The sequence below is a fragment of the Catharus ustulatus genome, chromosome 9, assembly GCF_009819885.2.
Source record: "Catharus ustulatus isolate bCatUst1 chromosome 9, bCatUst1.pri.v2, whole genome shotgun sequence".
Lineage (NCBI taxonomy): Eukaryota > Metazoa > Chordata > Aves > Passeriformes > Turdidae > Catharus > Catharus ustulatus.
This window is the reverse complement of record NC_046229.1, coordinates 9,525,196-9,595,831: the sequence shown is the minus strand read 5'-3', so window position 1 is coordinate 9,595,831 and position 70,636 is coordinate 9,525,196. Positions and strand designations below refer to the sequence as shown.

The 70,636-nt window shown below is 46.3% G+C and overlaps 2 protein-coding genes across 13 annotated transcripts; both read right to left on the bottom strand.

Moving 5' to 3' along the window:
- Positions 1 to 16,606: 16,606 nt before the first annotated feature.
- MKNK1 (MAPK interacting serine/threonine kinase 1) lies at positions 16,607 to 39,002 on the bottom strand. Of its 4 annotated transcripts, none has more exons than XM_033067681.1 (14): positions 38,908 to 39,002; positions 37,982 to 38,096; positions 35,429 to 35,524; positions 32,392 to 32,626; positions 31,631 to 31,728; positions 30,106 to 30,185; positions 28,629 to 28,702; positions 25,482 to 25,586; positions 22,475 to 22,530; positions 21,817 to 21,912; positions 20,855 to 21,049; positions 20,083 to 20,247; positions 19,456 to 19,499; positions 16,607 to 18,450 (listed from the first exon to the last, which is right to left on the bottom strand). In XM_033067681.1, exons 4-14 carry the CDS (start codon positions 32,504 to 32,506, stop codon positions 18,222 to 18,224), a joined length of 1,257 nt encoding a protein of 418 aa, XP_032923572.1. In that variant the 5' UTR covers positions 32,507 to 32,626; positions 35,429 to 35,524; positions 37,982 to 38,096; positions 38,908 to 39,002; the 3' UTR covers positions 16,607 to 18,221. The 4 variants fall into 4 exon arrangements, with proteins under 4 accessions (XP_032923572.1, XP_032923574.1, XP_032923575.1 ...); XM_033067683.1 differs by having other exon boundaries at positions 19,456 to 19,496; XM_033067684.1 differs by having other exon boundaries at positions 32,392 to 32,490.
- An 8,914-nt stretch (positions 39,003 to 47,916) lies between these two features.
- MOB3C (MOB kinase activator 3C) lies at positions 47,917 to 69,851 on the bottom strand. 9 transcript variants are annotated; one of them, XM_033068004.2, is made up of 6 exons: positions 69,437 to 69,851; positions 68,800 to 69,228; positions 68,099 to 68,265; positions 61,203 to 61,701; positions 52,670 to 52,872; positions 47,917 to 49,500 (listed from the first exon to the last, which is right to left on the bottom strand). In XM_033068004.2, exons 4-6 carry the CDS (start codon positions 61,621 to 61,623, stop codon positions 49,471 to 49,473), a joined length of 654 nt encoding a protein of 217 aa, XP_032923895.1. In that variant the 5' UTR covers positions 61,624 to 61,701; positions 68,099 to 68,265; positions 68,800 to 69,228; positions 69,437 to 69,851; the 3' UTR covers positions 47,917 to 49,470. The 9 variants fall into 9 exon arrangements, with proteins under 9 accessions (XP_032923895.1, XP_032923898.1, XP_032923900.1 ...); XM_033068007.2 differs by having other exon boundaries at positions 68,800 to 68,855; XM_033068009.2 differs by having other exon boundaries at positions 68,099 to 68,258; positions 68,800 to 68,855.
- Positions 69,852 to 70,636: the final 785 nt, after the last annotated feature.

Here is a 70,636-nt window from a genome sequence, read left to right as displayed (position 1 = left end):
TGCCCAACACTGGCAGCAGATCCTGCTGGAATGTGGATTTAACAGAGCAGAGATCCCAGCAGAGACCTTGGAGCCTGGAGATGGCTGCAGAGATCCCACAGAAGCATCAATCCCTAAAAGGCTTCAGCAGCTCCTAAAGGAAACCACACTCAGTGTAAAACCCACAGAAATCCCAAGCAGATACCAAAACACAAAAACATGACTCCAAACTGAAGCCTTCTATCCTGAAGAAAAATTGGATTTTTAAGCTTGCTTTAGACTCTCAAGGAGAGCTGCAATCCCCCAACATAAATAACAAGCTCTATTTGGCTGCTTAGATGTTTTGTGAGGGGAGGAAATCAGCGTGACTGGGACATGAACAGCCATGGGAAAGGAATCCACAATCAGGTATCAGCTCTGACACCTGCTGAAGCTTTATTTTCCCTGCTGAGTGCCTCTGGACAGCTGGTGAATGTTTCAGGTGAGACATCCAGAGCCTGGGGGCGATTCACTGGGACGTGAAGGACACACACTGACTTCAGGCCAGCTCCCAAAATGAGCCCAAGCTCGCACTTCACCTTTTTTTCCTTTTGCTCTCTGTAAAATTCCCTTGGCTGGGTAGCACTGCTGTGTTTTAGACCCTTCTGAAGACATTCTCAGCTATTTTCCGTGCTCTTTGGAGTGCAGTTCCGTGTCTCCAGCACTGCAGCTCCCACCCCCACGTTCCCATCCCCAGCCTGCTGTGTGGGCATCACTCAGGTCTCCCAGGTCCAGACACAGACATAAACACTGTCACAAGCAATTTCTGTCAAACTGCACAGCTCAGCTCACCCACAGGTGAACCCACAGGAAGCTGAGGAGCAAAGGCAACCTGTGGTCAGCCTGCAAGCCCTTTATAAATCGGGATCCTGTGATGTCCCCCCAGCCCAGGTGCAATCCCCAGAGCCTGCACTCTGCAGGTGTGTGAGAAGTGCTGTTTGTCTCCTTTCTCCCTGAGTTTCAGTGACACAAGACAGTTTTGTGGCCAGCAGTTCCCCTCAGCTCCCTTAGGCTGTGGGTGTGAGGATGGGGGAGGCAGTTCTGGCATTATTCACCCCAGACACCATCCCAGCCCCTCCTGCCAGAGCTGAGCTCTCAGGGCTCCATCACCCTTTGCTACCAGCAGGATTCCCTCCTCTCTTCCCCAGCCACAGCCTCCCTGACCCCCACACTGCTCTCCTGCCCCTGCCTCATGCATGGATTATCCTGGCCTGTGGCTGAGAGCAGAGCTGGGGAAAGGGGCACAGGGACAGGAACACTTTGTGGCTGGTTTTGGTGGAGATCTGTGACTAGAAGGCAGAGGATGGAGACAGGTATTCCTCACCTGCTGAGCTGGATTGCTTGGTCACTGGTTCAGAGGGCAGGAACTCCTGCCGAGACTGCAGCTGGCACATCCCACCTGCAAAGCCCTAACTTTGGCAGGGACTATTTCAGGGTGAAGATGAGCTGCTGTTTGTCTCTGTAAGTCTTGTGAGAGCAGACTGACCCAGAGTTTTCTACCCATTGTCCTCCTGTTTTCATATGTCATAGGAAGCAAACATCAGCTCTCTGAGCCCAGACAACTTCCACTCAGGTTTCACCACCAACTAATTATTACAAAGGGCTCAGAAATAAAAGCCAGCCTGGGATCATATCAGACGTGGGTTAGGAAAATTCTCAAGTTCATCTTCTGTAGTTAAGCTCCCTCATACAAGCTGAACAAGAAAGATTATTACAGATAATTGTTATTGCAGTTTTGAGCCAACAGAGACAGCTTGTACTGGGAGGACAACACATTGTGCCTCAGCAAAGCTGCTGTAAGCATTGGATTACATTTGCTCAGAAAGGTATCAAGCTGAAAGGTGGAAAGGCTCAAATCTTTGGTACACCAAATAGCAGCAAAACAAAGAGAGAGCTGGATGTCCCTGGGCATGGGGGAGATTAGGGGGAGCAATAGTGAGCGTGGCTGCACTAAATCTTACAGACACTGCTCAGCCAGAGCTGCTGGGGGAGTGGAACAGGAGGCTGCAGCAGTGAGGGAGAACAAGCAGAATATCATAAAGACCTTGCTGCCTGCTCCCTTGCTTCTGATGAGCAAGGCCAGGTCTGTGTCCCTCTTGCAAAGATTACCAGGGTGGGCATGAGCACTGTGGTCAGTGCAGCTGTATCTGCTCCTCAGGACAGGATCCAGCCCAAGAGGCAGCTCAGATGTGCCACAAAGGAAATCCCCCTGGCCCTGTTCTACATGCTGAAATGAAATGGCTTTTGTTGGATCTCCTCACCAGGCTGTAGTAGGGCTGAGGACTAAACCTTCTCTCTTCCAGCCGTTCTCCCTCACCCAGATCATAGGGATAAGGTCTTTGTCCTCATTTTCTCTCTCTCTAGCAAACCATACAGCAACTGATCGATCTGAATCTGCAGCTTGTAAAGACACATAACCATTATTGCACTTAGTAATGTAGGAAAATACATGAGCTGATCCTTGGGGCAGCAGGAAAGTCTTCACAAAGCTCTCTTTCCAGTCCTAAAAATCTATTTCTACTCTTCCTGAAGTCAGAAGCTGGGAGGGAGCTGAACAGGTTTTCTCCTTCTGGTGAGACAAAGAGGGAATGCAGTACAAGGCCAGGTGCTGAAGAGAGCAGGCAAACACAAGCTGACCTGCCCATCTTCCTTCCTGCATCAGCTTTTGCCGGTTTTACAAATGACATTTAATTAGAGATTTTTTTTCCCCAGGTTTCACAGATCTGGCCCCTCCACTTGTTTCACCTTTGGCATTAACTATCCAGATGCTCAGAGCAGAAAAGGACAAGGTTCTCTAACAGCTCATAAGGCCCCCAGCCAGTCTGGGAGAGAGGTTGTGCTCTTACAAGCTTTTAAGAAAACAGGCTGCTAGGCATAGAGGGAGAGATGCTCCTGCTGAAGAAAGGACTAGAGTTGGGTACTGCTAAGTGAATCCAGGTAGAAAACCAGACAGCCTTGGCCAGGTCAGACTGAGGCTGCTCTGCAGATGCTCAGTGCTCAGACAGCCGAGGGGAAAGCATCAGGAGGAGCCAGGAGCTGGCACAGGTGCCCTGCAGTCCCTGCAGTGCCCACGCTGGTGACAAGCCCAGAGCAGAAGAGACAATACTTGATTTCTGCAGCCCCCGTAAGGAGACACCCAGGCATCGCTGCCAGAGTCCTCACCAGCTCAGAAATAGAGCACTTGTGTCGAGAGACAGCCCATTCCTCCCACCTGGAGCTCCTCTCCTCCCCAAGGCACAATAAAGGACCTTGCCCCTTGGAGAAGTGCCTCGCTTCAGCTCCTGGTGACCGGGGAGGAGGGAAAAGGAACAAAAGCAGGGAGAGCTTGGTGAAACCTACAGCACTGCTCCCCATGAGACACCCCTGGGGCTGAGCTGAGCTGGAAAGGGGAGAATCTGCAAGGTCAGAAAACAGCACAGCTCATCCCTGGAGCCACAGGGCTCTCCTCCCACTCACGAAGAGAAACATCTCTGCAGTGCTGACACTGCTCTGCCAGAGGGGAAAAGGGACAGTCCCCTTGTGCTGGGCTGTATAAAAATACAGCCTGGGATGCTGAAGAGAGGATGTCCCAAATAAAACAAGGAGGCAGAGGAAGATTAATTATCACATTTCCTTTCTTGAAACTGGAGGTAAACTGAGGCACAAAGCAGTTCCCAGGACAGGCTTCTGTGTGCACAGCTCAAGTTAAGGATGCTGGGTAAAGCAAGCATGCTTCATGCCTCAAAATCTCTAGGGAATCAAACCAAAAGAAAGGAATACTGCTCTCAGTGACTGCATTTTTAAAATACTTTGGGTATTTTATTACATTTCAGAAATCACAGCACATATGTTCTTGTGCTATAGAGACTGGGCCCCTGTCAGGCCTCCAGCTTCTGTCTGGAAATAAAACAATGGGGAAAATCTGCATTCCTGTCTGGAAATGTTCCCACAAACCGCAGCACAATTTTAATTAATATAATTAGCACTCATAAATATTCTGTTCTTACAGCTGTGGCAGCACGAACACCTCGATCTGTGGTGCTGCCTCTGGTGTGAGCAGGACGTTCTGTCCTTTTTCAGCTCGTTGTGCCACCCCAAAGGAAGTTCTTCCAAATGCTTTTCAAGGGAAAGTCAGGCCAATGGAAGATTTGACATTTCACAAGAGCCTCTGGTTCCCCATCCCAGCCTTGTTAGACCCAGCCCTGAGCACGCTGCTGAGAAGCCCCAAGGTGTTTCCCACTCCCTGAAGTGGACAAGCAGGTGCCACAGTCTGCATTCCTGGAAAAGGCTGCAAGAAACCCTGAGCTGGGCTTCCAGCTGAGAGGGCTGAGCTGTGCTATCAGGCAGGTTCACACACTGCCAGACAGATCAACAGGGATTGATTTTTATCAACAAGCCAGATACAGAGAGCTGAAGAGTTATTAAATTATTTTCCACTTCTCCTTTTCAAAACACCCTGCCAAGGTCTGTGGGATTTTAGCTTGGTGGTTGTTCAATCTGTGAATGAACAAGATACCTAATGTCCCCAAGGGCAGCAGTTTTTTCTGGAAGTGGGAGCTTAAAATATATTTGTTAGGGTGACAAAAATGGCAGGGAGCAATGGATGGGAAATGTGGGGAGAGTGCAGGCAGGGGCACCCCCCAGACCTTCCTTTCTCACCTTTTCTTTACCAGCAGGCTCACAGATGTGCCCTCTGCACTGTGAGACGCACCTTTGGGACCAGTGAGAGCTGTGGAATAAATTCTCAGGAAGGAGCAGGGATGCAGATTGAAAGACAACATGAATATGTGCCCGATGGGCAGGAACCAAGAAGAGCCATTATCCCTGTGGAGTGTGCAGACACACAGCAGCAATCACTGACTGCAGCCAAGTGTATTATCTCTTCATGTGCTCTTCTCCTGCAGACCCAGCCATTCATCTCATCCTGCACCTCCAAATGCCCCATAGCTGGGAGATGCAACAAGTGGCATCTCGCACCACGAGACATCATTAGTCTGCCTGCATCCACTCAAGGCTGTTTATTTTTCTTCAATACAAAGCAGAAACGTTTAAAACCTTGATGTGCAGCCATGGGAACAAGTGAACCGAGCACCCAGCACATCTGACAGTTCCTCTCTTTTGCACACTTTGCTAATTCATGCCCGTTGATGTTATGTGACAATTCTGCCCCTCATTAGCAATTACTTCTTAGCCACAGAACTCACTCAGCCTCCTCACTGATGCCCTGTGAGATCCTGGCTCTTCCCTTTCCCAAGGGGGCAAATCTAGCTCTCACAGCCTCACTATCCCCTTGGCCAGACTTTTGTCCTCGTCCTCCTGCTCTTTTTGTGGCTGTTGTTTTAAGAAATAAATTGAAACGAAAATGAGATTGTTTCTACCAAGAGATGGTGTCAGCATCTCTGAAGCTTTTATGCACTGAACGTCAAAGAGGATAAGCCAGCTGGGAATGGGAAGATCTCACTTGCTGTCATCAGAGGACCTCCTGGGGAGAGCTGAACCCCAAGTGTCCCAAAAATTAAGAGCACAAATTGATATGTGCTCCTCTGCTTCACAGAATCTGTGCGTCATATGAAGTAGGGGTAGCTGTTACCATGGTAACTAATCTAATCTTTATTTTAATTTTTGCTGTAGTCAGATCACAGCAGATAGGAAATAGCTGTGCTCAGAATTAGAGCGATTGTGTGTGCAAACACACGCACAGAAAACATGCAATTGCACACGTGGCCGGAACTAAATGTGAAAAAAGGATCTTTTAAAATGGGGAATATACTTTCTGAGGAAATAGAACCACATTTGGCTTGATCTCAGAGATGCACAGAACACAGTTCCATGCACAGCTGTCATGTGCAGTGTAACTGAGCCTACTGCCATCCTAGGGAAAGGACAGTGTACAAATTCCATACCTTCCTCTTGAGGGAGGACATTACCCCATCCTAAACTGCCTGTCAGCTCATTCTCCATCCAGAAGCAAGGCTTCTTTTATAGAAGAAACACAGGGAAAACTCAGTTGTGTCCTAATGCACAAGCTCTGATAGTATCCCTTAAGCACATTCCCTGGGACCCAGGTATCTCAGTGATGTCCTGGTTTCAGGGGACACTGTCATCTAGCTGGGATAGAGTTAATTTTCTTCCTAGTAGCTGGTGTAGTGCTGTGGTTTGGATTTAATACCAGAATAATGTGCAAACTGATGTTTTAGTTGGTGCCAAGCAGTGCTTGCACTAAGTCAAGGCCTTTTCTGGTTTCCCTACCACCCCCCCAGCAAGGAGGCTGGGGGTGCATGAGAATTGGGAGGGGACAGTCAGGACAGCTGGCCCCAGGTGACCAGAGGGACATTCCACACCATATGGAGTCATGCTCAGCAAATAAAGCTGGGGGAAGAGGAAGGAAGGGGAGATGTTTGGGGTGCTGGTGTTTGCCTTTCCCAGTTCCCATCACACAGGATGGAGCCCTGCTCTCCTGGGGGTGGCTGCACACCTGCCTGCCCATGGGATGTGCTGAATTAATGCCTTGTTTTGCTTTGCTTGTGTTTATGTTTTTTTTCCTTTGCCTATTAAACTGTTTTTATCTCAATCCATGAGTTTCCTCACTTTTTCTCTTCCAGTTCTCTCTCCCATCCCATGCAGGGGAAGTGAGCAGCTGCATGGAGCTGAACTTCCCACTGGGGTCAGACCATGACAGTGGTCACCAGTCAGGTACCACCTTAGGCCACTGTCACCACCACAGGCTTCCAAAATGACAGGCCAGATCCTGTCCCCCTGTGAACTGAGACAGTTTTCATGACATCATCAACAGAGCTCCATTGTTTGACATTAACTTCGTTTCATCAAAGGGTCCTTTTATAAAGACTCTTGAGCTGGCTTTTGGTTTGTTGTTGTTTCCTTTCACCTGGAGAGCAGGACTTTCCATGCAATTCCCAGCCAGAACACCACATTCTGACACCTCTGCTATCAATCCAAACCTAGAGAGCAGCTTGCCAACTTGCAGCTTCAGGAGACAGCACACAGCAAAACTCATCACCAACAGGACCCACCCTGAAGCACCCAGACTCAAGAACAACATCAGCTAAAACTCAGCCTGTCTTCTGAGCTATGAGCCTGCAGGAGGGGTGTGCCATGGGTGAATCAGACAGCAGGGAAACATGGAATAGGTCTTCTTTACATTTCATAAAGGCAACTAACATCTCTGCTTTTCCTGGCTGCACAGCACACATGAAGTCCTTAAGCTGCTGATTGTCAAAGGCTGGGGGCTGCCAGCAGGACAAGTACAGTAATTGCATTTCTTCTTTCAACATGTCCTCCTGGCCTCTGACTGAAAAAGGATCCAGAGTTACACAGGACTCAGCTTGACCCTAAACAGCCCTTCTAATTCTCAGCAAGAGGCCAGGATGTTCCACCATCCAATTTAGAGGATGATGGCATTATCAGCTTTCCCTTCAGTTATTTCCAAGCCAGACCCCTGTCTTGAGGGCCAAATCTCCTGTTAGCTCAGCAGGAGGCAAGTCAGGACTATGGAATAACAGGTTCCCTAAAGATGAAGCTCTGCTTTGAAGCAATGACTTAATTTAGGCAGAGGAGAGAGGTGTTTAGAGAGAGATGGATGATTGTGCCTGGAACAAGAGCAAGCAGAGGAAGCAGCTCAGAAAATGATATGATATTAGGTATTTTTAGTAAGGTAATGCAGCAGCAAGAGGAAAACAAAGAAAAAAGAGCAAGAAACAACAGGAATCAGTTTGGCTCCAGCCAGCTGCAGTTGGATCACACTGGTGCATCAAAGCAAGCTCCTGGTCACCACCTTTAGGGGCAGGCAGAATAAACCCACTGCTATGATCCCACTGTCCAACAGAAAGCCTAAGCCTGGAGTGGGACTGAGCCCACCCATCCCAGGGGATTTTAATCACACCCCACCAAGACTTGTCTCTCTGTGTCCATCTGCTCCTGGCTGCTGCTGGGAACCCTCCCATCACCTCTGACTGCAGAAACAGCAGCTGCAATTTAATAATGTGGAGACACTCTCAAATGCTCATCTTGGCAGCCATCTGGCTTCACATCACACACAGCCCTGCCAGGCAAAGCAAGGGTGTTTCATCTCCTGCCATCAGCAGCTGAAGGATCTGAAGGATGGACTAAGACACAAGCAAGACTGATGTGAAACAGGAGACAGATTCTAACGGAGCAAGAAGCAGAGGGAGCGTGCTCAGCAATACATCCATGCAAACAAAAGGGGATCTGTCTTCCAGAAGCAACAATTGTGAGTTTGCATTCCCTGAGGGCCCATTTTGAACAATGCTCTGTGAGCTCTCAATCACTCTTTTTGTCTGTTTTCCCCTGTTTTTCCTTACCATCATCATTTTTGCTCATCTCAATTTCCCTTCTCCAGGCTTTGAGTACGATCACACAACAAGCCAGGTCTTTAACTGTTCTAATTCGATGCAATTCCCTGGATGTCCATACAGCAAGGTTGATTTAACTCAGCCTTGTATCTTCAAAGGACCCTTTAATAGCAATTACAGGCCAGATGAGTGGGATTTTATTTTCCAATCAAGCCAGGTTAGCTCAATTCAGAAGTGCCAAATTTTGCCCAGCTGTGCCATTCAGCTTAGAGTTCTGCATTTTGTGCAAATGCTGGCAACAAAACAGGAAAGAGATGAGAAAAAACACTTCCTGAGATCAGAACAATCTCTTGGACCCATGTTTGTGTAGTATAACTGGGACCTTGCCACGTGTGAGGTTTTAGATGCACATTTTTAAGTCAGCATTTGAGATAAAATCCTCTTATCAAATGAAGCATCTCATCCTACATCCACGGGGGAGAATTTGACCCCAAGACCTAAGATGAGTATCTTCCCTCTGTGGCAGCAAACATGACAACATTAACAACATCAAACTCAGATGCAGCACTGGGTGTAATTTCAGTTCAGGGGCAGAATTTCACTGGGCAGGAATTTGAGATGAGAGTTTTGGTGTCAGACAAGCTGCTGGCTTGGCAGAGGACTCATCTGAGCCACATCAGCTTGACTTTCTGCCTGCTCCCCACTTGTGGCACTCATCATCCTGCAAAGGAGATGAGGGACCTTGCAAATGTCCTCCCCAGTGGGACTCCTCAGGCACCCAGAGCTGCTGAGCCCTGGGCATCCAGGAAAGGACAAATGCAGAGAGGACCACAGGTTAAACTGCTTATTTGGAATAAGTGTGGATTTTTATCTGAACAAACTCAAGGCAAAGTGATGTCCATGTAATTTTAAAGGGGATTTAGCAATGTGCAAAATGGCATCACATACTTATTTTTTTTAGTCCCATCTCTATCACATGGACCATAAATCATCCAGCTTTTCAAAAAATAATAAAGTTGGCAAAGGAAAAAAAAAGCTTTCTATACAAACCTTTATTCATTAAAACATGGCAAGAAACAGAGCTGCCGACAGCTACACCTACACTCATCCTCTGAATTAGGTCTCTCCAGAAAGTTAACATCCTTCTTCCTATCCAGCTTTCCTGCTTGCAGATATTGAGACAAAATGAGCTTGCAAAGACATTTCTATTACCATCACTTCCTTCCACGCACGCTTCACCTTCACACTTTGTTTTCCCAAGCAGGGCTTTGGTTTCTTTTATTTTGTTTATTTTTTTCTTCCTTGCCCGCTTAAGTTAAGACAACAACATTTTGTTGTGTATTGCCACGGCTCTTCCATGGTGATTTGTTAATAATGTTGGGTTTGCAGTCAAATGACTGGAAAGATAAAAAGCTGGCAAGCTTCTTCCCTCATTAGGGAGCAGCTCTCAAGCTCTCCAGTGCCAGCCTATTAGCTGAATTATTCAACAGAAGAAAAAACACACGACAAATAAAAATAATAAAAAGCTACAAGAGTAGGCAGGGAAGGGCAGTTCATTGACTTTGGTGCTGTTGTAAAAGTTTGGCAGCATTCCTCAAAACTCATTTTGGGATTAAACCCATCGAAGGAGCTCCGGCAAGGCTGAATGGCTGCACAGCAGCAGACAGAGGCTGGCATTCGGAATTCAGATACAGAACTGCATTGTTGCTGTCTTGAACTGATAATGAAGAAGCCCAAGGGGGAAATATTTCCAAAACCATAATGTAAGGGATCTGTTTGTGTGCAGTTTGTGAGTAACTGGTGGTGTTGGAAATTTTCCATATCCAGCCAGAGGCTTTAAGCACTGAAACAACTCACCATGAGGAGTCACAGTAATAGCCTGTGTGTGTTCTCATTGTGCAAAAATTACTGTGTAATTCAGGGAAGCTTAACCACCCATGGCAGAGGAAAGGGTTGCCTCACATGTGCCTGTGGCAATCTTGTGCCACAAAAAAGCTGTGAACTGCACCAAAAACTCTGCTGGGAAAGTCAAGACCGCCCAGCATCTGTTCTTGTGTAAACTAAAAAGAGAAAGTTCTTGATTGAGGCACAGAATTAAGCAGGGTGGTGAAGACCCTGAAGATGCTCACATTGCTGGGAAGCTGCATGCAATGGGCAAACCTGGGGTCTCACTCTTAACTCTTGAGGGAGATGAGAGGTGAAGCAGAGCTGGTAACCCAGAGATGCCTCCAGATTAGGGACCAAGCCCTCCACTGCAGAAGTCAGTACTCAGGCTGGATGGCACAGAACAGCATGGACAGCTGTCCATACTCCAGCAGCAACATGGACAGGGCAGGCAGAATAATTAGGTATTTTTAGCAGGGTAAATTCAAAAATTTACCTTAGCAGATAAGAAGGGTGTGAATTGAAGCATAAATAGGGACTATGTGACTTAGCTATCAACTGGTAATCAAAAGGAGGAATTTGGACTTCTCAAAGTAAAAAATACTCAATATTGGGAAGAAAACAGGAAAAACACAGATGAGATTCTGACTTTTCTTACAGCTTATATCATTTCCTGTGATAAAGCAAAAGTTTTATAAAATTTTGTAAGTTATAGGCATCTGCTTGTTTTAATTGGCATGTGATATTAGGAAGGTAAAACCTGAGTCTAGAGGATAGGAAAGCACATCCTTTAGCTGCTGCAGAGCCTGAAAGAGCAGCACTGTTTATGCAGCAGGCTGCCACCCACACACTCATTCCCAGGCAGGTTCTTCCTTTCACCCAGAAACACTGTACAAATAGATTTGTGTATATTTGTGTGGGGATTGGTCGTACATGCATTTTGTGCAAATGTAACGTCAGTGACGTGAGCCCTGAGGGGAATCTGCACAGGAGCCAGAATTTCATGGCATGGTCATGTTGACAGGACAGGATCTAACAAATAAGGAGAAAGCAGGAACAATGGAATTCATCTAATTCCATTGGAATGGAAACAATTAAATCACTTTAGCTGATAACCCAGACAGAAAGAGAAGCCAGGCAGTGAGATCTGGTGATGACACTAAGCCCTCATTTAGAAGAGGACCTGAATATCACAAACATGATATTAAAGAGCACCTCAGTAATGTAACAGGGCTGAAAGTCAACAGCAGACAGCCCTGCTCTTAGGGAGCAATTAAAATTTTTTTCATAAAAACTTGACCTCTGGTCTATTACTCCCAGAGGGGAGGAAAGGACTGGATAAACAGAAGCAAGCTAGTGGCTGCAGACACCAAGATAGCAGAGAAATCTTACACAGTGGGCTGAGAGATTTCTGTGGAGCAGGGAGGCATCAGGGCAGTGTGTAAGGCAACACAGAATGGGGGGTTCCCACCCAAAGGGCTCAGGGTATTTACCTGGACACACAAGAGCTCAGAAGGAATGTGATTACAAGGAGCAGCATTTAGAAAAGTAGAGAGATTTACATTGGAAGATGAGGTTATTGCATGGACTAAGGGGTAGAGAGGTTACAGATATGTTCTGATGTTCCCTTCAGGCTCTCCTCCAACCCTCACAGCCCAAAATTGTCATGGAACCTTCTCAACAGCCCAAACTTTTCATGGCATCTGGACATGGCTTTGAAGGTGGGAAAGGCAAGTAGCCCTTATTCCCAAGACAAAAGCTTACATTGCTTCCAGCCCTGTAAAGAAGGGAAGGGATGCCATGAGAAGCAGGCTGAAAAGGCAGAGCATCTTGGAGAAGCTCTGGTGCCAGCTTAGTGTCTTCCCCAGAGATACCCTAAAATCACCATCCTTTGGATAATGTGTGTGGAAGGAAAGCACACCAACACCAGCAGGATCCCTCCCAGGTGACAGTGTTTGAAATGTTACTCTGATGATAGCTGATGTCTCCATATCAAGGAGATGAGTCCAAGTCATTACCTGATTTCCTGAAGATCTCCCTTCTCACCCCAGTTTTTTAGAATCAAAAGCAAAAGGGCTTCAAATACTTGGCTGAGATTTTTGCAAATTTCTCCACAGAATCAACAAGGCAGGAGAGGAACTGTTGGTGCTGAGGAGTGCATGGCTTTGCCATTGATTAAAGTAAAGGTCTTGCTGCTCCATGCACCTCAGGCAATGCTTCTGGCAGTAGGAAGTGTGCTGACATGTTTCAGCAAAGGGTGATTAATCACAAGCCGGTGTAATTGAACATTCCCACTGCTGCTCAATTGATCGGATCACTTCCCCTATAAATCCACAATCACAGCCTGTGACTGCAGCAGAGCTCATTGATATGCCAGCAAGGTTTCCAGTTAGGATCAGACAGACTGTTCTGGCATTTCCAGCCCAAGCCTTAGGGCTGTGTCCATGCCACCAGCACAGATACCACTGCTGGCTTCCTGCATGCAACTGCATGGGGAAATCAGCTGCTCCAACTGCACATTTGGGAAAAAACTGTGGGACGAGGCTTTCAAAGCTGCCCAAGCTGCTTAGACCTAAAATGAAAAGAAGTAGGAAAGTCAAACCTTTAGGACCCTCATGGTGTTTCCTGCAGGAGTGGGAACCTGCTCCAGTTTCAAGTAAATCTTGAAGTAAATTGCTCAGAACAGGGCAGTTTTACAGCTGCTCTTCCCTGCATTGCAATGGATCTGAGAGCAGGTGTAGGGATGGGAGGGAACACACTCTGTGCTGATGAAGCACCCCAAAAATGGCTTTGCAGGGCATTGTAGCACTGTGAGGCACTTTAAGGCCAGTCATGAGGAAAAGCTGCATCCTGATGCTGCTGGAAGAACATGTAGGGGATAAACAGGACCTTCCCAAGCCAGGGGCGACATGAGCTTTTCACAAAACACAGCAAGAAGTTCTGGATGGCATACTTCACTTAGCTGGGAGAGAAGATTGCTGTAAACTCAGCTTAAACCAAACTAGGTTAAGAGTTCTCTGTAGAGCAGCAAGGACATGACACAGCTCAACATAAGAGGGAATCAGCCAGAGTGGAAGCAACACTTGCTGAAGTCACTCGGAAGCTTTGTACCAGAGCTTGGTGCTTAGGCTGAGCACAGAAAGCTTTTGCTCCACAAAAGTTTTCCATGGCAGGGAAATACATTTTCTCTGAAAGCAGCACATCCCCATGGATAATGTCACACTGAACACAACATTCACTTGTGAATTATCAAATGGAGTCCACTCCTGTATCATCCCAGCAGTGCTGAGTGCAGCCCATTCTGTCCTCCCCTCTCCTGCACCACTTGTCTCAACCCCTCTGCTAGAGAACAGAAATCAATCTGCTTCCTCCACCACCACCAGAAGTCTTTGGATTGTTACTGTCACCAACAAAATCCTTCAGCAAAGCTTAGTGACAAACAGGACCAGCCTCACAGGTCTCCAGCAGGCAGCTATGCAGCTCTAGGGGTTGTTTCCCCCTTCCACAGCAGGCTGCAGAGGCCATGGCAGGCTGCAGGAGCATCCCCTGGCTAAGCAAGTGGATCTAGAGCTCTGCAAGAAGAATATCAGGGTGAAAAGTAGGAATTAAAAAAAGGAAATAGAGGAAGCAGGAAATAGATGAGGCAGCTCTGCTTTCCCCACAAGAAGTCTGGAGCTGTGTGCAGGCATTACAATGCTTAAGGCAGCTGAGAAGAAAAACTCTCAAGAAAAGCTCTCAAGTCCTGAGGGTGATGATTTTGGGCAAGGGGACAATGAGGGAAGTAAGATTCCCACCCATAGACACACACAGTGCTGCCTCAGAAATGGCCACAGGACTCTAATCAGATGTGGTGCTTAGTTCTGGATCAAAGAGAAAGCAAAAACATGAAGCATCTGACTCCAAGCCCTTGTGTACCCTCTGCTCTGCAGTCCTTGCCCTGCTTCTTGCTTAGCAAAACATTTCAGGAGGCCCAATTCCCCTTCCCCTCCCACTCCAGGCTGAATCAGAGCAAAGTTGCTGAACTGGGGCTGCTTGTCAGCCTGCCAAACTTTGCTAACCAATCTTGGTGTGAAAGCAGCTGTGACAGGCAACAACAGAAAATCTGGTGTCAAATTAATTAGCTGGAAGGGACCCAGCAAAACATTGGTACTGTGGCTCAGAACCACTGGATGAGTCAGTTCTCACCCTCAGTATTACAGATATTGGGCTGGGTGCAAAGTCCAATTTCCCAAAGCAGCCCATGACAGCAAACCCCCACAAAACAATGAAAGGATGAAGCATTTCTTTTAGAGTTGGGTTTTTTTCTCCAAATTGGAAGGGAATTTGTGTCTCAATGACATATCCCTCCAGACTTGAAAGAGCGTTTTTTTCACCCCTAACAATGGCAGTGAAATAGCACCATTGGTTTTACAACTTTTTTTGTTCTTCCCAGAGAAGTGAATTTCTATGGTTGGAGAATTTTAAAAGTGCTGTTGGAATCTGGCAGGGGTAACTAAATAGACACATGGGAGAGGGAAGGAGAGGAAGGAGAGGAAGGAGAGGAAGGAGAGGAAGGAGAGGAAGGAGAGGAAGGAGAGGAAGGAGAGGAAGGAGAGGAAGGAGAGGAAGGAGAGGAAGGAGAGGAAGGAGAGGAAGGAGAGGAAGGAGAGGAAGGAGAGGAAGGAGAGGAAGGAGAGGAAGGAGAGGAAGGAGAGGAAGGAGAGGAAGGAGAGGAAGGAGAGGAAGGAGAGGAAGGAGAGGAAGGAGAGGAAGGAGAGCCTTTCAGTTACCATGGCAGTATGTTTCCATGGAAGCCAAATTTGAAGCCTGTTGCTGCCACTGGAGTGGCCTGAAGAAAATTATTAGTTTTGAAAATTAACAAAGCTACTCACTACCTTGAAAGCCAGCCCACCCACAGCCCTCCAAATAACAAAGGCATCTTTGCATCCCTGATAAAGGATTCAATAAACATCTGGGGAAGGAAGAGAGAGCAGAAAAAACACCACACAATGCAAAATGGGAGCTTCCTTTTATGCAACCAACAATGCAGAACCACACTGGTAAGCACAAGGCTGAGTGCAGTTTGTGAAATATTGCACATAAAAGTCAGCAAAATCCTACAGAACATCCTGTCACAGGCTCCACAGTCCTGCTTTGAGGCTAGAGCTGCTTGGTTGCCATTTGTTTGAAATCATTTCCCCATAAATCATGCTGACAGCTCTCCCTCAGTCTGCTCACCCATCTTCCAGAAAAACCTTGGGGATGGAAAGCAGAATTTTCTTGTGGGCTGCCTAATCAATACTAAAGATCAGCTTAGCTGCTCTGATGCTCTCCTTGCTGGTCAGAATATCTTTTTGAATTCTTGAAAGTCACCTTGTGCCTTCCCATCCCAATTTCCTCCCCAAGAAGACACTTTTCCCTCATTTTCCAGAAGCCAGGGAGCCCACACAAGCTGCCTGGTGCAGTTTATCACATGTAACTGAAAAAACATGGCACAGATTCAGCCCTTCCCAAAGTGAGGCACTGGGATTCAGTGATGAATTCATGTTCCACAGGCTGCCAAACAAGAGATGCACAGGCACCACAAGCAGACCCAGCACTACTTCAAAAGCTTAGATCACAGAGATTTAGTGATCTTCCACCTAGAGGCAAGAATCTTTTCCTCACTGACAGGAAAAAAGCATTGTGAAGGCCTTCCAATGAGCCCCTCTGGGGATAACCCACCTGGAGAAAGCTGAACTCTCAGTGAAAGATCAGAGGAAAAGAGGCATCTTTTGGATCATCAGCTGAATCTGACTTCTCATTTTGAGCAAAGAAAGATTCAGTGATCTGAAGCCCCACTGAAACATCACTCCTGTACTCCTGCCAAAAGGTCCCTGTGCTCTGCTACCTCTCTTGTCCAGGAGGAAAAAGGGAAGGAGAAGCAGATAATTTTAAAGCACAGTTTAACTAAAAGCATTTCCTTTGAAAGAAAGGCAAGCACAAATAAAAGGCCTGGCACCTGGTTTGGGATTCCTGCTCTGATTTCACCCAAGGCAGGAAGGAGCTGCACAGAGCACTGGGGAGTGCTGCATCCCATGGCTCTGGGAAAACAACCTTCCCCACCCAAGAGCCACAGACCTCCAAAGAAACTAAAAAATGACTCTGCAAGAGGCATTCAGAACTACACTGCACACCAGAGCAGAACAACTGGCTTAAGTTAACACCTCTTCCCTGCTTGGGGCACTTTTCTCAGTTCCCAAAAAGAAATCTGAGATCACAGACTGATAAACAAAATAAATCAATAGAAGAGGGAGGTATGCCTAGTCCTCAGAGACTTCAACTGTCTTAAATCCAGTGTCACACAAAGAAGTAATTCACTTTTCTGTGTCACCAGAAATAAAGAGGAAAAAAACCACAAAGAGTTGCCAAATACATGTGTTAAATACATAACTTAGGACATTTTAATTAAAAAAAGCAAAATACATTTCATCATTCATAGGTTGGCACAATGTATAAAAACTTTTAAATAACAACTTTAATATTAGTCACAAAATACAGCATGTTTTATAAAAATAGCTGTGTGCACTGGTATTACTGATCATGTAAAACCACTCTGAACAGGCAAAGACATTCAACTTTGACCTTTCAACTTCCAAGTGCTTGTTGCATCTGCTACTTTATTCCTTCTCACTCTGCTTGGGAGGGTTTTGTTCTGGCACTTGGGGGCCTCCTCCTCCCCCCCTGCACACAAAGTCCTGGAAAAAGGTTTCAGAAAGGGCTGACAAGTTAAGGTGCATCATGGGCATCTCAGTGGCCCAATTTTCAACAGCTTATGTTTCAGAAAGTGCTCAACATCTGTGTCCTTCTCCACAGACCTCCCTTTGGTCACGTAAAATCTTCAGCTTTTCAGCCAAAACCCTTCCAAATGATTCTTGGCTCTGCTGCACCACAGTATTGAAACTGGAAGCAAAACTCTAGACACCCAGCCTGAGATTACTGCAGGAGGCAGAATTCAATGGCTGCAGCACCATTTTTGTACAGTTGTACCTCTGCTTGTGGCATTTCTAAATTATTCACATGCCAAAACTCACTGATGTCTGTTCACATTAGGAACTCCAGGTAGGACACACGAAAGGTCATGGAGAAATACAATTTTACAGAGAGGAAGGCTTAGCTGAGGATAGGATTAATACAATAAAACCTCACATTAGTATTAAAAAGCCTACCTAACAGTAAATATAAACTGTTACATAAGCAGTCTGTTACACTGTGGTTATCAGATTTAAGAATGTAACTGCTCCAAGGGGACATAATGGACATCAAACTCCAGAAAATTAAAAAAGAGATGGTATGGAGTACATTATAGCTAAGGGTGAAGATGTCAAATAAAAACCCCACCTCTCCCAGTTCTCACCCCACATGCTGACACACAAATTATCAACAATGTAAAAAAACTGCCCAAAAGTTTTCTCCCTCTCTAGCAGTATGGGCAACCTTTGCACCTTTACAGCACCATCCTCATTCCATTTAAGCTCCATGAAGGTAATGGAGACAGAGATCCACCCAGCCATCATCTTCATTCCTGAGTTTGCAGAAAGAGGAGGGCACTGTTGGCTGAGAACAGTCCCCACTGCTGGCCATAAAAGTAGCACCTTCAAAATGTGCAATCAAGGAGGGCAGCCATTGGCTGGGAGAGGCTTGATGCTCTGCCTGGCAAAGTGGGGGTTTTCCCTGATGTTTTCAAGTTTGCATTTTAAACTGTGCTCTTCTAAGAAGAAAATGAGAAAAACTTAGTGATTTATCACCTCAGATAATACAGCAGCAAACTCATCTTCCGCAGTTTAAAAAAAAATCAGTTGAATTATCTTAATGCACTAAATCTGACAGGCAACAAACATTCCCATAAAAAGCTGTCCCCTTAAAGCTACAAGTCACATCACAAGTGCAAGCTCCTAATCAAAGTGTCAGAAGCAGAGCAGCTTTTATCAGCGCTGAAAATCCAAGTAAGAGCACAGAGCGATCCTGCCCCCCACGCAGCAGGAAAGAACTTCAGAAGGCTTTATGGGGAACTGGCTGGAAGTCGCTGGTTTTGGTGGCGTGTGCCATGGCCCTGCGCCGGGCCAGGCGGGATTTGGAGGGAGGGGACAGTTTCATGGAGCACACAGCGCGGGCGGTGCTCTCCTGCTCGGCGCTCAGCTCGCTCTCGTGCTGGGACAGCTGCCGGTTCAGGGCTATGGCCTCGGCAGCGAACAGGGTCAGCTCCTTGGTGCTGCTGTTCCTGGCCAGGCAAAGAAAAGGAGGAAAGTGTCAACACAGGCACTTCACCCACCTGTCCTCACAGCAGAGTATCTATCTCCAAGCATCTTTATTTATTCCACCAAATCATTGAGACTGCAGGAAAAATGACCAGTTGATATTTGCATTTATCCTCACTCAGAGGGTCAGCAATACATGAGAAAAATACTGTGGGGTTTTGGAAACAGGCACAGCTCTACTCCTCCTTCTGCCAAGGACTTCTGATTATAAACCCAGGAAGCCACCTGAGATGTCACCCTTACTTTCTATCTGCTCTCAAAGGATGGGCATACAGGCCCATTGTGCTGTCCTTCTCCAGAGAGCTGCAGTCCCACTATAACTGCACCTGAGCTTATGGAAATGCATTTCTGATGGGACAACCCTGTCCTTCTCCAGAGAACTGCAGCCCCACTATATCTGCACCTGAGCTTATGGAAATGCATTTCTGATGGGAGAACCACCTGAAAACACCAGCAGCAGACACAGAGACAGGAAGAGCTGTGTGACTCAGGCTCTCTAGCATACAGAATTTCCCATCAAATCACCTCCAGTGAGGCTTGCCCTGCTCACAGTAACTGGATATTGTGAGTTCCACCAACTACAACGAAAGCCAGATCCAAGGTTGTGTTTATGGTGATTATTCACCCATCAGAAAGAAGTCTCTTGGGGTGACACATGCCTTTATGCCTTTTTCTCCCTCTCCTGGGCAGCAAGCTGACAAAACCATCATTATCTCCTGTCTAAGATTAACACTGCACTGCAGGAATCCCCTCTAATGCTTTTCCCACAAACAAGCAAGATTAGATCATAAAGAAAATTCAGAGTTTTAATATTTCTGATGTTCTTAACAAAATTACTGTGGCACATTTATGAAGCTCTGTTCTCAGCCAGGGATGTTACCTCCTAATTTTTCAACTCCTCTCTCCCACCCATTCTTTCAGTAATTATTCTTGGCCAAGTTTACAGATATTTAGAAAATAAACCCTACCTTTGAAGAACCTGAGGGGTGGGCAATCCCCTTTCAGGAGCCTGCTAGAAGAAGCAGTTAAGAGTAGTTAGTTACATATTAGCAGCTGGGAACCAAGCTTCCCCCAAATCTTTACAACTAACAGACACTGCAAATAAACCAATTCACTGTGGGCTCACAAATCACTGTGTGCATAGCATATATCATAATCTGTCTCCCCTCAAAAGAAGATTTCACAGCTTGCAGGTATAAGACTACAGCTTTGGAAGCTCTCCAGAGGGTCTGTTCCTTCTTTCCTGAACTGGAAACTGAAACAAAAGAGGAACACTGCTGTTCTTTTATAACCATATTTACCAGCATTCTGCATTACTGTATTAGCACAATAATTTGTGTACTGCAGTGCTTGCTATTCACAAGAAAGCCATTTAAAATGCACAAAGCAATAATTAAACAAAACAAACACTTAAAGGCTGACATATTCATCCAAATATCTACCACTCAGAAAAAATAAAGCCACTGTGCATAATTTAATTAATCAAGATACAAGCACTGAAACACAAAAGGACTGTAATAAAAAGTTCAGAGATGGGGAACAGCTTGTTTGTCACTTTGGAAGAAGAATAACTTAATATAAAAGGGGATACATACTCCTTGAACCCATGAATGTTGCAAAACTTGAGCAGCACTAAGTCGTTCTTTGGCATCACAAACCAGCAGCTTTGAGATGAGATCTTTGGCCTCAGAGGAAATATGTGACCAGTCCTTGTCAGGAAATTCATATTTGCCTTCCTGAATGCTCTCAAAAAGCTTGTTCTAGTAAAGAAAAAATTACTCAATTGAAATACACTGCAACCAGAAGGTTTCTCAGATGAGACTTCCCACCCATTTTTATCCATCTAGTGTGGAGGGCAACAACTGAAACCATCCAGTCTCCTTATGCTGTCACTGGAGAATGAGATGCAGCTCCACAGAGTGGCTCAGTGCAGCCTAAGATGGACACAACACACTGTCTGCTGAAAGCACTTCCCCCCACCCCTAAGAGGGCAGATAAAAAACTCCATTTTTAGAAAATAAATTCAGGCCCTACGTGGCAACCCTCCCAGGGTTCAGCTTTTACCTGAGGAATTGCAGTGACTACCATAAACCAGATCAAGGATTACAGAACAAGGCAGGATTCCAGAGTGGGGAAGAGGGTGAGGAGAAGTTCTGAGATCTCACAACAGGAAGAAGGAAAGGCAGTTGCCCAGCCTTACTTTAGCAACTGGTACCACCCAATTTCTATACTGCCACCCTCAGTTCTCAGTGACAGCTCACCACCCCAGTTACCTGCCAGCATCAGGCACAGCTCTCCAATGCTGGCATTACACCCAAAGCCCAGGGGAGAGCTCTGCATCCCCACACACCCAGGATATGCACTCACCTGGCAAACTCTGCAGACTTCTCCTCTGTCCCAGCCACAGTCTGTGCCACAGTTGCCCACAAAAGGGGGGTACCCACTGAGCATGATGTACAGAATCACCCCCAGGCTCCACAGATCACACCTCTTGTCGTAGAACGTGGCCTCCTCCATGAAGACTTCCACCACTTCAGGTGCCATGTATTCTGCAGAGCCACACTAAGAAACCAAATTCAAGCAAGTTTTCAAAGGGAGAGTCAGATCAAAACAAGACTCAGGTTTGTAAATTTCCACTCTTTATACCAAGTGCCTTGATGTAAAAGCAGAAATTAGGCATCAGTGAATACTGAAATTCCTATAGCTCTTTAGCTACATTACAAGTTCTTTCACATGGCTGTGAACCTTTAATCCAAGGTCAAAATATTAATTTACATCTTTCAGGTTTTTAAATCTTATCCATTAGTTATCAGACAAGGGTATCAGGGGAATAGATTTCTCTAAGACTTCTGCAACAGTCAGATTTTTCTTTCACAGTAAATGGCAAAAGCACAGGACTGTAGTTTTTCAAACTAATGTGTATTATAAAGCTACACACTGATTAGAGAGCTTGTATTCTCCTTAGCTCATTGGTTTGGCTACAGAACCAAAACATGGGGAAATGAACACAAAACTAAGGTTCAAAGTCTGTCCATAAGCACACAAAAATGGGCACAAAAAGTTTCCCCATTTGATTGTGTAAAAGATAAGCAGGACCAATGTGTCACAGGCTTGCCAACAAGAGAATGAACACTGTGAGCTCCTGTGCTTTTGTGTATTTGCTCTGTGACTGGGAAAGCAACCAGTATTTACCACATGTACACTTGCTTGAAATGACTGTCCAGCACTGGGTGTAGTGGCAGTAAGCTGTTTGGAAGGTCTCCTCTGGAGATCAGAAAAATTGGTTTTAGTAGAACAAAAAAAGCACAAAACCACAATAGGTCTCTCACCGGCGTAGTTAATTCAGGAGTAGTTATTGGAGTACAGGCACTGTTCAGCTTCACCCCACTGCCAAGATCAAAGTCACATATTTTCACTGGTGATATCTAAAAAAAACAGGAGGTCAGGAAGACTGGGATTAATGCAAAATGTATGAATATGTAGATATGTGAAGTAGAAAACCCCAGGACAGAGCACAAATCCCTAGAGAGAGCCAGTCTCTCACAGCCACCTTCCACTCCTTGCATTCACCTGCCCTGCCCCAGCTGCACCCACACCACCAGCACCTGATCCTGCTACATTATTTTTTTATTTGGTTAGGCAAGTGCCAATACACATGGGGGCACTTTGAAAATTGGTCATATAATGTGACCAGCTGGCCTCTAAATGCTGCTTGTCTATCTGGGTACAGGCCCAGAACAGATGAGGCACTAGGGTGTCATTGGCATTTCTCTATAAGGCCAGTTGGCTTTTTATCTCTTAGCCAGATGTTCACATTTTCACATCTCAAAGAAGAATTTTGTCTCTTTTAAGTTTCAGTTCCGTTAAATTTAGTTGAAGTTCACTAATGGGTTCAAAAGCTTTCAAGAAGAGAAAAAACACAAGGACTGTTTTTGAGAAGCAAGTTTAAAAAATTCAGTTCTGAAAGTTAAGAGACCAGAGCAGCACCTTTTCTGGAGATTCACACAGGATGTTTTCAGGCTTCAGGTCCCTGTGGGCAATACCTAAACAAAGTACAAATGTTCATTAGAAAGGATACTCCCCTGTTTTATTTCTCATGACTTCTCTTTATTAGAAGGTGGCCTGAGAAATATTCTAAGTCTGATGTTGTTACACACACCTGCCCCTCAAATAGAATAATTTAATTGTTAGAAATCACTATTGCATCCTGCTATGCCATTATCATCCTTAACTGTACAGAAAAGTCTGTCAAGCAAATAAGAACCTAACATCAGAACTTTTTGTTAGCCCAAATTAATTAAATTCCTTAAAACCAGCTTATTGAGCTGACTGATGTGTAGGAAAGTTTAATTCTTTACACAGCTTAATGAAATTATTTTCGTGCCTTTTACAGTAAAGTTGTTCTTTCCAGATGGATCTACTGGCTTGCTGAAATCCTGTCAGCACAGACAGTACTCCTCTGCAAAAAATCCCCTGACTCCCAGATGAAAATATCCCTTTGAGATACATACTCATTGCTGAAGCAAATGAAAAATTAAAGGTTCAGTTAGAGATGCAGAAGAAAAGCTAAAGGAAAATAACCAAAGGGCTTCTTCATTCAATTCCTGTCAGAACAGGCAAATCTAACAGGGAAGCACAAAGTTATCTGTGTAATCTGCATGCAGGGTGGTTCTCTGTTGTCAAAGAAGTTCTTCAAATGTTTAAAACCACAATTTCTGGAAGTCCTCCATTTAATATGATCAAACTCAAATGGTAGGCAGAAAATGAGAGGTAAAAAAAATCAAACCAAATTAGCAACTTGGCTCTAATTTAACTGCAGTCTAGCCTTGATTTAGAAACTTACACTGGAAGGACACCTGATATTACTTCAAAGTACAGGAAGGAAAATTTCACCAAACTCTAGGCAAGGGAGCTTTTAATGTCGTTTCTTCAGCACATTCCACAAGATGTGGTTTAAAATATAACAGCAGAGCCCCAATCTAAAGGAATCAGTGCTCACACTGACACAGTGCACATGGCCTTGGCACACAAGATGGCACAGTGACCCCACTGAGGTGGCCTGTGCTGACATTTACAGCAAGGCTGACCAAACTCCCAAGTTGGCTTGGCTCACAAGGGGAAAGCCAACAGAGTCTTTTTGTATTATTGTGTGAATTCAAATGTCTGATTATGTAACATTTGATTTTGCAGTTGCCCAGAGCACTGAGAAAACAACTGCCTGTAAACACCCCTCCAGTAGATTATTAGCAATAAAGCACACACATCCCAAGTGGGTGTAAGGCAGGATTATCATCCAGCTGAGTTTTAAACTACTCCTGGCAAAAGGATTAGTTGTCCTCATTCAAATTCTTTTAAAAGCATTTAGCTATAGCACTTCACCATTAAGCTGTGCAATAAAACTGCTTTAATTTCCTCTTTCCTTTAGTGTTCTGTACCCTACTTACTAATTATTTTAATGTCACACGGAAGAACCATAAAGAGAACAATAAAATGAAAAGGGGATGTGGCTGACTCTGCAAGCTATGTCCCCACTGTCCCAGCTCACAGCAAACAAGAAAGCAGATTGCTGCTCTACAGCTATTTTAATCAAACACTCTCCTCTTGTTTGGGAAAAGGGGAATTAAAACTAAAAGCTGAGAGAGAACTACAGAAAGGTATTAGCTCAATTGATATTAAACCTCTTGAGTGGGGTGCCTGGACTTTCAGCTGTTAAGAAATCCACTATAGCCCTGCACATCAAAAAATAATTTTCCCACATATTCAGCCTAAGTTTCCTGTTTCTTATTAGTCCCATATCTCAAAGTCAAAATCTTCTAAATGCAGGTATTCAAGAAGCACCTTCTCTGAAGGTTTAATGTTGAATTATCTCATAGACAGGCTGTGAAGATTATAAAAACTCTTAATGCAAACTAAATTTGGTTTGACATTCAGATTAACTTGTAAAAGTCACAACATGTGACAAGATCCACATTTTTCAGTTTTACCACTGTTATCCCTATGCATTGCTACAATTTTCTTAATGGCTTCAACCTGTTGAGGTACCCAGTGCTGTGATTCCATCTCAGCATATAAATAGTCCTGTGCCTTAAAAGTACAGACTACAACTAAACATTTATTGAAACAGGGCCAGTACCAAGCAATTCAGGCAGAAAATGCAAATCTGCTGAAATCTACCATGTTAATCAGAATGGCAAAAGGAAAAGAAAAAAATATATCAACCCATAAACAATCTCCAATTACATGCCATTCTATTCAGAGCTGTCACTAACTGTAACTGAAGCTGCAAGGCCAGATAATCACAACATAGAAAAGACTTCAAAAGTATTCATCACAGTCAGCCCGAAAATATACTCTGGGATGTATAATATATATATATATATATATATATGTACAATGCAGAGAAATTTTGTAATGTAAACTAGAGTATTCCCAAATCAAAAAACCAGCAGAAAAACACTAATATAAAAAAAAAAAACCCACACAAAACTTCTACAGACAGAACTGCTTTAAATCTAAGCAAATTCCAAAGGAATTGAGGACACCTTCAAATAAAGATTATGGTTAGGTCTCTCAATTCCACAGTGAAAGTCTAAATGTGGGGGCCAAAATCTACTACAAACCAACAGGCCTTGTGACCAGCAGAAATTACAAAAAAGTAACTCTGTTGACCTGAAAGATGAGGAAATTAAAATTTTATTAGATCCCTTTGAGTATGTATCCCTTTATATGGTGGCTTATGTAACAGGAACAAACAGACTCAACCCCAATGTTAACTCTCTCTGGATGCTGAGTCATGTTTTCTTTTTGAAAAGCCTATACCATCTTAACACTTTCAATTACTTAAAATACAATATGAAAATAATATCATAGGGGAAAACAGCTTAAGTCATCTGGCATTGCTGTAATTGGAATCACTAGCAAAAGCTGGCTACTTAGAGACAAATGTGCTTTATAACCTGAGGGTACAGCATGAACCAGTAAAGCCTTCTCTCACCTTTAGTATGAAGGAAGTCCAGAGCAGAGGCAATGTCTCTCACCACTTTGCTTGCTTCTCGTTCATTGAAGTGCTTCCTCTTTTGTATATGGGCCAGGATTGAACCTGTCAGGGTAACAGGTGAAAGAGAAAACCTCAGAATGAATGCTGAACGAGTTCCAAGTGTCATGAATCCACAACCTCATTTTCACACTTTATAGCAGCCTTTCACAGCAGGCAACTTCTGTGAAGCAAAGAGGGCAATGACTAAGAAGAAATGGCACAGCTGAGCAGCTTCACCTCTTAAGTGTGCTGGAATATGATTTTCAAACAGTGCAGCTGTCTAGTTAAAGCACAGCATGAGAGGTAATCACTTTTTACTGCCCCAGGACATGACTGGTCTGTTTTCCACTCATTGGGACAGTAGAGATTTGCCAATAGTACCAGTAAAATTCAAACTTCAGCTAAGGAGATACATAAACACTTCAGCAAAACTCAACCTACCCAAGGTCCTGGTGGTCATACTCAAAACTCTCCTCATTTTCTATGATGTCACCACTGAAACCCTGCCCTGAAAGTCAAGGATACATGTTTTGTGCCTCAAAACCAACAAAGTAAAAAGAGATTTGACCTTTAAATACACATCAAATTTCCCACAGGCATCAAGACAAGGCTTCTGCACTGATATAAAATCTGACAAAAGAACTCTAAATTAAAACATTCTGAAGGACTGGTAGCTTGCAGGCAGAACCCCACTAGTATCACTTTAACAAAGAATAAAGGGAGGTGTGATTCCTCATTTTCTTAAAGTGAATTCAATCAAAACTCTCAAAAGATTAAAAATCATATAGTCCACAGAGATCCTAGTTCCCTAAGTAACCTTACTATTGCCTTTTATTTTCTTATTCAAAGAGGTGTATTTGTAAAAGCAATCAAGAAAATAAATTCAAGTAGTAACTGCCATTTATTACTAGCCCCAGTACACTCAACATTTTTTGTCTCAGGTGATTTCACTTTAATTCTTCAGTTCTAGATGTGGAAGGAAACCTCCTACTGGTTAATTCCTATTCTAACACCATCAATGCTACTGCCACTCCTTCACAGCGAGCATTCAGAGAGGGAAGAGCAAGGACATTCAGAAAGGAGAGATGGACAAAAGACTGCTCAGATATGCACAGCCATGCTGTGTCAGGTGGGTGGAGGAGGGCCACTTTGGACCAGGTTATTAGATTTCAAACACAGACATTTTCCCTTGCCAAAACCAACATCTTCCAGTTTGTTACAGATTTCTTGAGTGCACAAAGTTCAAAGGGGTTTCCTGGTGTACTTTCTTTGCACCTTCAGAAAGCAGTGACAGCTGTTCAATGTTTCCAGCCCTGGGGAAAAGACCCCACACTTTGCAGGAAACAATACTAAGCTACTTGAAGTTCTCATTTCACTCAGCAGGTTTATCTGAAATTACCTGTCTGAATAGAGCTGATATTCAAACTCTCTCAGATAAGAATTATATCAATATCAATAAAAACATACTTTACTGACTTTATATTCAGCCCTCATAGAGAATTCTCACAAAGAATGAATAGCAGGGCACTCCTGCCACAGTTTTTCCTACCTCTCCAGTACTCATCAGAGAGAAAGCATCATAATAGCACCTCTCTTAATGCATTTCAGAGAGGGAAAAAAAGAGGAAAAAACTCTTAAGTCATACAAGTTCAATCTAATCAGCTCGATTTAAACTCATTCAATTATAAAATGTTGTCAGACAAGGATACTAAAGGGACTCTGGACATCAGAGTGAACTGAAAAGAGATAAAACAGGAACAGAGCTTCTTCAGTTACCACAGCTACAGGAAGGCAAAGTTGAAAATGGAAAGCCCAAATTATGCTCCAAAACTGTAAGAGCAGCCTCTGAGACTGGAGTTACTGAAGTAAGGCTTGCATTGAAGATTCATGTTCTCATTCTTGCCAGCCTTGCCACTCACATCAGAATCTGCAGTGCATCATATGTGACCCTAATTCCCATTCTTTGTCTTCAAACCACGTACCTAACACTTCAAATACTGATTTTTTTTTAAGAGAAAACTGACCTCAGCCCTAGCTGAGCTTGTAAAAACATTAGCTAAGAGGGAAGGAGTAGCATTATTTTCCTCTCAGCAGCTGTGCAGGTGCACTGATAACCACAGACTCACAAAGAAGAGGGTTAACTAATGGAAGAATGTGGAAATAAAAAAAAAAGACAAATGCCGATTCATCTCAATCAAGCCCCATTACAGCTAATTTGTCAGAGACATCTGTGCATTAAGACAAAGTGTTATGGGAAAACAACAAAGAGAGGCAGCAATTTTGAGAAAAGTTAAACAAAAGCTTTTAGTCACAAAATATACACATCCATCTCTTTCAAACATAATTCTGCATCTATGCAGAAAGAATTTTTATTTCTTGCACATACAATTTGGTCCTGGAAACCTTCTTGACCAGAGACAATAGATGATGTTCTCTGGGCAGCAGGATACTCCAGAAACTCAGTTTTCCTTTGAAGAGTTGGCCACATGAACTCCTGGTTTTGCACAGTCAGGCAATTAGTGTGTACTGTAATTATGCTCCATGCAGACAAATGTGAGAAAGTCCATAAGGTCCTTGCTGCATCTTTCTCATTCCCCAGGTGAGTGGGAAGTGCTGGAGCCCAGTGACCACTCAGGCTCACTTGATGGACTCTCAAACACCCACAAGCACAACTGGTTCTCAATAACACCAACCCCAGGCACAGGCAAGATGATTTTCATAACAGAGTTCCTGAGGTCCAGGCAATGAAGGTCATCCTACACCAAGGGAAAACTCTGCCTGAGTAAATATGCTGCCCTAGGATCATGCAGAACACCTGACATCCTGTGTGTCTCCCCTTGCCTGAGGTACTGTGACCCACTGGCTGGATTTCAAACCTGCCACTTCAATAGGGCTGACATTTCCATCACTCAGCCACAGAAAGGGATTGCAAATGCATGACAAAACCCATCAATATTTCAGAATAACCATACTTCAAAGTTGTGTATGATACTTCCTCTACTTCTCTTGAAATTCTCAAGCATTTTAAAGTAAGTTCTTCAATTACTACTTTAAAACAGAGGTCAAAATGATTCAATGAGCAAAAGCACAGTTTCTGCACAGTACCTCCTCTCAGCTTCTCAAAGACCAGGTAGTACCTTGTGTCATCTTCAAAAAATTCTATTAACTCCAAAATGTTCCTTAAAAAAAAGAAACAAAAAAGAAGGGAATAAAAGAAACAAGCATGGAGTGTACACACAACAATTAAGAGTTTCAGCATGGATAACTAAAAAGTACCAGAGTAACCAAAAATACAAGTTCTAGTTAAACAAGTTGCTTTGGTTGCCTGTGGCATTAAAACCACATTTCCAACTCACACTGAAATTTAAGCACAGGAAACAGGCCAAATACCACACTCAGGATTGTGAGAGCTCTGCTACTGCTCAATTGACAGGAAAATAACTGGTAGTAGGTTGTATTTAATAATTTAAAACACTGCATTTGTGCTGAAGGCAGAAATAAAGAAAAAATAATTAAACTGGCGTTCCTTCTCTCTGGAAATCACAAAGCAAAACACACAGGGCTCAAAGGACACAGGCATCTATCAACAAGATATTAAATCCAGCTCCTTAGTTGCCATTTTTACACTAACTCCTGTTCAGCTCATGTAAATTCTTTGCAGCCCAAATACCCCAGGTTGCTTTGAGAATGCCAAACGTTTAAGACAGAATTTTTTACATTTAATGGTATACACCTAATGCCCAAAACTCTGCATTTGGTCATGTGAGCTTGAGTTTTCCATCAGTTGTGCACTGGATGACTATTTACTTTGAACTTCACAAAAGAAAAAAGACAGGTCTGCTCCTCTACAGCACAACATAAGCCCATGGGTTTGGTAAACAAGTTGGTTTTAAAATTGTTTCTCTATGTTATATTAAGTATTTGTTTGAATTGTAATATATATACCATCTGTTGTATACACATTCTATATTAAGAGGGACATCTAAAAGTAGCTTCAGAACTGGCTCAAACCCATCACAGAGCTTCCAGAGCATGCTGCCAGTGCCTGCACAGCTTTTCTTCCTCTTCAGACACGGGCAGCAGCTTTACAGTTGCCTCATCCTGTGGCTACATGAAGTCAGCACACATCCCAATAGAACTACATTCACTTTTTGCTGATCTAAGAGCTCCAGTGCAAAAGCAGAAGGCTGACACAAGGAGCAGGACAAACCACACATCAGGGGAAGGAATGGTAAGATTTCCTTTCCACAGCAGCTGGTATCCTGGCAGCTTTTGCTGATGGTGAGATCACAGGGCAGAGTGTCAAAATATTGATTTCTCATCTGGACAAAAGCCATGCAGCACTGAAGCACAATCGAGCTACACTGACCTGGCTGCTAACTGAGTTATGTAACTATTCATCTGTAAATAGCTCCCCTAAATTTCACAGGTAAAGAATGGGAAATTCTTACTCTGAATAAGTCAATTCTAAGTATCAAGTGGTTTAAGGAGACTACTGCAACTTCTAACCTTGTCACACATAAAAATTTGAAAACAAATAATCAAAACAACTTTAAATAAACAAAGACAAGACTATACTTACTTGTTACCTTGACACTGGTACAGAGTTTCTATTTCACGAAAAACCCGACTCCGACTGTGCCCAGCATTTTTTTCAATGATCTGTGAGAAAGAGTTTTAAGAACTTATATTTGATAAATTACTGCAGGAACTATGCATGTAGCTCTGGAATTAGGTAGCTGTTCCAAGGTTTGAATCTAGGGCATGCCCACTAGAGAAAAACACTCCACCTCTGTTTGTTTGTTCAGTTTCTCATTTGGCAATTGTTTACAGAGCAGAGCAGTGTCAGCAGAGCTCTGGAAGGCATTCAGAGGACAAGAGAAATTAGGGCAGGAAGAGAAAAAAGGAACTAAATCCACACGTTACACAGCCAGCAGCCAGTTACCACAAGCTTTTCCTTGCATCATTTTAACTTTGCAATGTGCAGAACAGGATATCCTCTTGAGTTCTACCAAAAATAGATTTGAGTCACGTCAGACACTGAACAGTCAAAAAGAAGAGATTTGTCATTACAGGCATTTAAGCAACAAGTACCAAATTCACCACAAACTGAGAGTTAAGATCATAGTGTAAACTTTATGGAGACCCAGTAATAGAACCTAAAGAAAACATACATTCAATTTCAGAGCCACCTTCCTTCACACCATCCTCAAGTTGAAGGAGGACAAGAACAAGAGCTTTTTCCACAGAGGCTGAGCCTGAAAAATTGCTGCATAAACTGAAAGCTCATGACATTACCAAAACATCACCACCATCTGTATTCAGGACTGGTTTCTTATTTCTGCAGCCTGAGTTCTCTGGTGCAGAACAGGCCACCATCCACCAGTACTACACAGGTCTCTGTATCTGATCACATCAAATTCCTAATGCAGAGCTTTGTTTATTTCAACCTTTCAACTTCAACAATTTTACAAAGTACAGACAAAATTCCAGCATCTATAGAACTACATTATTCAAGGAGTTTAAAATTTTGTGCTTATTTTTGAAGAGAATCAAACACAAAGCATCCCTATTGCTATTCCTTGTGTTTGCAATTAAATAGGGGGTTCAGGATAACAATGAATTTATAAATGAGCCCTAAAGTTTTTCAGTGGTATTACAGAAAGAAGATTGGCCTCTATCAAAAAATAAAGCTTTACATGAACCATTGGCAGCACCTGCTGCTCTCTGAACTTGGAGCAGCACCCAAAAGCCTGCACTGTTTGGGAGGCCATGCTGTGTAGTGACTCAGCCTCTTTCACAAGAAGAGGCAAAGGCAGACTGCAACCAAAGCAGGGCCTGAGAGGAAAGACTGCCCTGAGATCCAACCATCACAGTAATTTACTGCTTGTGACTTCTACCTGCAGCTGAGCCACAAGTTCACTCCAGAGGCACAACACTTAAGATGGCAGGTTTTCTCAACAGTTACAAAACAAGCTCATTTCAAACATCAAAAATTTCCTAGAAGGATTTACTATTACCCACTCTATTGCAGGTTTTCCCTGACACACTCAGAGGCAGAGGACACATCACAGACAGAAGGGATGCTGCTTTTACTCTCTACTTACTTTCACTGCATATTCCTTCCCAGTCTGGAGACTGACAGCACCCTGAACTTTAGCATATGCTCCCTCACCAAGCAGCTCAGAAGTCAGCTTGTACAAGTCTGCCAAAGAAAGGAGACAGCCATCAAAGTGAGTTTTGAAAGTGAAAGTTATTTTAATAGATAACATCAAGACAAGCTCTTTATCTGATAAGCATCCCTCAAATTTATGTGGTATTAAAGCAGACATGCCAGTCCTAACTACACTTCCTTTTTCACCTCCCTCTTTCAAATTCCAGAAAAATTAGAAGCAAACTTTATTACAGCATCAAAATTACACATTTGTTCACACTAGAAATGTTTTATATCTCAGCAATCTCTAGGATGTCAGCCACCTTCCCTGTCTTCATGTAAAACTCAAACATTTTTTTCAGGTGGAAAACATCTCCTTGCTCAGAAAATGCCACCATACTTAATCTACTTGCAGAGATGATGTTTTAATTATAACAAACTTGAACATTTAAGCCTAGAAAGTTACTACCATCTTGATTTGGAATGTACCTTCCATTGCTACTTGCCCACTAAGAACTTTTACACTGCTCAGTTTTCTCACTGAACTATATTCTACTTACAAAACTTCATACTATTTGTGCACACATCTATTCAATGAAAACATTTTGACATCAGCACTGTTCCTACCAAAAAATGCAATGCTTAGCTAAGAAAACAGAGGAACAGCAGAAGAAAAGCAGACTAACAATTAAAAGCTTTTAAATTGCCACCAACCTTCGAACTTTCCAGGGACCTGATCTGTGGCTCTGGTTCTTTTTTTCTTTTTCCTTTTCCCACTGTCTGCTATGGGGACAGGCTGACTGCTGACCATCTCTGTGTGGCAGAACATAGAGGTGACTTTAACAATCAATTGCTTTAGGAGAAAATGCACATGTTCTTATCTATCCAAAAGTTTCTCTGCTTTTCTTCATCACAGGCTGCCACCTCTTTTCCAAATATCAGAGGAAACCTAAAAAGGCAATTGGGGTGCCAATTAATAGTTGGGGGGGTTAATAAATAAATGTAAAAACAGGAACAATAAGGCATCTACACTGAATCCTTATCTCACAGCACAGTAAGGCAAAGCACAGAAATAACCCACAACAGAACATGATACCAGACAGCACATGCAGCCCTCACAAGGGCTCTCTTCTCTGAGCTATTCCACTGTTTTACAAAGAGATTTTTTTCAAATCAGCTCAAAAAACAATGAGCCTCCAAAACAGCAGGAAGGTGTGGGGAAGCTTCAAACCACTCAGTGAAACAAAGCAGCCACAGGAGTTAAGGTATCACAGGAGCAGTCTGGGTCAGTTGATGCTGCCAAAAGGCCATAAAGAAAACCATTTCTCACAGAACCATAATGCACCTTTCTAAACCACTGATCAGGGGGGAATTTATCCTCCAAAGTAAGAAGTGTTTATGGCATTTAGATTTTTCTTCCTACATTACTTGCTGCAGATACTACAAGAGCTTACTCAGAGATAACAATTCACTGATGCAAGATAACATGGCAGAAAAAACCACCTGCATACTGTTATTGAAGGCCTAAATAAAAACACTGCCATATTTGTGCAGCTACCCTATGTCCAAAAAGGTTTAATGATTCCACACTGAGGTTCTAGGCAGGAGCACTTCACACCAGTCACATCCAGCCAAGTTTGCCTCAACAGTTTGAAATCTCAGCTGAAAGTGTTCAAGGCAGTAGCAAAGTGCACCTAAGACACTTCACAGCCAGGAGGAATTCTGACTAAATCCACTTTTAGTGATCTTGTACTGCAGAAAAGGCTAAATCAATAGAACTAGCCTAATTATGAGAACAAGTCCCAAAAACTTCTGTCAATTCTCTTTTAACAGAGATTGTGAAGAGCAGTTTTCCTGACTTTCACTGTTTCTAAAGTACTCATAACATGGCAGAAGCTCCAGTGCAGAAAACATTCCACAACAATCTACCAATACATGAAATACTTTTTCTTAGCTCCATTACATTTTTCTTGTTCTTATCTGTCAGTAATAGCTACTATGAGTGTCACTTAAAACCCACATGTCTAAAAATTTAGGACAAGTGTTATTTTGAAAAGTCCTTTCTCCTTAACAACTTAGTGAAACACTTAAGCATATATCACTCAAAACAATAGTAAAACCTCATTTTCAAATCTTAGGCAGAATGTGTTCAGAAATCATCATGATGGATGTTATATGTGACTTCTTAAATACAGTAATATAAAACACATTTTACCTACTCTGAAGAAACAGCTTCTTTTTAACTCAATCTGACACACAGCTTCAAATTTTAACATAAAGAGAAGATGAGCCCTTGGCAGCTAATTCCAGCTCTCCTCTTTTTCAATTCAACCAGGAGTTACTCAGAACTGGGACTGAGATGACACACATGAAGCTGCTCAGAGATAGGGCTGCTCTGCTTGATTTCCCGATGTCAAACAAGTAACTTTAATGACCTGACCTTCTACAAGTCATAGCTAGATAGTCTATTCCATTTCAAATATCACACTTTCAGAGCTTGAAACAGACTAAAACCCAGCAAAAACTCCAGAATGTGAATCCTGTCTCTCAGCACAGCTGACATATTCACATCCAACTCCTGCAGTCTACCAGCTGGCTCTGATATTTACAGTCAGCTGTTTATTAACTCACTACATTATTTCAATTCCCTTTAGTCTGACTCAATTCCTAAATTACAGAGAATTACTTCCCTGAAAACAGGAAGTTCACTAGTCATGTATACAGAAACCAAATTGCTGAAAAGTTGGCATTTTAACCTAGAGCTTTGACTAACTTTGCCATCAGACTAAAGCATGAAACATTTGCAGTACTAGATTCTTATTACTGCTCTGGTCTGCTATTTCACTTCATTGTGTAGCTCACTTCTGTCACACAGCTTATCCCTTTAAGGTACCACAGCTTCACTCTCATTACTCACTTTGTTATAATGAACCAGTACTTAAGTAACAGCTGAGACTACAAGAAAATGCTTTTAGTCCAGCCAAACAGTTTAGAGATTTTTCAAGCCTTCAAAGAAATGCTTTCTTTTCTGCAACTGTACAACCAGAAGAGTTCCTGGTGACACTGAAGGACAGTGTGCCTCAACCATCCAAGCAATGCTGAGGTGTTCTGCATACTGCAGGAGAGCTTCTGGTGACAGGGACACTGTGGGCTCTGAGGCAGCTCTCCCTGCCAGGCAGAGAGCTCAGGGACTGGATGGACTGCTCTGGAGGGAAATGGCCTATGGCCTCACCAGGTCCAGGACAACTGTCTTCAAATTCTGATCTGTCCTTCTCCAGTCAGGTTAGGATTATTACTCACAGGACAATGTTACCATAAAATCCACACTGTAAGTAAAGTGAGAGCAAGTTTCTGTCTTAGCTGCGGTTTTGTTGAAGCTCCTGAATTTTACCACCATCATCATAACTCAGTGTTGAGGCAATATTTAATACACACATTATTCAGAGCCTGTGTGGGAAGGTAGTTACAGCCTTTTGCTGTTTAAAAAAAAGAAAGGCAACAGATGCAAGAAAAGAAGAAAGGGAACAATTACAAGTTTCACTTCATTCAGACTTCAAGTTGTCTTTATTTTGCTCCCTAACACTCCATATATGAACATGCCAAAATCCACCACCCACACCTAACTCCCCACACATTCTAATCTGCTTCCCAAAGGAAGGAAGAGGATATTTGGAAAACAAGCACATGTGCCTAACAGGAAGCACTTGGAACACAGAAGAGATGCCTTTTTGCACAACACAGAAGAAAATACCTTGTTTGTGTGTTTGAACTCAGTGAAAGAAAGCAGAGTCCAGGTACCACCACCTGCTCCAAAACTGGGTCTTGCTTGAGCCAAGTTGTTCTGGAGCTGAAAAGAAACACCATCACATTACCACTAAAAAAATAATGAAAATATTTTTCCACACATTTTGGTAGTGCCAGAGCCTAAAGACATTGCAGGGACCTGTTGTGCTGGTCCACAGACCACACACAGACAGCACAAGAACACCCCTACAATTTCACTGGAACTAAATAAAAACACTTCAGTCCAGTTTTCCTCCCAGCTCAGTGTCTCACATTGTTCCTGGACCCTCCCTTCTCCATCAACAGTGATTCCTGCAGATGTGGCTCATAGTGAAACTGGACACACTCAGCAGGTGCTGATTCTACAAAACCCATCTAGTTTCAGGAAGTTCAGAACAACCCAAGCTGCCTTTATAAAGCAACTACATAGTGATTAATTGTGTTTGCAATGTTACACATCAAGAAAGATTCAATTTGAGGAGGAAAACTGTGCAATGATGTATGACAGTCCTGTGTCAAATCAGAGAGATTATTTTATACTCACTCTGTATTAAGTATATTAACTTTAAATTGTAAGAAGGTACTCTTGATTTTTGCACTAGTTTGCCACAATTCATTCTTAGCTGTCAGAGTTACCTTCTCACTCCATCTGCAATACAACTTTTAGTTTCATTTAATCTGAGTTATCCATAAAGGGAGAGGAACTTCAAATGTTCCAATATCTTCTCAATAATATACAAGAGCATTAACATTTTCAAATGAACACCCAAGTTCACAGGAAGCCCAAGCAATCCAATTTCATGAAAGAGCAAGTCTGACAAAAATTATTGATCCAGCCTTATCATGGCATCACTGTAACAGCTCACAGAGTGTCACAGCTGTCACCACCTGCCTGAAACCCTGAGTGCTGGGGAAAAGGTTACAGCAACCTTTGTCTTTCCTTCCCCCTGCCCTTCCATCTGTCACATTTTCAGATCAGTGTCACATTATCTCCTGCTGGCACAATTTGCAGAGTAACTTTTTGGTATTCTCAGCTAACACTTCCCTTGCAAACTAAGTGGGGGTTTCCTGAGGTTCCAAACCAAACCCTCCAGCTGGATCTCACTTTTCAGGATAGCACATCAAGTTACTGCAGGTAGATTCCTCCCACCCCAATTTCTAACTTCTCCAGGATTACTGCTAGGGAAGCAGGGAAAACCTTAATGGAGAGGAGAGCACACAGCACTCCTTTCCCTCTGTGCTGGAGAAACAGAATATTCTGACACACATGGTGCAGACATGAGACCTCCTGATATCAGCCTGTGCTTCCCCAGGCACACGTGCACTTCTTTAAAAGCATTGGTTATCATTCAGAATGACAGCAAAAGAGCTGTTATCATCCCCACTGGAAGGACAAAGGCAAACAACAGAAGTGTCCTGATCCAGCTAAGACGTCACAAGTAAGGAGAGCAAATTAGACTGAGGGTGGCTTAAAAACACTGTAATCTTCTTAATTTCTTGTTCAAGGACAACGTGTCTCCAAGGCAGCCACATGGATGGGAGGATATAATAGGGTGTATTTCACAGGGCTAACAAATAATTGTGAATTGTGAGCCCTGTTGGGAACAACACGGTACAAATGCTGGTTATTGCACTAAAGAACATCCTCTGTCCTTCCACATCCAGCACAACAAACAGAATGTTTAATGCTACTCACCACTGGCAGATAGCTCATATTTAAGAGTTATCATCACAGGGCAGTAAGAACTTAGAAGCCAAGTTATTTTAAACTCCATCACAAACACTCTAAATGAGAAAACTCCTCACAATAGTGTGTTGACTCAACTACTTAAAGATTCTTCAACCCCTAGAGCACTTTTAAATTAAGGAGATATCCAATGTAAGTAGGTTCTGAGGGCCCCTTACCAAGCAGCAAGCTATTTACTCTCTTCTGCATCTGATGGCATGAACAACTCTCAGAAGAGTGTCTCTGCATTATTAAGCAGCACCTCTAACCCCCTCAGCTCCCTTGCTAGTGTAACCCAAAGAGAAACACTTCTTAGACAACAACGTTTCATTTCAGACAGATACAAGATAAACATTTCCTGCTCTTGCTCCACACCCCACAAACTATCAATCAGATAATCACATCTGTCACTGGAACAAAAAGCTACACAACATACACCTGCACCCGAAAGCAGCCTTGTTTGGAGAAGCTAATCTAACGTAATGCTTTTCTCAACTTCGAAGCAAGACTGAATTTTATTTTCCCCTCTCTGTGCTTTCAACTCTAAAATGAAATCATTAAACTCCACTGCATTGTCACATTTGATGTCACGTAAGATTTGCACCAGTGTTCTAACACTTCTTACCAGGCAGGTACTAGAAGGAGAGAGGAAACTCCTCACAGCAGTAAACATTTTTTTTTTGAAAACATTACAGAGTACTGGTCACCACTAAATAATGTCATAGAAGCATTTTGGTTGAAAAAGACCTTTAAAGAACCACGAAAGGTTCAAATAAACAAGGCACCCCACTTTACCTGGAAAGCTGCCAATACAAAACACTTTTAGAACTCAAGTGAAAGAGGTTCAGCTCTGCAGGAGTGTTTTTTTGCCTTGCTTCCATCCAGCACCTGGGAGGCATAAAGAGGAGCTCTGTTTAGGTAAAAAAAAAAAAAAAAAAAAAGACAAATGATAGTTCTTTGAAGTTATCAGAACATACACCAATCTTCCCAAGCCAATTGTGATATAACTGTGTATGATAGAGGCTTTAGAAGCTTGTAAATGGAAAACAAAAAAAAAAACCTAAAAAAATTTTTAAAAACCAAAACGCAGTGGTTTATTTCTCAAGAAATCTGACACTTCTCAGAAAGTGCCAGGGTGTCAGGGAATGGGCTGATTTTTGGCTATCACAAGTCCTGCTGATGCCAGCAGCCGAGTGTCACCCAGCGCTGGCCCGCTGCTCCTCGGAAGGTCACCCTGCTCAAACTAATGCCACCAAGTGCACATTGGGCAGATTTTCAGTGTTCCTCGGGGTTCACAGCTCTCGTTTTGTGACAGAGGAAAAACACAGGAACTAAAAGATTTCTCATGATCTGGTTCATTCCTTCGCCTGCTCCTTTCCCACTCCAGCACCGTCCCCGACAGAGAGCAGCTGCCGTAGGAGTGAGCACACTTAGCACGCTTTATTGAAAAACGCACTATGCACGAAACAAAGCACTTTAAACCTAATCAATTTCCAGCTCCATACACGAGGAAACTCCCACATTTCTGGAGCAGAGCCCCCAGACCCAGAGCTGCCGGCCGGAGGGCTGAGGCACCTGGGGCTGCTCTGCCCGCCGCTCTGCCCGCCGCGCTCCGGGACGAGCCGCAGCTGCTGCCGCGGGCACCGAGCGAGCCCCGGCGGCCTCCCCTCCCTGGCGAACCCTCAGCCGGCACAGCCGCCGGCACAGCCCCCCGCCCTCACCTCCATGTCGGCCGCGGGTCCCTGCTCGGTGCCGCCCCCGGGTCCCTGCTCGGTGCCGCCCCCGGGTCCCCGCTCGGTGCCGCCCCCGCCCCGCCGGAGTGAGGGGCGGCGGGAGCGCGCCTGCGCGCGGCACCGCCCCCGCCCCGCCCCGCCCCGCCGGGAGCGCGCCCGCCCCGCCCCGCGCCTCCGCTGAGGGCAGGGACGGAGCGGCCCGGAGCGCGGAGCTGCCGGGGAAATAACCCACAAACACCACGGGTTGTGTCCGAAAGGAGACACGGGAGTCCTTGTACTTTATTCGCATAAAGGGAGAGGCCATGGGGCATTCCCCTGGGGTCTCAGTTTTTTGGAGGATGCACCCTCCCGTTTTATCCTGTTTTCCCGGCCGAAGTTCCCTCTCACTTTCCCCATGGGTTGAGGCACTTCAGAGGCACAGGCTTCCCGGAACGCCTGATACCTGACATTCCCCTCTAATGTATAACCCCGCCTTTTAATTTTTAATTCTTACAGAATTCATAGATTTCCCCCATTGCTTCTTTCATCTTTTAATATCCAATTTCATTTGTCAGCAAACCTACAGTTTGTTTGTAAAGGCAAATATCTTTTTCCATTCATCTATCAGTGAAATCCTTCCCATTGTTTCTTTTATCTCTCAGTGCTGGTCTTATCTGCCAGCAGACCCACAGCTTGTTCATAAAGACAAATCCGTCATTCCTGTCAGAACAGAACAGGGAATGGAAGAGGGAATGGAAGAGGGATCGGGGAATGGAACAGAGAATGGAACAGGGATCAGGGAATGGAACAGGGATTGGGGAATGGAACAGGGATCAGGGAATGGAACAGGGAATGGAACGGGGAATGGAACAGAGAATGGAAAAGGGATCGGGGAATGGAACAGGGAATGGAACAGGGATCAGGGAATGGAATGGGGAATGAATGGGGAATGGAACAGAGAACAGAACAGGGATCGGGGAATGGAACAGGGAATGGAACAGGGAATGGGACGAGGAAGGGAAGAGGGAAGAGAATGGGGAATGAACGGGGAGTGGAACAGGGAAGGGATCGGAAACAGAACGGGAAATGGAACAGGGAACGGAACAGGGAATGGAATTGGGAATGGAATGGGGAACAAACGGGGAACAGAACAGGGAATGGGGAACAGATCAGGGAAGGGAGCAGGGAATGGAACAGGGAACAGAACGGGAAATGGAACAGGGAACAGAACAGGGAGCGGGTAATGGATCGGGGAACGGAACAGGGAAGGGAGCAGGGAACGGAACAGGGAATGGAACAGGGAAGGAAATGGGAAACAGTGGGGAACAGAACATGGAAGGGAACAGGGAAGAGGGGAGTGGGCCCTGCTGCCCAGGCTGGGCTGGGTCCCTGCAGTCCTCTCCTTTCCCCATCACAGAATCACTGCGGCTGGAGAACCCAGGATCGTCGAGTCCGATCTGTGGCCGAACAGCTCTGTGTTAACAGAGTGCCACGTCCTATGTTTGGTTAAACCCCTCCCATACAGTAAGCCAGGTGTGCCTTCAGGCAGGACAGATAAGAATGGAAAAGTGAAGTAACAACAACCACAAGAGTTTGGATGGAGCTGGGGAGGCACAGCATGGAAACCCTGCTGTTGGACCAAGACAACCCCCGAGAAGGTGGTGCTGAAACCTCCTCAGCAGCAGCTCTGTGTACCACCCTCACTTCCTCCTATCCCCTTTGGGACAATCAAAGTCCTTCTGCATTTTTTCTACACTTCCTTAAACAATTTAGATGCAGCCTATTTTCCTCCAGCTAATTCCTTACCTCCCCACAACTGATCTCTCTTTTTATATTAGCCGTGCCACATACGTTCCCTTTGTGTCCAATACAGCTACAGAAGAGAGCCAGCTGTGTAAGAGCAGTGCAGGAAAGACAAACATGCCACTTGAATACTTTTTAAAATATTTTTTAACAACTACAATTGAATTGGGCTTTTAATTTGTCAGTTTTATCCCTTTTTAGGTTGGTTATATTGCTGCAAAATAAATTTGATTGGAAAAACAATCAGGTTTTCTTCTCAGCAGAGACACAAGACACCTGCTTTGTACAACAGCTCCAAGAGAAAAAATAATAGAAGAAACCTTGCTTTGGAGTTTGCAGATGAGTCCAGTTGTTCAGTTTTGCAAAGAAAAGTTCTGATTTACTTCACAGGTGTTAAAAAGGCTCAGGAAGAGACAGCTGTCAGTGCTATTTCCCACTGTAAGGCTAAGCAAGAAGGTGGATTCATTTGTGGAGAGGGTGGCAAGAAATAGTTCATTTCCATATTAACTCAGATGGGCATTTGATAAGGTTCTCAGTTTGGGTGACATTTCAGCTCTCGTTTTAGTAGAATAAAGGAAAATATGTAAACTTGGTAAATTTTGAGTTTGTTTTAAAAAGAGAAAAAGATTAGATGAGCAACTGTGAGATACTACTCCCTGCCTTGTTTGTGATTTAGTATCATTTCCATAAGCATTTCAAACATCCATGGAGGTGCAAGTTTTGCTGGGAAATGGGAGATGTTGATGCCCAGAGACTGCAAGCATTGCACTGTGTGGCTGCAGATATCAGAGCAATAATGGGAAACTTTGAAGCAGAACCTGAACATGCCTGGAAAAAATCAAAGTAAATTGCAAGTTATCAAGTTATCAGGACTTTGGAAATAATGTATAGATGTTCTAGTTCATTTTATTTTGTATTTGTGAAGATCTGGGAATTTGCACACTGTGTTACCCCATTTCACCAGGGAGATGGAAACTGCCAAATGGCAAAAAGCCTGTAGGAAAATGGATGGCAAAGGGAAATAGCCCTTTCCACCTACAGAGTGCCAGAAACCATCTTCAAGGTGCCATGAAGTGAGAACAACTTCTTTTAGCCATACTGGCCCAAACCTTTCAACTCTGCTGCCACACAGAGGGTGAGTAACTTGTTGATTTTTTACTCGAAGCTGTTCAATTCCAGTGGTGTTTGCTGTTGTTGAAATAGCTCAGGTGGAAATACAAAATTCAGATTAGTTAACGAATTACGGCTTTAACTCACGAGCATCTCAGCATATGCCACTTGATATCCACTACTCTCAAAGCCACTAAGCTCAGCAAATCCAGGGCAAGTTCAGACATGTGTTACCTACTCTTGCTGCCTTCTCTGCCAAGGGGCCAGGAGGATGCACCACAGCTTGAGAGAGCTGCCAATTCCTCACCTGGGTTCAAAGGACACAGCTCAGAAGCAGAGCAGTGCCTGAGCCGGCTGAAGCCCGCGCGTCCTGGGTTAGATGGGGTTAGTGACCATCAGGGCTTTCTCTGTGGTTTCTCTGTGGTTTCTCTGTGGTTTCTCTGTGGTATCCTCTGCCAGGATGAAAGCATGCTTTGCTCTTGCCAGCCAGTATAAACAGCAGAAGCCTGCTTTTTGAGGCATGCACCCGTGCAAGTTGCTGCAGAATCTGATGTCTAAGAAGGAATATTTCTCCACAGCAAAGCCAGCCCAGCAGCTGTTCCCCACAACAATCTCTGGTAGCCCATCCAGGCTGAGGATGCTCCTGTTTCCCTGTCTCCCCTCAGGGAAGGGATTAGCAGCCTTTGCTCTCCACTAGCTGCCCACCTATTTCCACAACACCTCAAAACCTTTTATCCTTGAATGGGTCAGGACTCAAGTCTGTACAACTTCTCGTGTTAATCTCCACTTGAACCGGAGTAAAGGGTAGACTGTGGGAGTAGCTCAAATCCAAGCAACCACATTCAGACTCTCAACATCTAGAACTGTATCAATTCAGGGGAAGTCATGTCAAACTTCTGTAGAGTGTTTTCAAATTGAATTCATTGTGGTTTTTAATTCCCGCCCATTGCTTCTTGCTCTACCTTTTTCTGCTGGGTTAAAGGGCTCTTACACAAAACAGCATCTTCTTACTGTGGGAGCAGATGTCTGTTCTCAAAGCAAGACATATATACTTGAGTTGTTGTTTTTCTGTCCCTTTTGTTCTTTGAAAGATAACCCAGCTGCACAACACACTTAACCAGAGGGCAAATCTTGTTTCAGTCTAGTCAGTTATAAGGCAGGAGGGGAAAACAAAATAAAAAATAAAAAAGTATTTTGGTTTTCATTTTGCTGTTTTTAATAGAATAGGCATGGTAGTTCTGGGAAATGTTTATGCTAATATTTCAGGGGTAAGTCCCATGTAAAGCAAAGAAGAAAACACCTCTTCAAATGGTGTAATTAACTTATTAACTACAATAAGTCATTCTTCCACATGACTTTTCCTTTTATTTTTTAATAGCTTTTTGAGTGCATGGCTGCTTTTTACCCATGCAACATGCAGCAGAGAAGAGAAGGAGCCATCTGTGTTGGCTGTTGGGCAAAATAAGAAATAATTACCAAAGCTAGTTTTGATTTAGCAGTGTTACAAATGGATCACAGTAGTCTGGCCTATGTTTTACTGCTGAAATTATTCCAAGCCTTCACTAGAATTATTCTGCTCTTATGTGCCCAGAGCCAAGCACCTGATCTATATTTAAGCACCTGCAATCTATTCTGATTTTCAGGACACACAGCATGTACTGTTCCCTCTGCTGTACAAGGAATCTGCACAGGCTCAGTTTCTCTGAAAATTCAGGCAGTTAAACCCAGAGAGAGGATTATGCAATTCGCCAGGATCAAGCTTCTGTGTCATTCCTTTGTTGTGAATGTCGCTTCTTCACCTCCACCCCCTAAAAACACCAGAAAAAAGAGAGAAAGCACTGTTTCTTGCAGGAGACCTGATGATTCACGTGTAGTGTATCAGTGGCATGGGATATCTCTAACCCTAGAGACCAAGTTTCAGTGTCCCATCTGGCAAAGTTCTTCACATCAGGGGAAAGGAAAAATTCTCAAAGTGGGCACTGAAGGTTTTTACCAGGAGATGAATGCCAGGCTGAAACCTGCTTTTCCTGTAGCCAAATCTATGAGGAGTACTCACAGCTTCACACAGTGCCCACTGCCCCCTGGCACAGAGATCCTGCACTGACTCTGTTTGATGGAGACTAACGTGGCACCTGGAGAACATGTGGCCTTCTGGAGAGCATCAAACCAAACCTTCAGGACACAAGCAGCAAAATGCTCGTGTTCCACTGTACAAGCTGGTCATTAGAAGCTGTTACTGTGAGTCTGAACTGCCCCATCTACCCCCAGCAGCTTCTCGGCAGCAGCAGTGACTTCTACCAGTCCAGATTGCATTTCAGCCTCAACAGTTCCTCACTGGACAAAAGGGACTGAGGTCTGGTAATCTTACACACGGTGTTTTGATGATGTATTCCTATTAGAATGGCCAGGGCAAAGCTGTCTCACACCCTTGGGTTCCCTGAGATATTACCCAGATGAGTAACAACCTCTTTGGCCAATTTGGATGCTGCTGTTTTATCCCATGACACTGTACATGCCACATCTCTCTGAGCTGTCCAGAGGTTTAAGCAGTATTTGTACATAAAGTCTTGGGGCCAGGGATGACCAACAGTCCAGAAAGTCCATTTGATAAAGTGAGGGTTGATAACTGCATCCTACCCAAATGGGTTCCTCAGATGTGAGCTGCTGCTGTACGAGTGATCAGCACAAAGGAGGAAGGCTCTCAGAGTCTTCTTTTTCGAGCTTGTGCAGAAGAAGGAGTTTCTTTAATCCTCCTATTGCTATGGGCTTGTTACAAGTGTAATATAAAAGTGTCTGTGAGTTTTAATGAATTTGTAAGTCATAGCACAAAATGGTGTCTTGGGGAGAAGATTGTTGTCACTGCTGAGAACAGAAGTGGGAAGATGATTTTCCCTCTGAGTGGTGACATTTTCAAATGCAGAATCCCAATTTTGTCTCATGTTCCTGATCTATTTAGGTTGTTGGTTTTCTGTTTTTTTGGGGTTTTTTTTTCATCAGAGAGCAGTAATACCCAGCAGATTGCTGCTTGAGGATTACCCAAATGGCAGTGAAGCTTCTTCTAAAACAGGCTGAAGAGTTTTACAGGTTGAAGAACCCTGAAAGTTTGGATCCTCTCTCCTCTTGACTATTGCTCCTGGGAATAGATTGTTAACACACATTCCAGCACCTGCTAAATATGGAGTAACCTGTGTCCAGCACTTGGACTCAGCTCTTCTGTAAGAAAAGCCCTACAATCCAGGACTCCTGCAAAGTCCTGAAATTCCTTCAAGTTTTCCACAAAACACATGACTGGGGAGAACAAGGGCCAAATACATTTAAAAGCAGCAATTGTGGAGCTGCTGTCCTCACTTAGTACCCAGTGGGGATTGCCTGGACAGTGCTATCCCAGTTCTCCTCCTTGCTGGTGAAAACCTGTGGCTGGCCCCACTGGTGAGCCAGCTTGGCTGGGTGAAAGGTTGGGTGAGCTCAGCATTGGGACAGACCGGAGGCGATGGGGCAGGCAAAGTGTGGCCAGCACTGAGTGACTACACAGGCAGGGAGTCCTCCCTGTGGGTGTCAGCAGCAGGTGACATCACCTGGAATCCCCAGTGGATTAAGGTGCCTCATTGGAGATGAATGGATTGTGTTCCGCTGAAACCTTCAAGAAATCTGCAGGCAGACCACGCTTTTCTTTCCCTCACAGCCACCTCTACAATAAGAAATTCTCTAGTGTGAAAGACCTCATGGGGCTCTGTTCTCCATGCAGATATGGCATTTCAGGGTCTCTTTACAATAGACCTGAATGCTGCTCTCTTGCTTCAGGGTTTTGCTGACATTTACGATGTGTTTGTCCTTCCCTGACCTGCATGAGGGAACCTGACCAACCAGGCTGTGTTAGCAAAGCCATCACTCCCCAGAAAGTAAAAGTTGCACACATCCAAGAGAAGCACTCTTGTTGCTAGTTGTGAAAGTCTTTTGAGTTGTGTTAGCTCAGTTGCAAAAGAGTGAGCAAGGAATTAGCAGTGTACTAAGTGGGATTAACCTTACCTAGTATTATTAACCCATCTCATCCTTTTCTGATCCTGAGTGGATTCATGGTCATCTTCCAGTATGGACAGACTTTGAACCCTTGGAAACAACAGATTCTAACTCTCCCCTTTTTCACTCTTCCCCAGACTTCTCTTACATTTGACAAACTTTTACCAGGAGAGAAATATCTCAGCTCAGACTGTGTTGTGGTTATTGTGAGCATTTATCCAGGACTGTCCAGCCTTAGCTTGTACAGGTTTAAACTCAGGAGACACCACTCACATCAAAACACCCTCCACCACCACCCCAGGTGCTGCTGGGGTAGGTGAGCCTTGATCCTTGCCTGTGCCTGGCCAAAGGCAGTTTGCTTCACTGGCCCTCTCCATGGCCACATCACTGTGGCAACTGGGACAGCAGCCATTGTGTTCCACAAAACCCTTTTTCTCCCATCCAAAGCCATTCCTAAATTCCTCAATGTATGCAGATATTTCCTAGCACAGTCTGTCCCCTGCCAGTCTCTAGCTGACCTGGTGACCAGCACCACAGCTTTTTGTGCAGTTCCAAAGGAAATGCTGGCTGCAGAGATGAAAAACAAAATCCTGGCAGTAGCACATCTGCCCTCCATCACAAGAACCAAGGAATTCTGTATAGGGACAGCTGAGTCCAAAGCACCTGCCAGGCAGCTGAGCAGATGAGTCATTTGAGGAGCTGGGGCTAACAAGAAATATGTGCATATTTAATGCATCCCAGGATTCCTGTCTGCTTGCAAATTGCTCAGGGATGTTTGTTGAGGCTCTGGGGATGTTGGAGCTTCACAGGAACACTTAAGACTCTAAAAGGAGCAGTTTGACTCAGATACTTATCTCAGCACTTTCTGTTTCATAGATATCTCAGGCCTTAAAGTCTCCAGGCAGAGAGGCACTCAGATGGATGAGGACCTGGGGAGTAGTTCAGTGTCTTGGAGAGAAACAAAAAGACCTTTCTGGCAGTGAATGATCTCCCTGTATCCTTTCTAAGCTGCTTCTAGAGTTACTGAAGACACTTGTCACAGCACAATCATGAGCTTTATTTCCTTGAGTAAACCAGATTAAAAAGGGAGAGAAATGAAAAAACCACAATGAGACCTTTGAAATTCTTTGTAAATTGGTGCTTGAGATGAGCCTGTGAGTTGATCTTTCAAAAACAGTGTTTTCTGTTCCACAGGAATCCATAGGAGCTCTATGGCGTGGAGGAGATAAACAGGAAGCATTCCCAAAGCAGCAGGGTTGAAATCCTCAGGCTTGGGTTTGAAATACACTTCCCTTTTGCAATTCATAGTGAATAAATTACTTGGTAGAACTCATTGCCTCAGGACTATGGGGAGGACAAAAATAAAAGCAGGCTTCTGTGCTTCATTTATTTATGGAAATTATTTACACCATGTCTTGCCTAACCAAGGAAGGTTAACACTTTCTCTTGGTATCTGTTCACTGACTGCACCACTCCCTTGGATTTTGTTTTCCACTGTCTAAGTTGAACCTCCCAAGCTGCAAGTTGTTGCTGTTGGTCACTGTCTCACCATCTTCCACTGCTGAGAAGAGCTTGACTTTGTCATCCTCGTACCTCAGCTGGGAGTAGCTGTAGGCTGCTACCAGTCCATGCCTTAGACCCCACTGTTGAAAGAGCTTCTCCATAATTCCCAACCTTCCCAGCTCCCAGAGGGTGCTGTGCACTGAGTCCAGCCAGGCTTCACTCCTCAGGAAAGTAGAAGCTTGACAAAGCTGTTGTCAACTCGTGCCTCTGCTCCACAAACAATTTGTGCCTGTGGTTGTGATTTCTGTGAAGAGGCAGGAACACAGATTCCAGGACCTACACACCTTGGCAAAAAACAGTGAGTAAAGCTCACCACCGTGAATTGCTGGGAAAATTCAGGGGAACTGCGGTGCAAAGCCTGCAGGGGGAGGATGCTGGCCAGCAACACTGGCCTCTGTTAGGCTCCTCTCTGAGATCCATCAGTGCTGCAGCTCTCAGGGGAACCCACTCCTCAGGTTATCCTTGTTCACTAGGCCTGGTTAATGCAGATGGATCAGGGAAGAATGAAGGAAGAACATCAGGCTTATTAATGTTTCTTTAATTAGTAACAGAGCAAATATGTTTGGACTTTGATTATTTTACACAGAGAATATTGGAATGATGTATCAGGTGGTTTTGTATCCATTTTGGTCTGTTTTATTTCTATGTAAAAATATACGTCTGGTACACAAGATTTAAAAAAATAGATTTTCACAACAAAATAAGTGCTTTGAGCACTAAAAATTCACTTGTGCACTTTAATGTTGTCCCAAACATTTACATTTTCTATCCACATCCCCTCCCTACCCCAAAAGTGGGCAAACCCCAGACTATAAATATTATCTGTGTCAGATATAGAAAACTTTCCCAGAAAAAGAGCAGGAAACACAAACATAACAATTCTGTGGCTCAGACAAATTGATGTTCACTCCCCAAAACAATAAAAAAGGAAAAATAAAAATATTTTTGTCAAAATTAAAATGGCACAGGGAACACAACACTAATTATCAGGCACTGAAAGCCGAAGGGGAGGTAATTGTGAGACATGATACATTTCAGAGGAGTAAAGGCACAGACCAGGTAGCAATAGTATGCTTGCAGATGGTCAAAAAGGTTTAAGAATCACAGAATAATATTGGGTTGGAAGGAGACCTTGAGAACAGAGTAGAGGAGATCTCTCTTAGGAGTCCTCCTTCACCTGCTGTAAGGTTGGGTAATGGAAAACCAACAGTTTTCTACAACCAGCATTTGCCCATCTTGAGCCAAGACAACACATCAGGAAATGCTGACATGTTGAAATGTTTTCTGCCAAGAGTTTCTTTTCACCACTTTTTGAGACTTTCTCAGGTAGACTGTGCTGATCACACTGAATACTGACCTAGTTCACCTCCTCAGTCATGGGACCACTTGCCATTAGTCCAAGCAGCATTGGATGCATCTTAGAACATCACCAAGTCCCCTCTTCCGAATGTGAAAAATCCCTTGAAGGGAAAAATGGTTCCTTAGGTAAACCATGAATTAGGGCAGGAGGAGACATTCATAGCTCATGGCTAAAAACAGCACATCAACAACTAACCATGTGAAGGCAGTGGGATGAAATGCCATCAGCTTTGCAGGGCTGATCTCAGGTGTTACCACAAACCCACTGCTGTGGGAAAGGTAACAGGCATTACCTGGTGGCCAAGGTCAGACCTGCTCACCGGCAGGAATTGCTAACAAAATATTTGGAGATCAATATAGCTGAGGACAAAACAAGAGGGAAGGTCACTGAAAATTTGATGTCAGACATGGGATTGAGTCTTAGAAATCAGAGTGTGCAAAAGTAAACCTTTTAGGACTAAACCAGACTTGCCTCATTCTCCAGTAAGTCAGTGGCTTTCTAACACAGGAACCATACAACAGAGATTGGTTAAAGAAGAAAAATCTGTCCAGAGGTTCTTAGAGAATTTAGGATTCAGCCCCAGCCTGAAGAGGCTCTTCTGCAGTGTTCACAGGAGCTGGAATGCCCAGAGCAAGTCCCAGGGAGGAGGTCTCCCACCACAGGGTGTCTTGTCCCACTGGACTCTGAGTGAGCCAGCTGAGTTCATCTGCCAGAAGACTTCAGTGGCAAATTCGTTCTGTCATTTCTTTCTGCATTGAATGGAGAGAGAAAAGAAAGGAACAGTAAGTGCAAAAGACAGGTTTGAGTAGGGTGACGTGTCAGGCAGTTTGGGAGGTGTCCAAAACCAACCCAGGGAAGCAGCCGTGGGAGCCTTGGAGATCCTTCTTGCATTTCCCATGTCAGCCCTCCTGGGAACTCAGCTGCCTCAGCAGCTCCATCCTGGCACTCTCCCCGCTCTCTGTGGCACAAGGTTGTTTTGGCAGTGCCCAAGCCTTGAGAGCAGTCCAAGAAAGAGCTTTGGCTGAGATGCTGAAAGATCAGCCACAGAGCAGCCAGACAAGGTGCTGCCCCTCTCAGAGCCTCTCTTTGCAGCCTTAAGGAGATGGGACATGGAGCTGCTCCCAGTTCTCGCTCCAGGAGCTGAGCACAGCTCACCCAGAGGACCTGTGGTTACAGCAAGGATCCCACAGTCCCTCTGCAATGCAAATGAGGGCTAATAACAGGGGCCACAGGAACCCTCCAGCGAGACCAAGCTCTGTTTAGGATTACAGACTGCTTTCTTTAGCCAGAATGGCATCGTGTCAGACACATTAGGAAGGTGTCCAGCTTTCAGCTGGTGGAAGATGGTATTTGTCCTTGCCTTAAAATGCTCAACTAGTATCTTGAAAATCCTGCAGTGAGAAAAGTGTGATTCTGGCTCATTGTGTTCATGGCTTGGGAATCTGTGTGCCCACAAGTTCCCCCATGCACTCCAGAGGAAGGTTTGCACATTAAAAGGTGCAAAATCTATTCCAAAATAGACTGGAAGTAGGACTGGTCCATGGAGAAGGAAGAATGCAACTCTGAAAAAAGAAGAACTATGAAAGGAAGATGACCCTTGAGTAACCCTATAAAAGGCTCTTTAGTTATATAACCAAGGGAGGCAGAAGCAGCAAACTCTGATCTTTGGTGCTGAGAACTTTGTTTTTCAAATCCATCAGGGACAATGGCAAAGAGAGGATTTTCCTGTAGGAGTGACATGCAAAATCACTTGAGTGCAGAACCTGGCCATCAAATGAAAAGCTGAAGCTTTGCTACAAAACCACATTGTAAACAGGAAATGTTTGCAAACATTTTGGAAGGAAAAGAAGAGGGTGAGAGGACTGTACACATCTTCTTGCAACAGTAACAGCATTACACTCACCCCACTAGCACAACAGCCGGCACAAAAGCAGCCAGGAACAGGAGGGACTGCAGTGACCAGTGGGCTGATAAATCACCAGTGAGCTCCTCAGAGCAGCCCCAAATGTCCAAGGCATTCCTCACATTCAGGAAATCCCCACAGTAAGCAGCTGGACCCCTGCCAGTGCTGCAGCCCAGCACCACGAGCTGCCCTCAAGGAAACAAGTGCTTGCTTCTCTCTGGCCCCACGTTCCTTTATTTACTGAGAGAGTGCATCACTGCCTTTTGCTAGCTCTGCTGTACAAAGGGTCTCACTCTCAGTTCCCAAGATTTGCTGCTAAGAAATCACATCTCACAGAAACTTGACAAAAGGGAAACTGAAGCAGCAAAGGGAGATTGGGCCAGAGGAAAGCTTAGAAGTCTGCCATGGGGTTCGTGGGGACTAACAGTGCAAGGTTAGGACAGCTGTCTGGGCTGAGGAGGCAGCCTGGTTGCAGGACACTCTCAAAGACACCTAAAGCAGCTCACTGCCTGAGGGAAGGAAGCCCTCCCTCCTCCCTGGTCCTTCCTCTCAACCCTGTGGATGTGTCTGCTTGAGGCTTGGATGGCAGGCAATGAGACACAGACAGACCAGGGGCAAATGTGTCTCATTTCCTTGTAGTTTGACAGGGTTGCATCACAGGGGAAGAATCTGTTCACCTGAGATTTATGCAGACCCATCAATCATCTCACGTTGCGTGTGAGTCACTGGCATTGAAAGCTTATTTAGCAAAGTCAGCCTGGGCTTTGGCTCCCAGGTGCTAATTATCTACATTAGCAAGCAGCAGTCCAAGGGGATGACACTATTATGGGCTGTACAGCAATGCTGAAGAGGTTTGTCATGAGGAGCACTGGCAGAGGACAGGGTGATGCTGAGCTGCCGTTTCTGGAGCCGAGGGCCATTGTGATGTGTTACAGCTGAATTCTACAAAATAATTAAAGTCAATACTGTTGTCACTCAAGTCTCCCCTGATTAGATCATCATCTCTCCATCCCCCTAAATCATGATTAGAGCAGACAGGCAGAAAATTGACTGAATTAAATGAAATGAAAGCAGAGGAGTAAAGTGCTCAGCACTTAGGGGCAGGGGCATCTCCCCCACCTCCAGATGCTAAGCAAGCAGCTGGGACTCTTCTCAGCTCTTTCCTGGATTATATCCTCTTGGTCTTCCCTGACTCTCTGCTGCTGGATATACCTTTTCTGCAAACCAGCCCTTACCACAGCATGCAAACTACTGGGTTTCCTATTAATTATTTCTTCACTGCAACATGTTCTGCCTAGGTCAGACTACACTCGACCTTGTCTGTGACAAACTTGCTTCTCTTAAAAACCCACTATGTGCATTTTCTAGTTTACGAGCCCTGGGCTGTCTGGCCTCTGCTTCCCACAAATCCTGCTGTTGTCAAGGACTCTCACCTTCTGCCTGGCTAATTGCTTCCCAAGGGAGGCTGTAGGGAAATTGGGAGATCCAGTGAGGCCTCTCCAGCATGGCCTTGACAGCTATTGTCTGAAGCTGTGTCATACTGGGGCTAGCCTTCCCTGCAGCCTCAGTGTAATTCACGCTAGGATCTCAAACAGGGAATACTAAAAGAAAAACTGTGGAGAAGAGACTTTGGCTCAAATCTGACTCCTGAAAGCCATGTGGACACAACTGGCTGGAAAACTTGGATGTGAAAATTGCATTAGACCTACCAAGTCACTGTGGGGACACTACCCTGAGGTGGCCTAAGGGTTCTGAAGGTCAATTCACACACATGGCAACAGAGGCAAAGGTTAAGAAAGGATAATGGTTTCCTCGGTGCTGCTGGGAATTTCTCTCTCAGAGCACTAAGGCTGATGATCCCAGGACAGAAACATGACTGTGAGTCTGAGGTAGGGTGGCCACAAGAGCCCAGAGAGGGTCAGCACTGCTCAGAGTCCAGCCCCAGCCCAAACCCACGAGTGCTGTGCCCAGCCCACACCCTCACCCTCCCCCTCCCCACGCCAGGGCATCCTTACCAAGGGCTCCAGCTCCCGGTGGTCAATGAGGCTGAACTCCCTGATGAAATAGTAAAAGTGCTTGTAGCAGGTGTTGACGTGAGCCTCAGCACCCATGTTGATGATGCTGTCAAAGTGGTGGATGTAGACGTGGACAAAGACGCGGAAGAGGCGGGTGAGGATCTTGGTGCAAACTTGCTGGAACTGCTTGGGGAAGGGAACACCTGCAAAGCAGAAGTAAATTGGAACATCTGGACATTTAAAAAAAACCCAAACAAACAGTGTTTAAATGTCTCTGTCATGCTTGACAGGCAGTCACAGATGACAAAAAATGCCAAGAGTGACACTGGGGCAGCGTGTCATTGAGTTTTTCCCACATATTCTCTCTTTGCCCAGCTAGCAATTTCCCACAGGCATGGCATCAGGATTTGGAGAGTTACCGTAGAAGAGAAGATTCCTCATCCGTTTGAGGAAGCCACAACTCTCCACATCTGGCTCAATCCAGAGCAGTCTGGCAGAAGATCCTTTTGCTCTCTCTCCCTGCCTTTCCCCTACAAGCCTGTGCAGGCACAGCATAAGTCAACTTGTATTTAGCCAGATCCATTAACAAAGCCAAACCATCTCCCACCAGAAAAAGTACCTTCCTCTGAACCCAAAAGCATGGCTTGTACTGTCTTCCTTCCTCCTCACACCCTCAAACAGCACTTCTGATGCATCAACAGAAATGGGTGGGGTTTCTACCTTTTTCCTGATATTATTTCAATAAAATGTCTCATTAAGTCAGGAAGAAAATTGCCCATTTAATGATGTTTGGGTTGTAATTTCATTGCACCTGTACAATCCTGAGATGGGACCCACCACTCCTGGCTCCATATTTTCAGCTTTGTACTGCACAAGGACACAACGTGAGATGTTTCCACCCTTTTTAAAATAAACTGCTATCACAAGGAAAATCTCAGGGTGTGATACCATCAGTGCCAGCAACCTTGGGGTAAATCTCTAAAGGAAACATGGCTTTGAAACACTAAACTTTTTGGTGGTTGTTTTTTTTGTGTGTGTGAGGAGGAGAATGAAACAGCTTATATTTGTTTTCCTGAGGCTTCTTCCTCTCCCCAGAGCAATTCAATGCAAATACACAAAGAACAAAATTAAAACCTCCCTTCCCACGGTTGTACCAGCCTCCTCCCTTATCTTCTTATTAATGCAGCACATAACCTCTTGAAAATCCTTCCAAACAAACTCTGCTCAACCATGGCCAGCTCACACATTTCGTGCACAGGAAAGCATCTTAGATAAAAAATTTAAAATGGTAATTTTATCTTTGAATCTTTCTCAGCAGCCTTGCTAGGCAATTAAAACTGTTTTTTTTCCCCAAAGGCTCCTGGCAGTTTTGTTTCCCAGCAGCAGTGCTGAGCCCCTCTCCTCCATGGGTGGCAAACACAAAGGTTCCTTCCAACATCATGTGTTTTAAATTGCCAGGGTTGTGCAGGTGTTGGGTTAGGAACTCACAAAAGAAAATTATGTTTGGTCTAAAGCAGAGTCACCCTGAGCACAGCCCAGCCTCCCTTTCCTACATGCAGAGTGTTGGAGCAGAGGGCAGGGCTGAAGTGCTGTGCTCGAGCCACATCTGGATGTCCCAGCCAGCTCTTGGAGAAGGACACAGATCTTGGCTCAGCATCACACAGAGAGGGGGTTTTGAACTGATTTGTGGCCACTGCTCTGCATAACCACAAGCGCACTGCAGCCCAGCGCTGCTCCTGCAGCAGGGACCTCAGCATGACCTGTTCCACTGCCAGCTCTGACAGATCCCATCAGGACTTTTCAGGAAAGGTGTTCACATCTGGCAAAATCCAACCAGGCTGTCCCTATGCCTAAACCTTAGAGCTGTGACTGGATACCTACTTCTGCCCAGCTACAGAGCCCTCCTTGGCTGCTGGTCTGACACAGGCAGGGGTCAGAGAGCTCTCCAGGATCCCCTGCAGTCAGGAGGGACACAGCACTTCATCAATGGCTTCATTTCAGCTTTCTGCACTGAGTGAGGATGTGCTGAGCAAATATAAGCTGGAATCACCCAGGCAGGGACTCAGACATGCCCCTGCAGACCAGCTTTGAAGAACTGGTTAAGAAACACTTTTTTTAAAAAAATAAAGCTCATGACAGCAAATAATTGCTGGTGGATGCACATTTCTGGGCAGTGACTGCGGAATACACACTGTTCTGGACAGGCTGACATCCCCCTGGGACCAGAGGCAGCTGGGATCTCACTCAGTGCCCAGGAGCAGGCAGGAAGGCATTTTCTGCCTTCAGTTTGTCCCCCATCCCAGCCACCAATTGCCTCCCCAGTCAAAGCAGGCAGTGAAGGAGAAGTCTGACCTGAGCATCACCGGGAATTTATTGCCAAACTGCAGAGAGTGACAGTGAAGGAAAGCAGCAACCCTCAACCCAGTCTGAGCTGAGAGGGAAATAAGCTCAGAGAGTGACAGCAGATCAAACAGATCTCAGGCTCCCAGGGCTGACAGCATCCGTGGTGCAGATCCTGCTGTCACATGGGCCACCTCCAGACACGGCAGATGGTGACAAGTGGCTTTCCACAGCTTTTGTCCTGAGGTTAGCAAGCAATTGTCTTGTCTTACACATCTGTCACCAACAAGTCCTCATGGACATGCTGGCAGCTGAGAGTCTTAAAGAGACACCTCCAGCTACATTCTGGATTCTCCAAACGCAGCCTTTGCATCAGGAACAGAGATTTAGCTTAAATCACAGAATCAAACAATAGTTTGAGTTACAAAGAATCTTTAAAGGTTAGCTAATTAAAATCTCGTGGTCATCAGCAAGTGTAGGAGTTGTTGAACTCCTAAACCTAATGATATATGGAAAAACACCTTCAGGCTGCCACGACTTCCAAGCTCACTTATGGACTACTCAACCACTGTGTCTCACACGAACCAGGAGCACGGGAAGCTCCTGGGAGCTGATGCTGAGCTGCCCTTCTTTGTGTCCATCACCAGGTGTCAGTGTGCGGCCGTCCCCTCCAGGCATGGCCAGGCTGAAGCGCTGCCTGCCTGCCACTAATGGATTTCTGCAGGTCCCATGTCAGGACTCACCCTCACCATGGCCCTTTGGGATCACTTGGCTCTGCCTCTTTCTCCCTATAACGCCCCTCTGGCTTGCACACCTGCCCAGGGAGGCACAGCAGGGTCCTGCTTCCTCTCCCCACGCTGCAGCCACATCTATCTCCTGGCCAGGACCCTCGATACAGGCTAGAGATGCTTGGCTGGACCCTGCATCTGGCACAGGGCTCTGTGCCAGCTGAGCAAAGCACTTCCCCTGGGGAAGGAAGCAGGGCGGATATCTGATATGCAGATTGCCTCTGCCAGCAGTAGTGCATCGCTCCTGATCTCCAGTGACTTGGAAAGAAACCCACAGCAGCCCCAGCAGGCACTGCCACGCTGGTGGGGAGCTGGAGAAACATCCCATCCCCTTGCCCAGAGCTGAAAGAAAAGGGCTCTGCAGTGAAGGCTGCATGTGAGAGCAGCAGGAGGATCTGGCATAAACGAGCTTGCCCTGGGTCAGCACTGGAGCAGCGGATGTCCAGCAGACAACACATGTGACATCCTCTCCAGCACGTGAGGGGACACAGGCAGCACAGGCTGTGCCTGCTCCCTGCAGCCAGGCACGCACTGCAGCCTGTCCCAGCCAGGGGACAGCCATGGGGGTGGATCTCTGGCCACACACACCTCTCCTGCCCTGCAGGTGTTCAGCTGCACACTGAGCACTGGCCAAGCTCGCTGCCATCCCACCAGAGCTGCCATCCCCATGCATGGAGGGGACAGCTGCTCCCCCCAGGGCTCCCACCCCCCTGCCGGCCTGGGCCAGGCACAGCCAGCACAGAAACCCCAGTGCACCAGTAAATGGCATTTGGGAGTGGGGCACTGGCGGCCCTTGCTTAGGGGACTTGCTCCATCTCAAAGGCGGCACATTGTGGCACAAACCAGGGATAGCAGCAGATGGATGAAACAGAGGGATGAGTCTGGTGGGACAGGCCCTGCATGGCTGAGATGTTCTCTTAGCAGGAATACAGCAGGCCAGGGGAAAGTCAGCATGGACCTCCAGGTTTGACAAACTGCCCCAACAGGATGACATTGCTAGGATTTGCTTCATCCTCCCCAGCACTGCACACTTGCAGGGACAAAAAACACCATCCTAGATCATCCCATTGATGGCGGTCTAACTGCCCTGGGGGACAGCAGAACATCACAAAACCCACCTGGGCTGATTTAAAAGCATTGAAATTACTTTTACATTTAATTCCATCCAGCAACCTTGGGGAAAGCAGCAGCAAGCCCACAGTCTGGCAGGCAGCAGCCACCCTCTGACTCTTCTTGCACAATGTTTAGTTTAGATATTGGAAAGAATTTCTGCTCCAAGCCAAGGCAAAAAGCTGTAAGTACAGCAGGTACAATTTCACTCCAAGCAGAGTGACTCATAGCCCTGAATTGAATTGGCACCTTTAGTCTTGGACGTTTTGCTTGAAAATCCCAAGATATGACTTAAAGCTCCAAGGAATCTGCTTTCCCCACTCCGTGCTGGCTGCTTCAAAACATAAGGAAACCATGTGTAAAAGGAAATGAAAATGACAGGTAACAAAGTGCCTGTGCTTAGGGTAAGGGACTGCCAAAGGGTCCTGGATCTTTCCTGCCATCTCCTGTCCCCAATACTTGCACACCAGCCAATTTAAATTTTTCATGATGAATCAGTACTGGGAAGCTATTTTGCTTCTTGGCAATTGTATTTTTTTCATCTGCAAATGCACTAATTCAGTGAACTTCGTGATTAATTGTTGTTGTTATTTCTCAATTTCATTTTGGCCACCGTGGTGTTCAGTGATTCATTTTTCCTAAAAATAAGTCTTTAAAGCCCTGTTTAAAACTAATGGTATGATGGCAGCTGCAAGCTGGCGTGGTATTCATTTCAGAAGAAACAAAGCAGGGGGGAAAAAAAAATGTAAAAAGGAACCAGCTGAGAGAACACCAATAATTACCTGAATTCTGAACATTTTTCCCCTGTTGTTATGGCAAGAAAGTATCAGATAATTTCACACCAGGTTTTCTCTGGTTTTTATAATTGTTTTGGGACTAGGTTTGAATGACAGGCTTGAGTTTTGAAAAGCTTTCCAAGAACTGTTATAAAACCTCCTGTGGCCGCTGCTCTGTTGAGCCACAGGCAAATCTGGCAGGGAGCACAGGGTGTTTCCGGGCTGGGGCTGCTCCAAACCCTGTGTCTGCACTCATTGAACAACAGGCAGGTTTCAGCAGCCACCTCAGAGGACACCTGGCCCTGTGGAACCAGCAGCCTGATGCTGGGCTGACCATTGCTGACACAGCCATGGAGCCTGGAAATGGATCCCACCATCCTTCCTCCCCAGCACAGCACCGCCCAGCAGCAGCTCCCTGACACCAGGCACCACGGGGCAGAATGATTACTGGGAGGAGAGGATATTTTCCAGGTGATAATCTGTTCATGTGGCCACTCACTGAATAAATCTACTGATATAGTTTTACCAGCTGGTGAAAGTACACCTGCAGAATCATTTATTCTTCTCCCTGCATGGGAAAAATGCTTGCTCTCCATTTAAATGTATTTTTCAGAACAGCTACATTGGCTGGAAGAGTGGAAACAAAGCATTAGCACACACCAAATGATATGGGTTGTCTGGGAAAGCTGCTGCTTCTGTAGATTTATAACCATCAGGCTGGCATAGCTCGGGCCATGCAGGATTTGTCTCATCTTAACTGGCTGACAAAGAGGCTCCCACTCCAGAGAAAGGATTAGACAGTGGGATGGAGCCCTGCAGGTAGATTTCCCTGGGCATGGGGAAGACACACTATCCCCCCAAGCCTTGCTGTGGTGTGCAGGGGGCTTGGCAGCACCCCCAGACTTGCTAACAATCTCCACCATAGGGATTTTCTACTGGTGCCATCCGAGGGCTGCAGTCCTGCTGGTTAACTCTGCCAGGTCACAAACTGTCTACTGGTGTCTGGCTCCCTTCCTGCCATGTCAGATGCCAGCTGTCCCTCTGGCCTCACTGCAGAGCTGGCAGGAGCTCTGTATCACACAGCTTGGCTAAACCAAAGGTGTTTGTCACTCTGCTCCCCTCCCACCTCTGACATGTGCTGAAGGAGCAGATGCTTTAATGTGCAAATCAGCCCAGCTCTGCTCTGGTCACTGCAGCTGCGACCATTTACCCCAGCGATGCTGAAGGACCCTGTGAGCCCACAGGTCAGTGACCCATCTCTGCTCATTTCTAGCTGGGGTGAAAGCTTTCCCCCTGTGACCCATGAGACACCTCTCAACTGTCAGGAGCCTGCCAGCAAGCCCTGCTAAATCACTGCTGCTGCAGGCTGTGTAGCTCTTGGGTGGAGAAGGATGCTGAGGCTAGCCTCCAGCAATGTTTGTGAGTTTGGAAAATGCTGCTGCTAAGAAAAGAGAAAAGTCTGTTTTGTCTGCGGTCAGGTGGCCTTAGCCAGGGAAATCTTTGTGCTGGGGCAGCTTTACTGCACATGGCAAAGAGGGGCCAGGAGGGAAAGCTGAGATGTTCATGAAGACACCAGCTGTGTCCTCTCATGTCTTACTCCCCTTGTCCTGGGTCTTTTCCCAAGGGCCTGCTCTTTAGGAGGGAGGTTAAGCACCTCTGTTTGGTCACTCTGGCCACTGTTTGGGGGTCCCACATCCTGGCCAGCCTCCTCTGTCATCCAGTGCATTCCCTTCAGCCAAACACTCCATCTTCTGAAATGCCAGGGGTGCCAAGCAATTACCCAGTGAACAAGGCAGGCCAGTGAAAGGTAGATAATTTGGGACACACTGATGACAAAGTGCCACCACTCCCTCCTCCCCCTGCCTCCCCCCAACAGCCTCTCATGTGTTTTAGAGTGCAACCTCAGCCTGAGTTCCCTTTCACTTGTGTGAGGCCAAAACCACCAAGACAGGCTGACACAGGGCCTGAAGTCATTCAGGGGACACAACAGGGGTCCCCATAACAAAAGGGCTTGGAAAAGCCCAGGAACAGCCTTGGAAGATAAAAAAATTGACTTGACCCACATTCACCTACAGTCATCCTGGATCTCACCCAGAACTGCCCCCAAACTGAAACGAAAGGAGAAGTAGAAATCAGGCACACCAGCCATTCCTCCCCACATCAGGATGTGCTGCAACTCAGAGGGAGACTGCCAGAAATGAGGTGAAAACCACCAGGACCATGGTTGTATTGCACCTCAGAGAGATGTGGGAGAGCAGAGGGTGCTGCAATGTCCCTCCCATGGCTGCCTGCTTTTTGAGGTGTTAATACTCCCTGTACAGCTTTACTCCCCAGAGCAGCATCAAACAGCATCACATCCCAAATCCCACCTGAAAGGCATGGAATTGAATCAGGACACTCCTTTCTGTCTCACCCCTCAGCAGCAGCAAGTCTGTGCAGCCAGAATGAACAGAGACTTTTCTGTCCCCAGCAGAGCTGGACCTGCTGGCCCAGAGTACAACTACATGCACAGCACAGCCAAATTGGGCTACAACAGTGAGTAATGCCAGGAATCCCACACAGACCGTTTTCTTCAATATTTCCCAGTATATTAATGAAAATCTTGATCATAAGCTGCACTGATTTCATACAGCTCTGTCTGCTTGGCAAACAAAAAAGGTCAAGCAGACTTGCAAAGCTATGCTTTCCACCCCCGCCAAACTCCTTAAATCTTTTTTTACAGTCAAGTAGCTTCATGTTCCATCTGAAAAAACCACCTCTCCAAGGCATGACCTGAGACTCTGGAAGCCCCATCAGCTCCAACCCTTGAACTCATCTCCCCAAATGACAAAAAAGTAGCAGCTAATATCAGCCTTGGCAGCTGCTGAGCATTGCAGGTCAACAGCAGAGGGGTCAGTTTGAAAGCTGTGTTGCCTTTGGCAGCTGCTGCAAGCTCCTAAGGCCAAACTTTTTGAAGAGGTGCATTATACACCCTGGGCCTTGGCAGTGGCAACATCCTAGGGAGAGACATCTCTGCTCAAGCAGTGCCTCAGCTGCATAGCAAGATGTGAGGTATAGTCAGGGCTGAGAGGGAAAGGGGCTGAGGAGCGAAGCAGCAAGGGTTGGATCTTGGGACCATGAACCCACATGGAAAGAAACTGAGTTGGTTAGTTGAGAGAAAAGCAGGGATGTGATGACCACCCCTAAGCAGCTCTGCAGCTCAGCCTCTTGAGAAAAGGCAAGGAAGCTCAAGGGAGACCTACCAGCCTTCATTTCTCACAAACACAGAGTAAGTTCAAGCACAGAAAAGGACAATATTGTGATCCACATCCCCTAGTAGCAGGATGAGAAATCCCAAACTCAGTTTTGGGTAAAGGGTGTGGGACAGACACTGAGACACGCCTGGAATGGGAAATGTGAAATGCCACAACACTTTGCATCGCAGAGTTCACGAACACCAACCCTGAGGTGCACCAGCAGCTCAGGAACCTGCAGCAGTTACAAGCCCAGCTTTCCTGCAGGGAACCAGAGCACACTCACCTATCCTGGTGGGGAAGATGTCCTCATTGTTAATGAGCATCTCGATCCAGTCCATCAGCATGCACATGTACTGCGGGGCCGACAGCTTGGTCGGCTTCTTGTACTTGCTGTCGTCCTGCCACCTGTACTCGTACTTGAGCCCCCCAGACATGATGGGGCAGCTCCTCTCGGTGCAGTACTCTGACATGGTGCCGTAGATGAGGTTGATGCGGTTGAAGAAGTCCACCACGTGCACGGCGATCCAGTCGTTGATGCTCTCGCCGGGAGGCAGCTGCACCACCGCCTTCAGGTCCAGCCCGGACTTGAGCGAGGCCTGGGCTTTCTTGTACAGCTCAAAGCGCTGCGTGCCCGGCTCAAACTTCTTCCGGGGACGGAATGTTTTGTCTTTGTTGAAGACTTGCTTGAGGCACAGGGCCATCATGAGCAGGGCCAGCCAGGTGAGGGCAGGGGCTCAGAGCAACATGAAACCCAGGGCTGGGGTCTTCATTGATGGAGGTCTCTGGGAGAAAGAGACACATTTCAGTCACACATGAAGACAGCTGCACGTGTGGACACGCTTGCAGGGATTCACACCAGGATGCTGGCTGACCCCACTGCCCTGACAGCACATGGGGACACAGATTTGGAGCGAGCTTTTGGCCCCTTCACACCCACCAGGCTGACCTGGAGCAGCTGCTGCCACCTCACACAGCAGCTCCTGGCACTGGAGAGGGTAAGCCCTGCCCCATGTGCTCCATGCAAGGCTTGATGGCAGACAGAGCCCTTCCTCCCTCCTGAGCACCCCAGGAGCTCACCAGGCTCCAGCCAACCTCTCCCCTGCAGGCTTTTACCAACAAGTGCTGCGATAAAGTGAGAGCCATGACATCAGCAGAGAATTCACAGAATTCACAGAATGACTAAGTTGGAAGAGACCTTCAAGATCATCAAGTCCACCCCATGCCCTAACACCAGAGCTCACCAGTCGAGGCAGTCCCACTCTGGTGGCCTTTTCCTCTCCTGGCAAAGGGGAAGCATCTCTTTCCCAGGCACTTCTCTGTGCAAATAACCCCTGACCCTGCAGCAGCGCTGGCAAGCGAGGCCCCGGGGACCGCGCTGCGACCGCAGCTGGCTGCTGGTTCACACAGCCCCAGCGCCGGCAGCAGTGGGAAAAGGGGGGATTATTTTTGTTGTTGTGCCTGGTGTGTTTGTCCAGAAGAACAAAACCCACATCCGAAGGAGGGAAGCGCAGCCCAGCTCAGCAGAGCAGCCCTGCCAGGACGCCAGCGGCTCTCCCGGTGCGCACACAATGCACACGGCAGCTCTTGCGGTGCTGGAGCTGATGCTCTGGGTGACTCCAGGGCTCTGCAAAGTGCTGAGCTCACCCCTTCCTGCCCAAGATCAGCAGCACAGATTGGGGCTGTATTTTCCTTTTCCTGCCTGAAATCCAGTGGAAATCCCTTCCACCCAAAGCTGTCCTGGACAGGCTGAAATTGTGCATTTTGTTACCTGCATTAATCACCAGTGGTGTTAATGTGAGATCAAGGCCTCCCTGTGCTAAACGCCTTGCTGAGGCTTAGGGAAGGGAAAGTCCTCCAACAGCCTCCCCTGATGGGAAGAGATGGAGAAGCAATTAAGGAAAAGGAAAGAAAATATTTATGGAAAAAGGAAGTGACTGACCTAAAATCACAAGCAGGAGGGAATGGTGAAAACCTTGGATGAACATTCATCATTAAAAAGACAACTTTAGCCAAAAGCTGGCTACTTAAATTTTGTTTTCTAAACTCAGTCCTGAGCCTGAGGCAGGTCCTATTTTGTGATCAGCTAAACATCTCTCAAGTGAAACCCTCTGCTCCCCTTAAGGCTCAGCCCTGGGTCATTACTGGGAGGCAGCAGCAGGACCTAGTGATCATCCCAATGCCTGCAGGATCTGCCTGGCAGGGATTTCTGCACTGCTGCCAGCAGTAAAACCCTGTAATGGATGCACACCCTGGTGTGGATGGAAAGCCCAGCACAAATGCTATTAGTGCACAGGCCTTTCCCACAGGCTGGAGCCAAAGCTTTGCCACCCTTACACAGCTCACAGCACAGTGAAATCCCTCCACACTCTGCTGTACCCAGGTATAATAAAATGTGTGGTTTTAGGTGCTTTCTGTCCCACAGAGGGGCCACAGCCATCACACAGTGTTATGCAGTATGACTTCAACACCAGGGTATCTGCAGACCTTCCCCATCTCATGTGGCTGGGTGGGATTTTAATGGTCACATCTGTGTCACCCTCATTTATTGCCTCAGGGTAACAACTGGGGGATGTTTCTTGGATGCTTTTTCTTCCCCTGCTCCAACCATGGCAAAGAGCTTGTTTCCCACTTCAAAGCATGATCTCTCCAAAAGGCTAGCGGATGAAGCCAGCATCATGTCATGACTCCTCTCTGTCCCTAGCCTGTGCTACAGCAGTCCTTATGGATCCCGTGGGAGCCCAGGGGACTCTGGGCACAGCAAGGCTCTAAAGAAAGGCCCTTATCCAGGACTTCCTGGATTTCACATATTCAAGCACATCCTGTTGATAACACCTCTAAAAAAAGCCTTCTGGGGAGTTTGCTAACACATAACACTTTCAAAAATATGTATGCATAGACACATATATATTTATATATAACCACTGCAACAGGAATCCTAATTCAGTAATGTGGGAAGTGCTGGGATACCCTCAGGATGAGGCACTCGGCAGGCTTTGTCCATAGTGCAAAATAGGATTGATGGGGCTGAGCAGTGCCTGCCCCTGCAGCCAGGTTTCCCTGGAATTTCAGCAAGGGAAGTCATGCCAACAGACATTTCTCTGTGTCACCATCTCTGCTGGCCTTGGCTCCACCTGCTCTGCTTCAGGAGCTGTTGCTGTTTGCAGACTCCTCCATGCAGAGATTGGGTTGTTCCATGGTGATGAGCAGCCACCCTGGCAGATGACATCCCATCAAACATGCCACTTGCAGGGGCTGACAGCTGTGAAATCAGTTCTCTTTTAGTGCCTCACACTGCAGGTCCTCCTCAAATATTGAGCCACTGACTGGGAAATAAACATCTCATCTGCTGAAACCAGACCTGTAACTCATCTATAACTGCACCCCTGCATCATTCACAGCTGGATCCCTGTGTTACCCTGCAAGCTGCTCTCACTCATCAGGCAGATGGGAATGTGTTCTGTGGCTCAGCACAGTCTGAATAAAACATCAGATCAAAAAAAAAAGGAGCAACAAAACTGCTAAACATCTGCCAGGTGTTTTTCTATCACACATCTGTTCGAGTGGAAACGGAGAGTAAAACCCATTGCTGCCCGAGTGCTCAGAGCTGACCTACCCCTGAGCCTGCAGAGGACACCAGCACAGCACTGCAGCCTCTCTGCCCCCCAGGCAGTGGTTTTCTTTTCAGGATCCTCATCATCACCACTACCAAACCACCAAGTCATTAAAAGGCCTTGTTAATCTTTACTGGAGAAAAATGTTCTCCAGAAATTGCATTTAACACAAAGCCAAAAATACATCCTGGGATTTATGACCTGAAGAAGCAGAGAGAGGCACTGAGCCAAAGAACACATTTGTTTCTCTACCTCACTTCAGAGCTTTCATTGCCCAGAGAGATCAATGTAGAGGGAAGTAAGGGAGCAGTGGTGGCCAGCAGCAGGACAGGAGATCCCAGCTCTGGCCCTTGCAGATTCCCCTCAGCACCCACCTGTTTTCTGGGATGAAAAGCAAAACCCTTTGTGAATGGACCCAGACACATCCTGAGTCTGTCTGGTGGAAAAGAGCCTCAGCCAATGCAAAATCAGATTTTCCCAGTTTCCACCTTAATGCATCCGACCCGACTGCTGCTCTTCCATCATTGACTAAGTATTTGGGGCAGATCCATATAAAGAGATGGAAAATGGGAGATCTTCCAAGGTTTATGGTGCAAAGTTCAGCTGAGTCTGATGTTCAGGGCTGTTGTGTTCCTAGAAATCATGCTGTGGTCCACTGGGGCTTGGGGTGGGGCAGGAGACCCATCCAAATGCTAATCACTGCTCACACTGCCTGTTTTGGGAAATCCTAAGGGCAGAGTGCCACCCAACAAGCTCAGACAGTGACTTCCTACAACAAGACCGTGCAGGTCCCGCCCCAGCCAGCACGGGCAGGGCCATGGCAGCAGCCTGCAGCTCTCTGCCCTCAGCTCCCACCTGCAAAATCAAAGCTTTTCCAAGGGGAACCTTGGCAAAAGCTGCAAACCCTCTTCCCCACATCACAGTTCCCATCACAGAGCGGTGCTGGCGCTCTGGGGGTCCACAAATCGCTTTCTGAAGCATCTGCAGACCCCCAAATCAAACCTCATCCTACACCTGAGAGGGGACAAGGACTGGAGCAGGTGGAGCTGGAGGCTTGTCCTGATGTCACCCTGTGTCCCCACAGAGGATGGTTGGAAGAGGAGGAGTAAAGCTTCTGGGAGGGAAGAGACTGACATTTCCCACGAGACATCCATGCCATGGTGTCCTTAGTGTTCAACCCCCATCCACCCTCCCAAAATAGCCTTGGCTTTGAAGAGCTTGGCTACAAACCCAGCTGAGTGGCCACAAATCCCATCCCTGTCCATGAAGACTGCTGGACTTCAGTCCTGTCCCTGTTTTTGCCGCTGGCTTCAGTCCTGCTTCTGGTTTTAAAAGCAGCAGCAGAAGCAAAATTCAGTGGGGTTTAGCAAGAACCAAAAAAGCACAGGGTTAAGCTGTGCAAGGACAAGGCAGAACCACTGCTGGGGAGGCAGCAGGCACAGACATGTGAAAAACTGATGTCCTAGATTGCTGGCAAGTCCAGAGATGAAAGGAAATGAACTGGATGGGAGGGATGCAAGTTCAGGGTCAGACTTACCCACTAATTTCAGGTTTGAGGGTTGTTTTTTTAATCTAAACTAGTTTCTTTCTCTTTCTCTTTCTTTCTTTCTTTCTTTCTTTTTCTTTCTATCATTTGAAAATCACAGAGGAGCACAATAAGGCAAAGGTTTTGTTGTAAACTAAAAACAACTCTGAAAAGTCTGTTTAGAAATCACAGAACAAAAGGGAGGAGCAGGCAGAGCTGTGGGAGAGTGGGGGAAAGATAACCAAAGGAAGGCTCTGATTTTGAGCCCAAATAAGCTTTAGTCAGAAACCCAGCAGGAAGGATCAGACAGATGCACTGACAGACTCCAGGATGGTGGCCACAGTGCTGGTCCCTGGCTCCCTGCCTCAGTTTCAAAACAGATCTCCCTCCCCAGGCTCCCTTTGTATTAAGGCCTGCAATAGCAAAGGCTTCAGGGGAAAAAGTGCTTTGCATGTGTCTCTGGGAAGCACTAACAACTGTGAAGGGTAAGGAGAGAGGAAAGCTCTGACACCAGCACCTCCCATGGCTCCTGTGCCAAGTGCATCCTCCCTGGATCCATCCTGAGACAGTGACACACTGGCAGAAGCAGCTGCCTGGAAACTGCTGTGTTAGCAGCACACTCCAACCCTCGTGGGCAGTGTGAGCACTGGGGAGCACAAGGAGGGCTCCAGCACTGTGGGCAACCTGCAGGGAGACTCCAGCTCCCACTGCTCTGGGACGAGGCCAAGGAGGCAGAGCACAAACCTGTGCAGCTCCAGGCACCTTAGAGCAAAGTGTAGGTTAATTACCACCAGCTCTGCACATCCCCCTCGGGCTTCCCCAGGGGATCTTGCCTTTGGGGCACCCAGATATCTACAGCTTCTCTGCTTTGGGGGATTCCCTTCTCCCCACCACAGGCAGTGTAAAAGTGCCACCCAGCCCCATCCCAGATGGAAGAGGAGGACAGCATCAGCTCAGCCACCATGTGCCAGAGCTCTGAGACAGCCAGCCAGCCTCCAGATGGACAGTCTGCCCAGAAACCTGCTAGCCCCAGCTGGCTTTTCACTGCTCTAGGAGGCCTGGCTGAGGAGTCAGCAGCCCTGTCTCTGAGCTTCCCTTCAAACCCCAAAGTCCAGATGCACTTTGGTCTTCAGCCTGTTCAGAGCATCTCTGCAACTAGGGCTGGTTCTTGGGACTCATGCCCAAAGACTTCTCCCAAGCAACTCTGAACTGCTGACACTGCAGCCCAGACCCAGGGAAGGACTCTGGGCAAATGGTGCTTCCAGGAGCATATTCCCTCTTTTTACAAGCCTTTACAAGCCCTTCCAGCCTTCTAAGGAAGGAGGGCTGCAGAAGGAGGGTGCTGGGAGCAGAGCCCTGGGGCACTGGCCCCACTCCCTCTGTGCTTCCTGCTGGAGCCAAGCCCCAGCTGGGCTGTCCGTGAGAAATGGGGTTATTGGCTGCTGATCCCAAATATAACCTAAACGACAGAGAATTCCAGGAAATAAGCCAAGACAAAATGCAGGGAGGGGGATCAAGGCCCAGCACACGGGCTGGGGGAGTTTCAGAGAAGCCCTGGGCTCTCAGCAGCATCTCCCTGCTGCCAAACATTCCTTGTGCAAACTCCCCTGGTGCCGCAGTGACCCATGAGAGCATCCATGAGCACAAATCCCTGGAGCAGAGTAGGACTCAGTCTCCACACTCCAGCTGGGGACAGCTGTCAGCAGGAAGCTGTGCTGGTGCTTCCCCCAACTCACATGGTGCTTGGAAATCCCCAGCTCGTGAGAAACGGGCCTGGATGGCTTCCAGGAACAGGACTGCTTACCCCTGCCCTGCAGATGTCCCCTGCTGTCCCCAGCTCTGCCCTGCTCCTTGCCCTGCCTCCCTGCCACACCAGCAGCAGAGCAGCGGCTCTCTGGCCCAAACACACCAAAAATGTTTTCCCAGATCACCCAAGACACCTCCAAGCAGAATAGCAAAGCAGCATCTCTCCTGGTTAGAGACAGCACATCCTGTTCATTTTAGGTGTGATACCCAGTGGGGCTGGGGGCTTTTTGAGGGTACCTCATGCCTGGGAGCTGAGATCTCACCGCTGCTACCATTAACTTGCTGTGAGCCCTGAAAAGAGGTGTCCAATGGCCTCAGTGTGTCCAACTCTGGTTCAGTCCCAAGGGTGATCACTCTGTTTTCAGAGCCGTAATTCCAAGCACCGGGAGCTCCAGGCCTGCGAGCTCAAGGAAGAAGACGAGAGGAGATAAGCCAGCTGCGGAAAACCCATCTCTACCGCTTGTTCTCACCCAGTTCCCCCGCCCACAACTTTCCACCCTCCCTCCGACACCGGCAAAGCCGCTGCCGGGGCTGTCCCGTTCGGGAAACGCGTGTGCTGCCTTCCCCTGCCAGTCCCCTTTCCCTTGCCGGTACCCCGGTCCCTGCCGGTCCCCCGGTCCCTGTCTGTCCCCTTTCCCCTGCCTGTCCCCCTGTCCCCGAGGGACCCCCTTTCCCTGCGCATCCCATGCCGGTCATTCGCACGGATCCCTGCCCAGCATCCCCAAAACTGGGGATCCCTGGTATTGACACAGTGGCTGCTGAGCTGGGACAGCCCAGAGGAAGGGGAAGAGCCTTCTGCAGGCGTCCATGGCCCGGCTGGGTGAAGAAGTGCTCTTTGCCAGGCTAATGCCAACCCAGATCTTGGCCATCTCGTGCTGAAAATCACCCCAGGAGCATCCTCAGGAGCGCGGTGCTGGTTTTTACCTCGCAGGACTCACCTCATCCCCCGGCGCAGCGACTTCCAGTCTCAAATCCCTCCGCTGCACTTTCTGCTCTTATTCAGGAAAAAGGAAAAAAAAATTAAAAAGGTACAAAGTCCAAGCCAGGCTCTCTTTCGGGACTACTGGGGATCGCAGCAGCAGCAGCGGCAGGGAGAACTGCCTCGCTCCAGCGCTCTCGGGGTTTCGTTAGGGAAACCGGGGCCGAGGGTTTTTCTCCGGTCAGTGATGTCACATCCTGACCCTGCCGGCAGCTCCAGCTGTCCCTGGAAATCCCGCTTGGAAGCGGGGCTGCCAGCCCCACCATCCGCCGGCTGATGGGTGGGCACGCCCGCACTCACCCCCGCACCATTCCTGGATGCTGAGATCCGTCCTGGCGAGCACTCCCGTGCCGCTGGCTGCCTCTGGCTTTCACAGGACAGCGGGGAGCTGCCGAAAGGAGATGAAATCCCGAGTGTTTTCCCCTCCTCCCCCCGCCTGTTCACAGTTCCTCTCCCTTCATGCTTCCCCGCTCTGCGCACACACAAAAACAGCCGGGGGTTTCCATGCCAGGCCAAGCTGGATGCCATCCAAAACAGAAATGCCGGAGACGGGAAAAGAAAGAACGAGAAAAACTTTCTCTGCACAGAGCACTTACTTTCAGTCTTTGTCGGAGGTGGGGTGAGCTCTGAAGCGCGCTGCGGTATTTAAATCCTGCTCAGCACAGACAAGCCTGAGCCAGCAGCGGCGCCGGCAGGAGCGGCCAGCCAGCGTGGGATGGCTTGGCAGGAGCCGGGATCCGCTCTGGGGTCAGGACAGATGGGCTGGAACACCGGTGTGCACCCCACGGCTGATGCTGGGCGGTGTCACAGCAGGGGCAGGCACAGCACGGCCCCACACTCACGGTTCCCTTCCTGGCACGGCGATGTGTCGCTCCCCGGGGATGAGATGGGTGAAACGGCTGCAAATTGTTTGGCACAGCGACAGTTCTAGCGAGGGAAACGTTTCTAGCCTGTTACATGTGTGTTAAACTCGGGCCAAGCCGAGCTTTGCAGGTGATGAGGCGAGCTGGGGAGCGGGGCACAGGGCAAGGAGGATGTGGCTGACGGGCACGTTTGCATAAAGCTGGAGGGTTTAGGATCAGGGTTGGATTCCCTGAGCCCTGCCTGGCATCCCCTGGTGCTGCAGCCCTGGATTTGTCTCCCAACCCCATGCATCTCTGCAGAATCGACTCCTTTCCCCACAACACGGCTTCTCAGCTGCAGGTGATGCCAGGGTTTGCTCTTGAGGCACAATGTTCAGAGGCAGTCTTTAAAAATAAATTCATCCAGCAGCCTCCCAGACCAGCCAGCCACGAGGGAGATCAGCCCAGCCCTGCGAGGCACTTACTCTCCTTTCCTCCCTCTCTTTGTGAGGTTGGTTTGGTGCAGGTGCAATAGAAACTCTCTGGCACCTGCAGCAGCGTCTCATTAGAAGAAGACACTGTAGGGCCCATTTCATCAGGCAGCAGCCACTGCTGGATCACTTTTGACTGTAGCTGAAGGGAATTGGAGCTTGCACACTCCAGCCCCTTGACTGTCCCCATTTGGGACATGGCTGAAGGGCAGGTCCTGAACTAAGTGTCAGGAGAAGGACACACCAAGGACATGCAGGATTCATCTGTGCTCTGCATCCACTACAGCATGAGATGGCTGAGGTGTCTCACATCTGCAGAAAGGGTAAAACCTTGAGGTGAAGTGCCCTGCACAGCTCTTGAGGCAGGAGGAAAGCACAAGCTGTCAGATTCATCTGTCCAGCTGCTGCCCACCATCATCAGCTAACCCAGTACAACAGCCATGGCCTCAGAGCTCTACTCTGT

Excerpts from the sequence above, each read along its gene's own strand:
- MKNK1 (XM_033067681.1), bottom strand. The coding sequence starts at position 32,506 with ATGTTCTGCCACACAGAGATGGTCAGCAGTCAGCCTGTCCCCATAGCA. Across the intron at positions 30,186-31,630 it reads GGAAGGAATATGCAGTGAAA|ATCATTGAAAAAAATGCTGG; the intron begins GTAAGTAGAGAG and ends TCTTTCTCACAG. Across the intron at positions 20,248-20,854 it reads AAGTCTGCAGAGTTTGCCAG|AACAAGCTTTTTGAGAGCAT; the intron begins GTGAGTGCATAT and ends TTTCTTTACTAG.
- MOB3C (XM_033068004.2), bottom strand. The coding sequence starts at position 61,623 with ATGATGGCCCTGTGCCTCAAGCAAGTCTTCAACAAAGACAAAACATTC. Across the intron at positions 52,873-61,202 it reads CATCTTCCCCACCAGGATAG|GTGTTCCCTTCCCCAAGCAG; the intron begins GTGAGTGTGCTC and ends TCTGCTTTGCAG. Across the intron at positions 49,501-52,669 it reads ACCGGGAGCTGGAGCCCTTG|AAAGAAATGACAGAACGAAT; the intron begins GTAAGGATGCCC and ends CATTCAATGCAG.